Source organism: Ambystoma mexicanum, chromosome 3p, assembly GCF_040938575.1.
Source record: "Ambystoma mexicanum isolate Mex_15411 chromosome 3p, UKY_AmexF1_1, whole genome shotgun sequence".
Lineage (NCBI taxonomy): Eukaryota > Metazoa > Chordata > Amphibia > Caudata > Ambystomatidae > Ambystoma > Ambystoma mexicanum.
Genome location: NC_090925.1, coordinates 668,822,192 through 668,894,280, shown reverse-complemented (window position 1 = coordinate 668,894,280; position 72,089 = coordinate 668,822,192).

Genomic DNA, 72,089 nt, shown 5'->3' with positions numbered 1-72,089 from the left:
CCTGGCACTCCTGATCTTTCCACTAAGTTGGAACATTCGATCCTCCTCATTTCTACAACCTTTATTCATTCTCCAATCTGGGACGGATTAATATGTTTTTTTGGTTGACCAACTGATCCCTTTCTCCACCCTTTGTGTTTTCACTTAAGTATATTTATATAGAAATGTTCTCCTTGATTGCTATCGTGGGGTTGCCAATTTTCCTTCAAATTGTCCTCTGGTTGTGCACGCTGCCCAATGACTGAGACACTTTGCATCATGTGCAGACATCTCTTTCGCAATAAATGTTCTGGCTGCGTTCATGGCGTAGGGGATGAGACAACACACGTAGCAGCTTTCATCTGATGTTCTCTCTCCAAGCTTGTAAATATGCTGATATGATAGGTTATTCTTTAAGTGAGCTGAATTATCATGATATGTATTTATGCCTTCATGATCTTCTCCTAAATCTCTTCTAAATCGAATAATTTGTTTAGTACAATTAGGGAAAATGCTGCTCATGATTTTATTAGGGATTATAAAGGATGTGCCATGTTCCCCAGCAGTTTCTGCATTTTTAATCATCATCTGTCTGAATGCCATAATAATAAGGAAGCAAAGACAAATCACAAGACAAAATGAAATCACTATTACCATTCCCGAAAACGTATCGACTTCCTTTGTGGTAGTGAGTCTCATATATTTTGGAACATTCCCATTTGATTCAATTCAATATGTAATTGTTTTATCTTCTGTAACTCATGCTTTTATATCAAGAACTGCAAAATAATTGCCACGATGATTCTGAAAATAATGTGATTGTTTTTAGGATTGCCAGAACATGTTATAATGTCCAAATGTCATCTTATCAGAGCTGGGGAAGACTGTAATATGTAAGTCAAAACAGCATACAAGAATGTGTGTAATGCAATTATGATCGGTAGCATAGAATATGAAGTGTATTATTTGTCCTTTGGCTGTGGTGCAACAACACACATGTGCCATTACCTAAACATGCTCCAGGATAGCTGCAAGTCCATTCATTCCTTATCAGATTTTAAGAAATGTTGATCTTTATTTCAATGGTATTTTTATTATTCTATAAACTCCTTTGCTTTGTACTTTGTTGCTAATCTTTTCTGCTTATGCATAACTTCTCTTGCATCACTGTCAGCAGATGCAGGAGGAGTTGATGTTTCCCCCCTGTACGGTTTTATGTTGTGCAGATGCAGCTACGCTCATCTTCCTTGTAGTTTAAAAACATTGGGGGCCAACAACTTCCACCTCCTAGGGTCCCTCAAAGTAAGGCTTATTTCAGGTGTGGACACATTTGTGCACCAGCACATTGTCCCCTGGATATTAGATTTTCGGTTTCAATAAGCAGTTTGGATCATTTTGATGGCTTTCATCTTCATTTTTCTTTGATCCCTCCATCTGGTTCTTGATACTTTGCGAAATAAAAGAGACACAAACAGTCATAGTTGCTAATTAGTCATGCATCTCATCACCTAATGTCTTTGCTGCACTTTGGGCATCAGTTTCTACCCTAGCTGGAGGAGAAAGGGGTGTTCTCATTTATTGTCCAGTCACCAACTCATGAAGAGTTAGGTGTTGATATGAGCCAGGCTGATTTCACGGTGCGTATAGTGCAAGGGGCAAACAGTGTAACCACCCCTTCTTCAAAGTTATCTTAATCTTCGCTATCCTCTATTCATGGAGTCAATTTAATCTCTCACAAATTCCATTCAACTGTGGGTGATAGGCAGAAGAGAACTTGTGTGTTATACCTAATAAAAGAGTTACTTGCTTAAATAGTTATTTAATAGTCCATTGTCAGACTGCAGCAATTTGAACACACCCCATCTTGGGAACACCTCATGCACAAGGAACTTCGTGGCACATGTGGCATTGGGGTGCATACATGGACCTGCCTTGATCCATCTAGAAAAGGGACATAACACCACCAATATCTACCTATAACCATTGCATGTCTGCAACATATCCACATAATCTACATGTAGATGCTGATATGGGCCATTGTGCCTATGGATTGCTCCTGTACTGTTAGCAAAATGTGTGCTGCAGTAGATTTCAAGCACACAATGCAATTCACAATAAACTGTGTCACGTGTTCTAACAAATTTGGTGCAAACCAATCTTCTGCAATTGTAGCCGCATGACTCCTTTGAGTCAAATGTGTGGGGTAGTGAAGCTGCTCCAGCGCTACTCTCAATAATGTAAGAGGCAAAACTAGCTTTCCAGTGCTATACAGCCTTCAGATTGCCACAGTGGTGGAAAAAGAACACCCCATTCTCACCATAAATCCTGCTCTTCTTGTGCGGCTTGACTTTGTATTTCCATTAACTGAACAATAGGCAGCATGTTAAAGTCTTACTTTACCAAAATGCATAATTCTGTCTTTTGCTTAAAACTTCTTCAAAATCAGAAATATTTGGGAAGTATGTTACCCTTTTGGCTTCTAAATTTGTACCTTTGTTTCCGCAAGGAAATATGTATATTCTTTAAATATGCACTTTGCTTTTTACGACTGTGATAGTCAATGGGACCCTCAATGTCCCAATAAGCCTATTCAATAGGGCTGCATGCTGCACTGGAGTGCCGTTTGCATGGAGGAAGCCCTACCTTTTCCAGCTTGACAAACCTGCATGTGCATTTGACGTCAAATAGGCGGAGTACATGTCACTTCCTCATCCTCATATCTTTGCAGTGCACTGATAAGTGCCACTAATTCTGCAGCCTGTGCTGAGAAATGTGAAGGCAATATCGTGCTTGTAACTACTTCAAATTTGCCCTCTCAGTTCAGCTTTACTACCTCTGACCCAGTATGCCTTTCACCAGTAGTTTGATCAATTTTTGAAGAACCATAAATAACCCCCTCAACACCCGAGGTCATTTTCTCTAACATGGAAATGTCATCCTAAAATGTAGTATACGTTGTGCAATCATATACATAATCATCCTCGCCTACTGGTTCCACTATGAATGTTGGATTCACTATTTCACATCTAACAATTTTCATTGCCAGGTTCGAGATAATTACCTTATACCCTGTACCTTATAACCTGATGATCTTTGTGAAGTCAATGTACTTTTGGGTTTCTCTAGAATGGCAAACAGTGCATCATTGTAATACTTGAAGCATTTTCAATTGCAAATGCAGCCACTCCTATAGCTTGTTCACAAGGGTAATGTCCTTTCATAACTGGATTAACCCCCCACTGAAATAAGCCAATTGTTTGTGTCCATGTCCTAATGTCATTGTTTGTATGAGAACAGCTGCCATGACGTCTCCATTTAAATGAAAAAATAAGGACAATTCTTCAAGATAGTATGAAATTCCTAGCATAGGGCCTGTACTAATTGCCTTTTTATTCCCTCAAATCCTTCAGTCATTTCATCTGTCCATTGTATTTTACTTTTGTCTCTCTGTGCTTCTTCAAGTCCTTTTAAAAGTATTTGAATATATGTGCTGTAATCCAAAACCCAGGTCCTGCAATAGTTAAGTAGGTCTAAAAACAGATGCATTTCCCTCACTGTTTTAGGCCCTGATGTCTTCATAATTGCTTATGCTCTTTCAGGTGTCAGGTTTTTAACTATTGAGAGATTAGCTGTCCTATGTACAGGACCTCTTTCTGACACTTTTAAACTTTTCTTTGTCCACTTTTATCCGTTCTCTGCTAATATGGTCATGAGTCACTCAAGTCTTCCATGCACCTTTCCTTTTTTCTCACTGAAGACCAATATGTCATCTACGTAATGTATTATTGCACTCTCAAGCTGTCGGTTACACAGGTCCATCTGAAGGACCCTGTTAAAGTTTGATGGGGAATCATAGTACCCTTGTGGCAAATAAGTATGTTTCAGGCAGATGTAACAAAAAGGAAGTCAAATATTGTGAATCCTTAAGGAGAGGAATTGGGAAGTATGCATTTTTTAAATCTATAACTGTAAAATATTAAGCCTTACATACTATCATGGTGGGATTTGGAATTAAATGAAACTAAGGTTCAACAATATTGGTTAGAGAGTGAAGATCCTGAATAAATCTCCACAACCCCAGTTGATTTCTTCACTGTTTACACAGTCGTTTCACATGGGGTCTCAGATGGCACAAATACTCCTTGCTTCATTAAAGGTAAAATTTGCTCGAATATACCTTCATCTGCTTCTCGGACATGGGATATTGGTTTGCTAATTGAAAATGGCTCCTGGTTTAAGCTTAATTTGAACTGCTCTTACTCCTCATTATATGGACTAGTGGTCCATAAAATATTTGGCACTATCTCAAATCTTCCTGAAGAAATTACGGTTTCTGTTAACCATCACCATTCTCTGCAGTATTTCCACATTCTCCACTTTAATCCAATAAGTAAGACATGTAAAAAATACTAATTCATCATAGAATAATCATCTCTAAAAGCTCTTCATCTGTCAAGTCTGTCAAGTCTGTCAATCTATATCCTTCACTGAGGGCTATCTCTGCTCTCCATCCTCTCCTCTCATCATCTGTTCCATGCACAACATCTGGCCACTGCTGCTTCTAATTCTAAAGGGATAACCTGTCCTTCTTCATCATCCATGGGTATTTCTGGTCTAAAGCAACACTTTTCAGGTGTACTCAATATTTCACCTACCAACTTAGGTAACCACAATAATAAAACAATCACTCCATACAAAAATACTTTTGGGTATAAAGGGACTCCACATAATGCTTTCTGGCTGTGAAGGTTATTATACATTTGTTCACATTCATATGATGTATCTCTGGAGTGGAACACACTATTCCCTCATCGGTAAAAGACATTGGGCCTCATTAGGACTCCGGCGCTAAACCATGGTGCTGTTAGCACCAAGGTCCATGCCGGAGTCCGCCATGGCGGAATGGGGAATTACCACCCCATTCCGAGGTTGGTGGGGCGGTAATTCCCCATGCCGCCATGGCCCTTCCCCATTCCCATTTTTGCCCTATAGGGCTCAATGGGAATGGGGAAGGCGCTAATTACGGTACCGCAAATTGTGGTACCGTAATTAGCACCAAGGTCCCTTTGCGGTTCCCTACTTTAACGGCGGGTAAAACCAGCCGTTAAGGTCGGGTCCCGCAAAGGGACCTCGTAATTAGGTGCTAGGTGTTTAACGGCGCCGCAGGTTTTTTTATCGGTGCCGTTAAACGCTTAGCGCCTGGGTCATAATGAGGTTGATTGTCATGTTACGTTTTGTCATAAAGTCAGGTCCTAGAATTTTAACTGGTGTCTGCGAGAATATAATAAGGGCATCAACACATTGTTCTCGTATAGAGATGAGTAATTCACCTGTAAGGGATTAAGCTCATTGCCTCAGAGAATGCATGTGCATTCGTGGCAATGCCTGTCATTGGGTATTTTCTCTCACAGACACAGGAACAAATTGCTCCAGTGTCTACAAGGAACAAACATGTCTTGCCTCCTATCATTACCTTGACCCTTGGTTCCTCTTAGGGGTCGGGTGTCACTGATAGTGCTGAACACATCAGGTTGCTCTGGGGCTGTCCTATTGTGGATATAAATGCATCCCTATACTTGTGAAAGGATTTCCCCCACCACAGTCACACTACTTGTTTAGGTGTGGGTGTTTGTAGTATTCCTACATGTGTGTTTCATTGTGGTACCATGGCCTGTTGTGTCTGTGCTTGCTGGGCCTTTATCTGTTGGGCTTGCATAGGTACTTGCTTTGGTTACCGGTATGGCAATTGCATTTGTAATGGTGCTTGCTGTGTTTGCTGTGTTTGTGGCACACATGCCTGATTCTGTGTGTAATCTTAGGCAAACTATTCCTGTGGTTTTGTATTACATTGTGGACCATAGCCCATCCCCCTTCTTGGACCTTGCCGATGTTGCTGCATGCCCCCTCTCCTTCTACATGTTCTGGATATGTGTCCCATCCTCCCACAAATCCAATATTGTTGTGGCTGTCCAAAATGAAATCCTCCTCCTTGAGGGTTCTGGAATCCACCTCATCCTCCTCCTGGGGGTCCATTGCATCTTCCTCTTGGCGAAACAATTATCCACTCTGATCCATAGGTTATACTTCATTATTTTGCTGCACTGGTCACATCTCTTGTGTTATCACACATTCACCACTCGTCAATACACCTCTCTCTATGGCTAGTTTTTACATTTATTTTTCAGAGCTAACTTTGCTTCCTCCTGCTTTCTTCTTAATCTTCTTTTCTAATAATCAGCAATGGTGCACAATAGTCAATTGTATTTCTGGCCATGGCTTCGCTTCCATCCCTACCTGTTTCTTCAACTCGCTTTGCACTGGCTGGAGCAGTCCTAATGCGGTAAAATAATGTCATTGTTTTTTCCCACAGTTCCCTCGTCTCAAGACGGCATCTCTCTTGAATATCTTGAATAAAGGCAACATAACCTTCATCCTCGCCCATCTTCCTAGTCATGATCGCACCCATATCTGATGTATCGGGATATTGTACTCTGAGCGCTCACCATACATCTGCTCTGCAATTATTAAATGGCGCTCCATCGTGTGTCGTGTTTTGTGTAGTCACACCCACATATCCTGCTCACTTCCAAATGTTGTCTGCACTCTCCCCTAGGATGGTTGCTAGCAGGCCTTTCATGTCACCTATAGCTAACATCATTCCTGATTTCACTCTTTCTAACACATAAATCCATCTTCGCACACCTGAAGTCAAACTAGGTTATTTACATTTCAAATTATCCTTTTCCATTTGTGGTGGTCTTCCCCCTTTCTCTAATAATGGACATTGTGAAAAGCCTGATCCATAATCATACCCACCTATACTTTGTGTCTTCCAGGTTGGGCTAGTCTTGCCAATTTGTCTCCTACCTGTTAGTGACCACAATCTGCTTACACAGGGTGGGGATACATCCCCTGCACTGTGCGACTGTGCTTGTGGTCATTCAATGTATGGTATTGGTTCTGGTGTTTTTTATTTAGGGTCCTCTAAGTCTAACCATGTTACCCCTTTCTCTACACTTGAATCTTTCGAGAAACCTCCTGTACCCTCTCTACGTGCGTTCTTGTTTTTTTCCCGTTTTTCTTCTGACATCATTATGCCCCAGCTTGTATGACTTTCATCCCTTTCCACATCATCAAAATCTAGTCTACTTAAAGACAGCGTTCTATGCTCATCTCTTAATGTGTCACCTGACCCTCCTCCTGTTACCCTCGATAAAGATCCTTCAACATCCTCTTGGGTTTATTCCCACCTTGATATCTCAATCTCATTTGTTGTATAAATTCCCAATCCTCTTCCCTATGTTTTCTGTTTCATGCTCGTCAGCCCATGTCTTTATTCTCGGTATCCCGTGCAGCTCTCTAGGGGGCTGTAGTGACCCTATCTCTTCCTGAAATCATTCTCCTGCATCAATCAGTAATATGCTTTTATGAAATAAATAAGCTATATCATCATCCTTTAGTCCCCTACTTCTGTTAATCTCATCTTCCCTTTTTCTCATCTCTCTTTTCTCATCTTCCTCTTGTCTTTTTTCAACCTGCGTGCTTACAGTCTCTGTATTTCTATCTTCTCTCACTTCTTCTCTTCTACTCTCTCCTGTTGGTTCCTTTCCTCGTACCTTCTTCGTTCTTTCTTTCACTTCCTCTCTTTTTTCTCCTCTTCTTTGTATGTTCTCGTGTTCTCTTTCTTTCTTTTCCCACTCTTCTTTCTTCCCTTTCTCAAACCCCATCAATGCTTTTATCATCCCATCCATTCATTCTGTACTATTGTTACTCCTTTAGCCTTATCTTTCACTTCCCTTTGTCTCCTTGCCTCTTCCTCTATCGCCATCTATTGGTCCTTTCTCTCATCACAATCTATACTTTCATCGCTTGCTGGCATATATTTGCATTCTCTTCTTTTGCTCTCTTGCTCATTAACCTCACTGTTATAAGCGGGGGCTTGCATGTCGGATTTATATATCCTGCTGCTGCTTTCAATTCCTTGAAAGGATCACATCCCTCAGTATCTGTGCTCTTGTTTTCAGAAGGGGAAAGGGGAGTTTTTCAGGAGTGGTAAGAGGAGCCGAAGGCATTATATCCTCCTCCTCCAGATTAATCATTCACTCTGACTCAAGCGGATCTTCTTTCTCTCTCTGATACATTTTCCACAGCTCTAAAATGGGCAGTCATTTCTGTTATGTTTTACCCTTGTATGTAGCATGTTCATATGTTGTCAAATGTTGCAATGCTGTTGTTGACAACAAATGTTCTTGAGGCCATGTCATGAGAGTTTTATTAGTTGTGCCTCTGATCCACTCTGCTTCATACTGTCTTATCTTGGATGTGTATCTTGGCAGTGATCTGCATAGGTGTAGAAGAGGAGTGTCCCCCAAGATGACAAGTCGATCTTGACTGTCAATACTTACCAGATCTTGTATTGTTCTATTTATTTTATGAAGTACACCACACTGATTAATTTGAGCAGGCACCATCAATTAGCGCTTATTAACCCAAAACATTTGTTAACGACTTTTAAAAATCTTATGCAATGATGTTATTTTTTTCCTTTTTGTTTTTTGTTATAGATGTTTTAAGAGGCTCTTTTTTATTTCATTATTATTCTCCTTTGATTTTTACACTCCTGATTGATATCAATCTCTTGATTTAAAAATCTGATGATCTCCTTAATTTTTTACTATCAATGTATATCTCTTAAGCTAGACACTATAAAGGTTTTAAACTGACATATTTATGACCCAATAAACATGTGCAGTTATTAATGTTCTGTGTACGCCTTCCTTTAGTATCTTAAGTAAATGTATCTCATCTCACTTGTTATCCCATTTTGGAGCTTGATACACACTCTTGTTCTTGGCTTTGCCTCAGGAATCCTTAAATAATACCCCTATATTTGGAGTTTTAGTGCATACCCTTCCATCCCTCTTGGAACCAGGACTCGAGGTAGCTATTGCTCTTCTTTCTTATCCCCAAAAATCCTGTTACTTCTATATATATATTTGCAATACAGTCCCTGCCCCAATTTTTGACACCTTTGATGTTCTACTTACATCTGTGGCTCAGCTCGAGACCCTCGGCAACAACTCTTCCACAGTCGACCAGTTTACCTTCAGACCCTGGGGCACCTGCAGGTATTGGACAGGGATTTCATCAAAGGGGCACCTGCCGTCCGATTCATCTCACACATGTGAATTTGTGTGCCAATCTCCACAGGAAGCTCCACGGTCTTCTGGCTAATGGCGGGATCAATTAAGAGTACGAGAGGCTAGATCTGAGATAAACCAATTAGACCAGAACCACCATCTGATACCAAAATGTGCTCTTGCACTTTAAAACATTTCATGTACTAGAAGGAATGACCAATAATGATCTCTGACCCAAATAACCAGAAAGACTCGACGAATATGGCAAAGTGCTACTTTATTATCTGGCTAGAAATAAAGTAGGTTAATCTGGTGAATGAATGGCAGTAATTCACACACTTACACCCAAATGTGATTATACAAAGGTTTTATACCACAAAATGCGTCATCTGTGATGGCATCCTATGTGGCAAACTAAAACCTATTGAAGGGAGGGATTGATTAAGGGAACATATGTACCTATAGTAAATATATAAGTGTTAATAACTTAATGTGCTGCCCCTGTTCCGGTGGGCACATCTTGAACCACCTCTAAATATGTAAAATACTGATTATAGTGGAAAAATGGCAGCGGGATGGTCTTTGCAACATTGTGTTGCATGTTTCTACATAGGCCCTCTGATTGGTTGACATGCTTTCCCAACCTTGGGCTTTCGGGCTCATTGGCAGCACATAAGGAAAATGAAAATCCGGTGCCGCAACATCAGACTACTCCCCATTACTACCCACTTTCCCAATTAGTCCATCGTCTCTCAGCGGTCAGGCCACAAGCCAAGGCTTCTCATTTGTAGTTGACCTCAAAGCCTGCTCTCTGTTCTGGGACATTCAATGGAGTGTAGGAACACTATTATCTTTGTTTGGGCCTAATGAATAGCCTTTGTTTTCAACTTCTGAATCACGTGTGAGGAGAACACACATTTGTCCATCTTGAACTTCTATTTACTGCTATTTGATTCAGTCAATGTGGGTGTAATTACCCTTCTTGGCCACTAGAGACTTGCTCACTCCATCTTACATGTGTTTTCTGCATCTTTAATTGTCTAACATACATGGCTTATCTTTTGACTCCTCTTGTGCCTTGCAATTATTTCTTGAAGTATCAAGCCTGATCCCAGGCCAATAGTCTCCTCTTTATTCCTCACACAAAGCTGTTTTCCAGCGTCTCCTTACTCTGCAGCCCTGGTCTGTGTCCGAGGTAGCTTGAATGGTTTTATTATGAGTCCGACATCCATCTTTCCATTATTGCCGCTCTAGCCATGTTATGTTTTCCTCTACAGCAAGCATCCATATGTCTCATCTACCTTGCGTTCCTGCATATATACATGTATTAAACATCAGGTTACTTTATCTTCTTTGCATGTACAATTTCTTCCTATTCGATTACATGTTTCTCTTGATGCTTCAGTTAAATCCTTATTCCTTGAGTATTTACATATCATTTCAGTAGGTCACAGTATCTTTCCTCTATGATGCCACTATGCTCTTGTCAGATTTCGCTTATAGCTCTATCTTGTCCAATTGTGTGTGCAGATGTCCTTCCACCCTCAGAGTGTGAGGGTACTTTTGATATGGTTGTCTGAGTGCATATCATCTCTCATACACTCAATGTGGTATTGGGATGATACCGGGTGTCCAACACCATGCTCTTCTCCTACTGTTCCAGTATGATGGAGGTGAGGGGGTGGGAGTTAGGGAAAACATGTCCACCTGCTCCACTACCAAGGTAATGATAATGACTTTACTTGTTAAGCCTATCCATATAGTCGGTGTGAAGTTCCTGGAAAGGCCCAGTGATATGGGGCAATGTGCCATGCAAAGTCCTGTGCGTCTGAGAGTGCAGTAAAGATGACACATTGTCCAGTTTGCCACAGACATATTTACAAATTCATGCAGGTTAGGGACAAACCAGTCCATCTGGATCATTGCAGCGATGTGCTGTTTTGAAACATGTGCTGGGTATTGCAGCTGTTCAAAAGAAACCATATGCAACTCCCATGGCATCTCTACTTTATCTGCCTTCAAAGTAAATCTGTCAGTAACTGTGAGAACACTATTTATTCCCAAATCACCTTCTATTCCTAGGGGGCCTGTCCTTGGAGCTCAATATTTTGTGTGAGCGGTACTGCAGTGTATGGGATTGCTAACTGCAAATGTAAGTTTACCACCTCAGAATATGCAGTAACATCTGGGTCCCTGTGATATGCTGCTTCTTTGGCGGCCTTGTCAGTGGCATCATTGCGTAGAGAAATGGTGTCTGCATTATGGTTGTGGGCAGTGCATTTATCCACCGCTACTAGTGTTGGGAAGGACAAAGCAGAAATCAATCTCTCTAACAAGGCTGCATGCTGTACGGGTTTACCGTCCGACCTCCGACATTCCCTACATTTCCAGATGGACAACTCTGAATGTACGGTAGTGATCAAGTAGACAGAATCCAAATAAATGGTCACAAGCTTCTAATGCTTTAATCAATGCAATAATCTCTGCTGTGTTTGTAATCCTTTCTAAACTACAAACTCATATTCCCCATCTACACTGTGCACCAATGCTGTACCTGTGCGTCTCTGGCCAGTCTCCTGATCAATCGTCGATGACCCATCAATTTGATTTTGATTTATTTCTTACGCGCATCAAGCAAACAATTGCATTCGGGTGCAGATGTTAACTATATGTTATATATTTAGGTGTGGAGGCTTAGGGTCACCATGGTTACTTAGGTTCATTTGAATAGGAATGTTTTTAATTCTTTTCTGAATGTTGCCAGTGTAGTGCATGAATGGATACCAACATGCAGCTGGTTCCACAGCTTGGGGCCGAACACCGAGAACCTCCTGTCTCCTTTAGAGGTGTATTTTGTTCGAGGGACACATAGCAGGAGTTTGTCTCCTGAATGGAGGTCTCTGGTAGGGTAATACTGGTGGATTCTCGTGTTAAGGTATCTGGGTGCGAGTTTGTGGTAACATTTATAAACCAGACACGCCACCTTGAATTTAATACGGTCCTCCACCATCAGCCAGTGGAATGCTTTTCAAGATGAAGAAACGTGATCTCTTTTGCCCAGGTGGGCAGTTAACCTCACTGCCGCATTCTGGGCTTTTTGTAGTCTTGCCATTTCTTTCATAGGAATCCCTGTCATGAGACTATTACAATAGTCAAGATGGGCATTTACCAAGGCTCCCACCACCACTGGCTGATCTTGGGGTGTTAAAAAAGGTAGTACGTTCCTAAGCAAGTGCAGGGCGTAATATACTGCTTTTATTTTTGCCCCAACTTGTGCATCACTAGTCAAGTTTTCTTGCCAGATGCAACCAAAATGTTTTACTTTCCTAGAAAAAGGGATGTTTTCACCTAAGATCTGTGGAGTTAAGTGGGTTCCTTCCTCTCTGTATTTGTTCTCAGATCTGAATAGGATTACCTCCATTTTGGCTGCGTTGAGCTGTAACTGGTTGCACGCCATCCATTTTTTGACATCCTGCATACACCGGTCTATCCTTTTAAATGCCTCCGGCAGATTATCTGTCTCCACATAAATCTGCGTATCGTTGGCATAAGAATGGAAACGTAGACCGTGTTTCCTCAGGATGTCAAACAGTGGTCGAATGTATAGGTTGAAGATCAGAGGTGAAAGTGCTTAACCCTGGGGGACTCCACATCTCAGATGTATTAACTCTGAGAGGAAGGCTCCCAGGGCCACCTGTTGAATTCTGTCTTATAGGAAGGAATCGAACCAGTCCACCACAACTTTAGCTGCTCTGCCTATACTTCCAATCCATTGGGGTATAATTTTGTGGTTGTGTCGAATGCTGCCGACAGATCGAGCATCAGCAGTATCGTGTTGCTTCCTCTGTCCGCAGCTTCTAGTAGGTCGTCCTGGACTGCCAGTAGGGCAGTCTCTGTCCCAGGATAGGGACAAAATCCTGATTGGTGTTCGTCCAAGATGTCTCTATTATCGACAAACTGCTGGAATTGATTACAAACAATTTTTTCAAAAATGTTAGTGGCCAGCATAGATTAGCCACAGGAGGATAGTTTTTTAGTATCATGGAGTCCAACTTGGGCTTTTTTAATAACGGTTTTACCACCGCTCACTTAAGTGAGCGAGGGACATAGCCTTCTGATAAGCATTTATTTACAAAAGTTGTTAGGAAAGGGGTGAGGTTGGCTGGTAAGCGAATACCAGTACATGCTGTACATTCTATATCTTCCTTCTCAATAGGTTGGAAGCAAAATTTCTCCTCGGTTTCCTGGCTTTCTACTACTTCTCCCTTTTCTCCAGATTCTCCCCATTCTTCTGCGATTATCAGTTCAGTGATGCTTTTCTGAATGTCAATGATTTTTTTTTCAAAAAATTCATTGAACTTGTTTGCCTGTTCCTTAGAGTCGGCGGTCAGTACTGCCATGCATTCTGGGTTCCTGAACCTTACCACTATATTAAACAGGACTTTTGCCTGATTACCTGCTAGCTTAATTTCTTCTTGAAGAAAGTTTTTTTTAGCCACAAAGAGGGCATTTTTATAATCTTTTATTCGGGCTCTCACCTTCACTGCGTCTTCAACTAGTTTAGAGGATCTCCAGAGATTATTTGCCTGGCTAACTTGTTTCCGCATAATGGCCAGTGCTGGGGTATACCAGGATTTTGATTTTTTTTTAACTGTCTTAAGTCTAAGAGGGACCTCCCTTTCCTCAAGTATTCCCTCATTTGCTCTTACTAAATTTTCTCCAGGACCTTCATATGTGATGCAATAATATTTTTTCATGCCTTCCTCAACAGGTATTGCAATTAATGTTGGGATCACTGTGCACCATCTCACATGATGGGCAGGACAAAATTACTTCATATGCAGAGGCCCTTTTATGGACACTGCATGCTCTACGAATAATGTCACTGAGCACCTCTTAGAGATTGTTGTGGACTTTTCGATGGAAATGTCTGCAGCAGCCAATTTCTGTTCACAAGGGAATTAGCTCTGCATCACTGAATCTAATATACCACTCTAACATGCTAGGGGTTTGTGTCCTAGGGATGTTTGCTGAGTCAGTGCAGCAGTCGTTACTTGGCTATTGGAATATGTGAATAAATACAATCATTTTGTGTAATCAGGTGTTGCTAGTACTGGTGCACTGCTTATGACATGTTTTAGTTCCTTGAAACATTGTACCATTTCTCCTGTCCATATGAGTGAACCTTTCCTTCTCTCAGCTTCTTTGAGTCCCTGCAATAGAGGTTTTGTGCAACTGGATTAATCAAAAATCCATGCTCTACATAACACAAACACAAACCCAAAAAGTGTTTCTTTAACCGTAATGGGCTGTGGTTCGTTTTGTACTGCAGGTGCTGTTTTCCGGGGTTACTCTTTTTGCTGCCGATGATATTTTATTGTCATAAATACACCATCTCTTTCTGACAGTATTGTATTTTGTCATGATCTACTTTGTATCCTTTGTCCGCAAGCAGTGTAAACAGTGTAATTGAATCTCCCTTACATAGATCTTCTGATGTGTTGCACACTAGGAGGTCATCTACATACTGAATGACTGTACTTAGTGCATGCATATTTCCCAAATACATGTGGAGTACTCAGCTGAAAATGCTGGGAGACTCACAGTACCCCTTATGGATTCTGTTGGGTTGGAACCTTTGCCCACGATAGGTAAACATGGTGAGATATTGAGAACCATGGTGCAATGCAATGGAAAATAACACATTTTTCAAATTCATGACAGTAAATGTGTGACCTCCGTTGGTATAAAATGTAAAGAATCGTGGCAGGGTTCAGTGCAACTGCAAACTCAGTTTCAACAATATTATTCAATGGACGTAAAACCTGTATTATCCTCCAACATGACTCCATCACTTTTTTTGAAAGTGTATATTGCTGTGTTACACGTGGACTCTGATGGCACTATGATGCACTGCTGCCATAATGCAACAATTATCTGATGTATTACCCCATTTGTGTGTCTTGACAATGGGTACTGTTGCACTCTAGGTAAAATTGTTCCCTGCTTTGACTTGATATGTACTCCCCCTATGTGCTGCAGGGGCCCTACATCATGGGTATTGTCTGTTCATAAAGTGCTGGGGACATTTAACACATCTTCCTGTAAATACACTGTCATGCACTTGGCAATGAGTGTGGGACAATGTACATTCCTATACTGACTAACTATTTGACATGGGGTAAAACACTCCAGTATCATTTCCCCATCATTGACAACAGCTTGAAACATCTGTCAAATTGACACCCCACTCAATGGGTGAGCAGGGTCAATACACAAAATGGCATGGCACACCTCTCCCTCTTCATAAGTCTCTATGAGCACTATGTTGAAATCCACCATCAGAACCCCCTCCAAATCTAATGCAATAATGGTACCCGGAGCAGGATTTTTGGGAACTGCTGAACTAAAGAAAACTTCTAACAGAACCCTCTGTAGCTCATTTCTGATACCTGGCACCCAACTCAATAACAAAGTTGCTACATACATAAACAAATGCAGGTGCAAGGGCAGACCTCTAGTGGTGACATCACTGTACACTGTTTGTGTTATCACCGAGACTGTATCATAACAATTCTCTGGGATGGAACACACTACCCTTCTTCTGTGAATAACATTGTTATATTCAGCTTGCTTAACAGATCCCTGCCAAACAAGATCACTGGTTTTGCAGTTCAAAACAATAGTGGAGCTTATTCCTCTTGGTTACTTACTTTGATGGTTAAGTCTTCTGTACATGGAACCAAATGTATTGCCCCAGAAAACCCTTGTGTGTCCATTATCTTTCCTGATAAGGGGAGGTGTCCTTGCTTTATGCACAACATTGTTGCACTTGTGTCAACCATGAAAACAAATGATTTGTTGCCTATCTCCACACCTACCATGGCTTCCTCTTCTGGGCTAATGGTGACTGATAGGACTGGGCACAACAGAGCTCTCTGTGGGCTATCCTAATCTGGGTATGGGTTCAATCCTGGGAACACAAAGAGAGTATCACCCACAACATGTGCCCCTGCATACAGTGTTAGTGTGCCATGCGGCAAAGTATTTTTGTCGTGGCTGTTGCTATCCATACACTGGAATACTTTTGGGTGATGGAGGTTGTATATGTGAATCTACTGGTGCCTGGTATTTATACTGGGGCTGTTGACACTGCTGGGGCACCTGCATGGGCACCACACCATATGGGACATTCGGGGACATCATTCTGTACTGCTTTTGATATATGACCGGGGCCATCAGTCCACTATTATATGCACAGGGATCATATGCAGCCGCTGGCCTGCTCCTACATTCTCACACAAAATGGTCCATTCTCTGACATGACTAACACGTTACAGGTCCACAAAATCTCAGCCTATGCCTCCAAGTCCTCCTCCTCTACTGCCGATCCCGCCTTGGAATCACTGTCTCCCTCTTTGGTAACCTCCCTCATACCCTCCCTGCTACCTTCTGTTGTCTCAATAGATTTAATACCCTCCTGTCCACTCCGGCACCATTCTCATTTCCATTGGAGCCATTTGCAATTCTACCTGCCCTACAGGTGGGCCCGTAATCACTGCTCCTTTAATGTTCAACATTGCTAATTCCTTTTGTGCTACCTCCGCCCTCGCCTTTGGTGCATCATCGCCTACTTCCTTCTCTTTCTCCTTCGTTCGCTGCAATGATTTTCTATGATTGCCCGAATCTCTGCCCAACCCATCGCTTCAATCCCAACTACCTTGTCAAAATCTTTCTTTACCTCATTTGGAAGCCCTTTCTTTAACATATGATTGAATATTGTCAGAGTCATATCCCACAATTCTCCTGTCTCTGCCCTCCACGTCTCCTGAATCTGGAGTATGCATTGTACCGGATCTTCATTTTCTTTCAAAATACATGCCATAACTGAATGTATGTCCAGCGTATCGTGATATGCTGCTCTTAGAGCTGCCCATACCCTAGCCCAACAATCATTCAATTGTACCTCATCATGGTTGTCATCACCCATCCGTACCGCTGGATAAACTGCCTTTTTCCAAATATCATTCACTTAATCTAATGCGACAAACAAACTTTTCATGGCTCTTACCGATGTAATGCCTGTGTTTTCTTCAGTGCATATATCCACTTTCCTGCTCCTGCTGCAAGTTATGGCAGTGCCTTCATCAAGTTGTTCCTATCCATGTGCATCCAGAGCACATACTGCGCCCTGCCGGAACTTTGTGTAACAATGCGAACTGTGTTCCCACCTTCTTCCCCTTCACCAGTACCATGCAGCCTGGTCAGGCTCTCAGTCTTGGACCCCACAAACTCTATATTCAAGGTGCTAGCACCTCATCTCCCTGGTCCACATCTGATCTCCATTCCTCCTCTTCTGCTACCACTGCATCGGCATCTGATCTGATTGATTAGTAATCCAAAATGTCTGCACGTCGTGTTTCCTCTCAAAACCTCTCATCATTGCGACCATCATCCTTAGTTTCAACACGTAAGGCCCTAATCGCAGTGGTATCAATCTTAAATAAAATATCACCCGCTCTCCATTCATCTGTGCCTATTAGCACTCTTCCTGCTGCTTCTATTTCTAAATGTACTCAAGACAGTTCTGCCTTTGTGTTTCACAATACTGTTTCTAAATCTCTCTGTGCCCCGTTATCTGTCTCTATCACTAATGGGTAATCCGTGGCATTCGCTGCTCGGGGCTGCATGACTTTTTCATATGTTGTAGGTGCTCGCTGTTACAGGGCTGCATGGGGCACATACTCGGGATTAGCATAACATGTGGCTGCTTGTGTAGGGTAAAATCACTGTGGGGGTATGATATATGATAAGATTGGTTATTTATGGTGCACTTAATACCCAGAGGTTTCTAAGCACATACCCAGGAATCAAATCTGTGGTGCTCTGTGTTGTCTTGCTTCTAAGACGAGCACATTGCACCTGAGCTATCCTCCTGAGACAGTGATGGGGCTGTGGGGATTGTTGGTGTGTTGCAGGACACAGGAGCTACTCTAGGTAAGGGGGTGAGACAGGGCACTTGTATTACAATTTCTCCCCTTTAAAATCCTTACCCATTCTCCAAAGATCTAGAATGCCCTTCCTATTCTTCAACTACTTCCCCTTATATATTTGGTGCAGATGTGGCCCAGAACATCTTTATTATTCATTCCTTCTTCGAGCAAAGGCTTATACATCCCTCTTTTCATATCAGCTGATCACTCCGTAAAGTATTTTATAATCTTTTCCTCGCACAATGGGAGCGATGTACACGATTGTGGTGAGGGAACAAATATTACTGCTAATCCTGCAATCGTAATAATCTTTTGTTTTCTGAGCACCATTCCAGAGGTGCCAATCTACCCCACCCTTCCAACACTGCTTGTACTCCCCATCTCCCCTCCCCATTCTTCTTGCCCCATTCACCACTCTTCACACAACCCAACAAACACAACTTCAGAATACAACAATTCAAAAACACCATGAACTACAAGTCAATAAAACAGAACTGTTCCTCATCCTCCTCTTCAAGACAAGAGGATTTGCCAAACTAAGGCATCCCAGGCCTGCCATATAATGGGCCTACACCACAAAAATCACACTTCTTTACACAATAGACCCGTCTTCTATCCCCTTGCCTCAGGAAAAGGGAATGTATCTCCTCATTCCCCCTTTTGCTGACTAGAGGGATCCCAGGTCCTCTATATACTGGAGGTCACCTCTTATTTTACCTGTAGTGCTGTCTTTTCTCTCAATGGAGGAGATCCCTCTGCCACCTCTAAATATTTTAAACCACTGTATATTGCCATGTGGTCTTTACAATCCACACAATCACAATCCACACACTCCCCACACACTCTCCTCTTGTTGTTATCTCCCGCAAAGGTACACTACCATCTATGTGTTCTCCCGAGTTCCTCCGCTATCGGGTTCCGTCAACGCCAGCATAATCTGGGAGCAGAGCCCTACTCCAAGGAGCAGGCATGTCTTCTGGCAACACGGCACCTGCAAACCTCTTTAGATCATAAACAAGGGACTGGTCACTGCAGATGGGTGCCGCACCCCAAGATGTGTGGCTGGGGCACAACCTACTTTACGGAGAGTATCCAATTTGTAAACGGAATAGCAACTCAAAAAATGAACGGTAAAAATAATCCATAAGGCCAGATTTTCACTGCACCTCTTTGCGAGGCAAAAACAGGTTTATTACATGCAAAAAGGTCTCAGACGGTCCGGTAGAACTGAAATGACACAGATCTCATCAATTTCCAAGAGGTTATAGGTTATATAGCGGTAAGTCACAAAGTTTGACTAAGTAGAGTACAATGTTATTCCAACACCCTCATTGGCTACAACCTATAGAACATGCTAATGCCCCCTATAGTCCCTGGACCGATTGTTCAGACCTTATATAAGCCCATTCCCCTAAACTGTGGCACACTACATCATCACTATTGAATCTAGGCATGGGATTAGTAGTTTGTACTTATGACATATTAATAAATTGAGACTGTCACATGATGTGCACCCCTCCCATCCAGACATGATCAAATTGAACTGATGAGGCTAACTCTGCTTTGATAAGACAAAAGGCCTTCTCATACCAGATGCTGTAACACACACAAGCTGCACCCCTGACCTTGTACTAAATGTATTGGCATCACTTCTGCTCCTCCGATCCCAAATGGGGAAATGTTCCAGGCACAGCTCCCCTTGATCTCCTTCCACCCAGGTGCCCAATAATGATGTGACTGGGGCACCGCTTTTAAGTTTGAATTTCAGTGATTTATTTGTTTTCTGTAATACTTGTGCTTGTAATTAAAATGGAATGACTGCTTTTGGGTGAGGGAATTAGTGCTCTAAATCTTCTTCTTGCCCCTCGGCATCATAAAACCTTAAGCCCCATTCAGATGGATGTTTCCTTCAAAGGTTGCATCCCTTCTTGCTCCCGTCACAGTAAACATTCCATTCCCACCACATCCAGGCCCTGCAGCTGGATACAATTAGCGTTTATATGTGCACTGCCGCTGCCTTTGCAGGGACATCATTTGAGGGTCGCCAGGGGTCGCAGCTGCGACCCTTGAGCTCTCCTTTGGTACCCTTACAAAAAAGAAAAAAAAAACCTTTGGCCATGTGGCTCTTTATTTCTGGAGAGGGTGGCTTTCTTTTTCAAACCTCTTAAAAATAGAGGGGGTTCCACAAGTGTAACACTTTGCAGCAGACCTGCAGATGAACTGTCCTGCTGTTGAATCTCACTTTCCAGTTTAATGGTGTCCCCTACAGAGTGTAATTTGCTTTCTGCCTTTGAGAACGTTCATACATGTAATTGCTCATTTTACTATAGCTGGTAAGATAGCTATAGGTGGTAAGATAGCTCAGTGGCTGAGTGCTAGCTGCTGCAGTGTGTGAATGATCTGCCAGTTGCAGGTTCGAATCCGATCAAGGTCAATTCAGCCTTTCATCCTTCTGAGGTAGATAAATAAGCACCAACACAGGTTGGGTGATATTGTATGTATATTTGTTCTATACAAAGTGCTAAAGCGTAAGTGCTATATAATAACACATCATTATCAATTGGCCTTGGACGTCTGCTTGCGTTCACAGTAATTTGGTAATATGGGTTTATACACACTTATATTAATGATACATATAGTGATCCCTTCTTGTATGAAATGTATATCACATTACAGTGACATTTTAACTATATTTTTCTTAGTGTACTTAGGAACACTGCTGTGTGATACAACTTCCTGTTTTGTCAAGGGGTGAAACACTGTGTTCCATCACTTCCCGTGATGTCACTTCAGAGTGGGGTCAAATGACATCACTTCCTGTGATGTGATCAGAGGCCAAGGGTCATGTGATATAATTTCCGCTGGTGAAATGACGTCCATGTGCCTCTGACCTTGGCTTCTTTCCTGAGGAATGAGAAAGGGGGCTTGTTTTTTGAGCTGAGGTAAAACAGAGTTGCAGCTCCACATCAGGGCCTGTGTTCTATTCAGCGTGCACTAGGCTTTAACATCCAATATGATAACACTCTGCCATCAATACACACTGACCTTGCTTCTACCAGAGTTCTTTTCTGACTCATTCTTTCACCTGTTTCAGCTCTTCCCACACCTCTCACAACATAACTAGAGATAGCACAACTAAACACAGGGCCTATAATCCTGCCCTATCTATATCCTCTGCAACCACAACTTTAATATGTTGTTCTTTCATTGTTGATATATGCTAGTATCTAATATATATCTAATATGTGTCAAATCTAAAACAACACACGCGCCTTCTGCAGCACAAACCTCAATCTGCTCCCAGGATGGTACATATTAATAGGTTATTCTGAGACTGAACCTTTGTGCCTGTCTGGGATGCTGTACGTGCATCCGGACAGGGTTTATTCACTTCTGTAGAATGTCCAGATTGCAACCACTGGCTTTGGAAATTATGGTACATAACAGTAAGGCAGTGTCACGTGCAAAGTAAGGGGCAACATTATGGGGTCTTGCCAACACAAAAGAAATTCAGGTGATTGAAAATAATTTCTGCAAGAACCTGATGGGTTTACCATGCTTGGCTTCCAATTTTGAGAAACACATGGAACTAGGGATGTCCTTCTGGAAGATTACATAATGATCCAACTTTTCTTAAATTGGTTCGGAATTTGGATTACACCAAAGGCTGGCTTATCTCAGTTAATTATACCTGAAATGCTTAACTCTCCCAGAGTAATGAAAACACAGTGGCTTTAGTATGTAAAGGCTTCTTTTGAAAAACATAATGCTGTAAAATCCTCTTTTAATACCTCCTCGTTGATACCTATGGTGACAAAACAGTTGAAATCGCAGTTTATATCCAAATCGTAATGCTGTACAATTCTTTTTTAACACCTCGTTGACGCCTATGGTGACGAAACAGCTAAAATCTCAGCTTATATAAAATGTAAAAGAGAGGAGGGAAACAGCAGTGTAATCAAAGCCGACTAACAGAGATCTACCGATCATAACAGACCCTTGGTTGCAAAAGTATTTGTTTCGGCTTATCATCCCAATGATAGGGTTATCTTATCCAGAGCAAAGTTTATTGACCTCCTGCTTGGAGTGATCTCCATCTATTGGAAATGTGACCCCAACATGAGACATTGTATGTTATAATAAGGTCCAACTGAAGACTCACTTACAGGACATTGAAGCCAGTACTGTGGGGTCTGGGCTTCACACAATGGGCCTCATTATGAGTTTGGAAGCAGCCTTGCCCTTAATAAGGGCAAGGCTGCCTCCAAACTCGGGTCCGGGTCCGTGGTCCCTGAATGGGGAAATACTGGCCATTCCGACTTTGGAGGGCCCGGTATTTCCCCATTCAGGGAACACGGACCATCCCCATTTGAGCCCCCATAGGGCTCAATGGGAATGGGGAGCAAGCTAACAACGGGCCCGTTAATGACGGGCCCGTTGTTAGCATGCTGGTCCCCTCGCGGGACTCGCAAAGGACGTTTGGTCTGACCAGAGATCCAGAGCGGGTCCCGCGAGGGAACCTCGTAATGATGCAGTACGGGGTTAACGGCGCCGGCACCTTTATCGGCGCTGTTAAACCCATACCGCCAGGGTTTTAATGAGGCCCAGTGTCGCCCAGCATTGACATATTTGTTCTGGGCTAATTCCCCAAGATCGAGCTGGGCCATATTGACCTTTTTAAAAGCCACCCTGCTCATAAAACGAAAGTTAATGATGAACCAGCCCTCAATTTCACCAAATGAAACATAATACCATACTTTGTTTTGGACAGCCGCCATGATGGTGAAATAATTTTGGATCCTTACATCCTGACTCCTATTACAGTCCAATTTTGTTTATTTTAAATCTATTTTAACTACATTATAATGCTGATACTAGGCACTTCACCTCTTGGATCTTGTAGTGCGTATTTTAACTAGTTTATTTTGGGCTGATTTTAACCTTATATCCAATTTTTGGATGTATATTTGAATGCGTTATTTAACATTGTCTTTTAATTCCTTTCACATGTCTCTGGGCTGATTCTAACTTCTTTTTAAGTCTTGATGGTTATTTGTATGTTGTATGCAATGTGGTCCGTATTTCTCTCTGTATGCCTATGGTCAGGTTGTATGAATGTATTTGTATAGAACTTATTTTTTTTGTTCTGAATAAACACGAAGTCATTCAATAGCTGTTTTTTTGCCAAACTCCACCCCTCCCATTCAAGTTATCTGTCTTCTTCCCGTCTTCCAGGAGCTGTCAACGGATCGATCTGATCACTGTGAATCAAACACTGTGCAGCTGAAAATGTAGACTTTTCTTCTTTAAAGCCATGTAGCTGCATATATATATATGTCGGGTTATCCCTGCAGTTCCCCCATATCCCCACATTTATTATCACCCTAACCCACGCCCCTACATATATATGCAGCAAAACGTGGCATTAAAAATGCAATATGTTCGGCTTCACTGTGTTTTGCTGCTCAGTAATGGGGTGATACCGATCTCAGCAATGTCTGGGCTGGCTCCTAAATAGAGGTACTTGACAACACAACTGTCATCCGTGTAATAAAATGCCCAGACACAGAGTGAAGCAAAGAAAGCAAGAAAGGAGTAAGACAGAACACAAGATAGGTGCAGTTCATGCTAGGCAAATCCTATCACTTAGCAACGTGTTTTTAATAACAATGTGTTCCATGATGTAGTGATGCATCTCTGGTTCATTCTTCTTCTAAGGGCAGTAGGTGGTGGTAGGAAGTCCTAAAAAAAAGTAGGGGGATGCATTAACATGCAAAGTGGGCAGTGAGATCATCAGAATAATGCAAATGTCGGTCAATTGTCTTTGTATAACGACCAACGTGCACAGGAATAATAGGCATTTGCCTTTCATAGAATAAAACCCTACCTTGCCTGTAACTCGAAGATTAAGCGCCCGTATACCTTTGGGTCAGGTGCGCTATACAAATTAATAAACAAACAAACAAACAAACAAAAAAAAAAACTAACAAACACAAAATAGCCAAAAAGAGGGTATTTTCTTCTAATAGTGTTGGAAAATTATAAAAGATGTGCACGTTTACAAGAATCGATGCCCCTGCTTTCCCTGGAGCACACAGTTGCAATGTGTGACACGTCATCTTCACTGGAGTATGCTGTTCTATTTGGTAATATGGTGTAGTGGTGACGTTCTCAACCTGGGAACCTGGAAACTGTGATTCGACTCCCAGAGCAAATTGAACCAGTACGTTCTTGAAAATTAGGAAAACACATGGCAAAAGTGTTTTACCTATGGCCTTTTAAATACCTGGGGCGACCCCGTCTGCCCACTGAAAAAAGTGGGTGGACGCCGTCCACTAGCGTGTACCCTCGTCTTTTAGGGTTCTCAATTTAGCCACCCCGCAAGGATGAAAGGCTAAGTCTGCCCAGCAGCAGGATTGAGCTATCCAGCACGACACGCATACTAAGTAATACATTAATTTATAACACAAGAGCTCAAAAGATGCTGAATGCATTAGAAAGTGCACTTGTAACCTACACACAATTCGCCAACAGAATGTGATTCATTTAGAAAGACGTGCCAGTAATAATTCATGTGTACCTGTTTCAGATTTTTCTGCACACCAGGAGGAGTAAGCCTCTACAGAGGAACTTGGACTCGTACAGTGAACAGTGAAGAGAAGTTAAAAAGCTCACATGGACCTGAAAGTGGTGTTAAAAAGGTCTCAGGGAGAATGCTAAAAAACGGAAATGAACTTTGTAGATTTCCCCTATTCCAGATTGACCCAGGTTGGAATGGGTCCAATTGCTGCATGTGGCAAAAAGGGAAAGTGACATGTTCCTTTCTGTGAAATCACCTTTTCCGTCTTCAGGCATTTGACAATGTGTGCACCTCTTTCACGTTGCCAGTTCATCCACTCCTGTTTTGCATATGCAAATCGGGGGTAATTGGAGGTCCATGCCACTGAAGACCATTTAGGTGTGTTAGAGAGAATTCTCAAAAATGTGCTAATTCCCTTCACCTTAGAGACCCCAGCAACTTTGCTGGATTTTGAGGACTTGATTTTCTTTACCTGGAAAGAGTGTGAGCATTTTTCCCACTCTTTCATGTACTTTGATGTGTGTTTTACATTTGTGTTCTTTGATTGTGGTGTTTTAGATAACTACATAAGCATAATCTTTTCATGTGTGTCACACAGCACCTACAGTGCAGTGACACAGGGATGTCTTTTTGACTTCCCAAAGGTTTAAATAGCTGCTCTGGGATGAACTACTGTTTTCCAGAGAATGCAAAATGAAATTGACTTTACTAGTCTTTCCAAATTCGTAGACCCAACACACACCATCCTACAATGGAGTGCTGGAGGGGTTACATAGTATCCCCTGTGTCTAAATACTCATTTAGCAGTCAAATGCTACCCTTTCCTTTTGAAAAGGCTGTTGGCAGTGGTTTTACAACGAACTACCATGATTTTTCCTGACTGCGAACACTGGTAGCTAAAGATCACAGGAGCCATGTTTTTCAAGATGGCGCCTTAAGCCCCTTTGTTTAAACAGGTCCTGGTCTTCTTTTGTCGCTGTTTGTTTTTGGAAAGGTCCTTCTAGAGTGTATCTATGTGCGGCAAACCAGGTTTGGTCCCTTTGTTCGTATGCGTTTGGTGCACTTCAGGACTGAAGACCGCCTCTGGCGTCTGAGTGTCTGGGGTGAGCAGGAAATGAGGGAGGTGCCCGAAACTCCCTTTGCTTAGTCTCCTAGGAGACCCAAATGCACTCTGGCGTGATTGGCTGGCTGACTGTCCGGCAAGGACAGTCACCCTGTTCGGTGAGTGACAGCTAGCCTGGGAAGAAAAGGGAGAAAACTGTTTAAAAGGCGAGTCTCTTGGACTGGAAAGCAGAGTCGAACGCTGGAATGAAAGAACCGAAGACGAGCTGAAAGAGGATGGCTGCTGCCACTCCTGGACCGTTGGTTTGCCCGGTGAAGCCCTGCTGCCGTTTCGAATTGCCAACTTCATCTCAACAGAGAAGCACCTTCAAGGACGACTTCTTCCTTTGAGTTAGTGGGACCAATCAACTCGTTAGCCACCAGGATACCATCCTCAAGGCTGGTTAGGATTAACCAGGGAGAGGGACACCAGCTTGTGTGCTTGAATTACAGCTACTGGAACTGAAGTGACTCCATCTTGTCAGCGTTTTCCAATGATCTCGTGCAGTGCAGGAGTCCCCCGATGTCCTCCCTCTTGTCCCCACGACTGAGGCTCATGAACAGCGAGATCTGCAGGAACTGCCACGAACCAACATCTTATGCTGCATTTGGTTCTTCATACTAAAGTACTTGTCCAACCCAATTGAGAGAACTTACCTCTCGTGGTGAAAGTTTGTGAAACTTTCCCAACTTGCAGGCCTAATCAGCTTGTGACCCAAAATATGATTCTTTTTCAGATAAACTACTTCTGAGAACTTTTGCAAAGACTTTACCGTTTACTACAAGAACTGCTCTTTCCTATCCAAGACACAAGTCCTTTGACTTTGGCCTAGGCCTATTGAACTGCATCGAGTCCTCTTGTGAACTGAAACCATTTGCTCTGCCTAAGAAAGTATTTAAGATCTATTTTGCTAAACTTGTGCCTTTTACTCCCATTGAAAGTACCTGAAATGCTATTTTGCTCAGATTTCAGGGGAGCCTAATTTGTTCAGAAACTCATTGGTTCAATACTGAAGTGTGTTTGTATATATTATTAAAGAGAAAGGGGGGGTTAAGCTGGATACCTCACATATTATTTTAAAAGAATCATTCGATTTTCCCTGCAGATTCCTTGTGTTTTGTGCTTGGTGCAGCATTTTTTGTTTAATTTTGTCTTATTTTGGCTAGATATGTGAAAATACAGTGTGGGATCTTGTGTCCCAATTGTGGTCAGCCGACACATGTTTCGACCAGGAGGTCCTTTTCAGGGCTATGAGAGTGGGTCCTTAGCCCCCTGTGGGGTCCTTGCTTTGATTTGATGATTGTTTCTGTGAGTGCAGCTGGGCTCTTGTTGGGCTCTGGGATTTGTAGCGTTCTACTTGTTGTGTCCTGTTGTTGACACACCAAGCACAAAACACAAGGAATCTACGTGGCAAATCAAATTATTCTTTAAAAAAAATATGTGAGGTATCCAGGTTAACCCCCCCCTTTCTCTCTACCAAACAAATTAGGTGTGGGCTTCGCCACAACACAAACCTGTGACCTTGCCCCAACGAACAAATAGATACAAGCTTACTATATGAGAGCCCAGCAAGGTCGTTTCCACTTCTAGGGGCCCTATAACTTTGTACATATTATTAAGTTGTCTCCTTCTAGTGAATGTTTTCTAACTGATTGTGTAATAAATTAATACGTGTTTTACCAAGAAACCTTGACTATAAGTGTCTACTTGAACCACTGTGATTGGAAGACCTCTGTGTAAACTCTTGTACTGCTCACATTCACTTTATAGATAAGCCTGGCTACTCAGCTCGTTACCAAAAACTGTGTGGTACAGACTTATACCAATGGTTGGTTTGGCTTACACCTGTAGTCCTAATTGTATGTGGTGGTCCCAGAGGGTACTGTATGCAATTCTGCCTAACAAGGTGCACAAATGCATGCGTGTGGAGTGCGCACATTCAACATATTCTATAAACACAGTGTGAGCATGCACATTTGCCTCCTACTACCGCCCTGTGAATCAATCAGCCCCAGTTTGTACATCAACAAATTCCTTTTTTTTTTGTGAGTGCAACTACTGTTGCACTTGCAAAAAGCTTTGCGAATTGGGCCAATTGTATTTGCCCACGATCACAAGGTGGCTGTGCAATCCACACAGTGCTCCTCCCCACAAACAGGGTAATTCATAGAAATTCGCACAAAAGTGGCGCACGCGGCTGGCGCGCAGTGTCCCCGTGCGATACACTCCGCAAGCCGCGTGCGATAAAATCCATTTCATCTCACAGCGTATTCATGGATTTTAGCCTCAAAAACCAGCCGTGGAGCAGAGTGGCGCAGCGACCCTTCAGCAGCGCCAGTTACGCCCCCAAGAACGCCCTCGCGCAAGGAAAAGCCTTCAAAATTCCCAAATCACCGCAAAGGGCTGCGCTAACACTGGACCAGTTCACAGGGCTGCCAAACAGCAAACGCCAAGCGGGGAACGTGTATTTCAGTGGTTCTCGGAAAGTTTCACACGCAATTGTCCTGGGTACGTGTACATCAGGGAGCGCGGGAAGTAACACATGCGATTCCATCAGGGCACGTGTATTCCAGGGGTGCGCAGGAAGTATCACATGCAAAAACAGCAGGGTACGTGCATTTCAGGGGTGCGCGGGAAGTATCACACACGATTCCATCCGGGTACGTGTATTCCAGGGGTGCGCGGGGAGTATCACACGCAAAAGCAGCAGGGTACGTGTATTTCAGGGATGAGCGGGAAGTATCAAACGCGATTCCATCAGGGTAGGTGTATTCCAGGGGTGCGCGGGAAGTATCACACACAAAAGCAGCAGGGTACGTGTATTTCAGGGGTGCGCAGGAAGTATCACACGCGATTCCATCAGAGTACGTGTATTTCAGGGGTGCGCGGGAAGTATCACACGCAATTCCATCAGGGTACGTGTATTTCAGGGGCGCGCGGGGAGCACTACACGTGAATTGCCCATGTGGGTCCTCCCAGGTGTTCCCTCTACACCCTCCACGGCCCATGCAGGTGGCCCACACCACAGGGGCTACCCTGCACATGTCCCGCAGGCAGCCCACCCACCATGCCCATGCCCCCCAGCCAACCCACATGTCACCTTGCACTACTGCCCACCAACGCATGTCTCCCAGCACCCCCATCCTCCTGCATCCAGGGGCACCCTCCACCAGGCCCACACTCATGTCCCCCTGCACCACCACCCCCCAGCATCCAGGGGCACCCTCCACCAGACCCCACTCATGTCCCCCTGCACCCCCACCCCCCAACAGTCAGGGGCACCCTCCACCAGGCCCTCACTCATGTCCAACTCATGTCTCCCAGCACCCCCAACCCCCTGCATCCAGGGGCACCCTCCACCGACCCCACTCATGTCTCCCAGCACCCACACCCCCCAGCACTGTGGGGCACCCTCCACCAGGCCCCCACTCATGTCCCCCTGCACCCCCACCCCCCAGCAGTGCAGGGCACCCTCCACCAGGCCCCCAATCATGTCTCCCAGCACCCCCACCACCCACCATTCAGGGGCACCCTCCACCAGGCCCCCATTCATGTCCCCCTTCACCCCCACCCCCCAGCACTGTGGTGCAACCTCCACCAGGCCCCCACTCATGTCCAACTAACGTCTCCCAGCACCCCCACCCCCCAGTAGTGCAGGGCACCCTCCACCAGGCCCCCACTCATGTCCCCCTGCACCCCCACCCCCCCAGCAATGCAGGGCACCCTCCACGAGGCCCCCATAGATGTCCCCCTGCACACCCACCCCCCAGCAGTGCAGGGCACCCTCCACCATGCCCCCACTCATGTCTCCCAGCACCCCCACCCCCCACCAGTCAGGGGCACCCTCCACCAGACCCCCACTCATGTCCCCCTGCACCCCCACCCCCAGCACTGTGGGGTACCCTCCACCAGGCCCCCACTCATGTCCAACTCATGTCTCTCAGCACCCCCACCCCCAGCAGTGCAGGGCACCCTCCACCAGGCCCCCACTCATGTCCCCCTGCACCCCCACCCCCCAGCACTGTGGTGCATCCTCCACCAGGCCCCCACTCATGTCCAACTCATGTCTCCCAGCACCCCCACACCCCAGCAGTGCAGGGCACCCTCCACCAGGCCCCCACTCATGTCCCCCTGCACCCCCACCCTGCAGCAGTGCAGGGCACCCTCCACCAGGCCCCCACTCATGTCTCCCAGCACCCCCACCCCCCACCAGTCAGGGGCACCCTCCACCAGGCCCCCACTCATGTCCCCCTGTACCCTCACCCCCCAGCACTGTGGTGCACCCTCCACCAGGCCCCCAGTCATGTCCAACTCATGTCTCCCAGCACCCCCACCCCCCAGCAGTGCAGGGCACCCTCCACCAGGCCCCCACTCATGTCCCCCTGCACCCCCACCCTGCAGCAGTGCAGGGCACCCTCCACCAGGCCCCCACTCATGTCTCCCAGCACCCCCACCCCCCACCAGTCAGGGGCACCCTCCACCAGGCCCCCACTCATGTCCCCCTGTACCCTCACCCCCCAGCACTGTGGTGCACCCTCCACCAGGCCCCCAGTCATGTCCAACTCATGTCTCCCAGCACCCCACCCCCCAGCAGTGCAGGGCACCCTCCACCAGGCCCCCACTCATGTCCCCCTGCGCCCCCACCCCCCAGCAGTGCAGGGCACCCTCCACCAGGGCCACACTCATGTCTCCCAGCACCCCCACCCCCCACCAGTCAGGGGCACCCTCCACCAGGCCCCCACTCATGTCCCCCTGCACCCCCACCCCCCAGCACTGTGGTGTACCCTCCACCAGGCCCCCACTCATGTCCAACTCATGTCTCCCAGCACCCCCACCCCCCCAGCAGTGCAGGGCACCCTCCACTAGGCCCCCACTCATGTCTCCCAGCACCCCCACCCCCCACCAGTCAGGGGCACCCTCCACCAGGCCCCCACTCATGTCCCCCTGCACCCCCACCCCCCAGCAGTGCAGGGCACCCTCAGCCAGGCCCCCCCACATGTCCACCTACACCCCCACCCCCAGCAGTGCAGGGTACCCTCCACCAGGCCCCCACTAATGTCTCCCAGCACCCCCACCCCCCACCAGTCAGGGGCACCCTCCTCCAGGCCCCCACTCATGTCTCCCTGCACCCCCACCACCTAGCACTGTGGGGCACCCTCCACCAGGCCCCCACTCATGTCCCCCTGCGCCCCCACCCCCCAGCAGTGCAGGGCACCCTCCACCAGGGCCACACTCATGTCTCCCAGCACCCCCACCCCCCACCAGTCAGGGGCACCCTCCACCAGGCCCCCACTCATGTCCCCCTGCACCCCCACCCCCCAGCACTGTGGTGTACCCTCCACCAGGCCCCCACTCATGTCCAACTCATGTCTCCCAGCACCCCCACCCCCCCAGCAGTGCAGGGCACCCTCCACTAGGCCCCCACTCATGTCTCCCAGCACCCCCACCCCCCACCAGTCAGGGGCACCCTCCACCAGGCCCCCACTCATGTCCCCCTGCACCCCCACCCCCCAGCAGTGCAGGGCACCCTCAGCCAGGCCCCCCCACATGTCCACCTACACCCCCACCCCCAGCAGTGCAGGGTACCCTCCACCAGGCCCCCACTAATGTCTCCCAGCACCCCCACCCCCCACCAGTCAGGGGCACCCTCCTCCAGGCCCCCACTCATGTCTCCCTGCACCCCCACCACCTAGCACTGTGGGGCACCCTCCACCAGGCCCCCACTCATGTCCAACTCATGTCTCCCAGCTCCCCCACCCCCCAGCAGTGCAGGGCACCCTCCACCAGGCCCCCATTCATGTCCCCCATCACCCCCACCCCCCAGCAGTGCAGGGCACCCTCCACCAGGCCCCCACTCATGTCTCCCAGCACCTCCACCCCCCACCAGTCAGGGGCACCCTCCACCAGGCCCCCATTCATGTCCCCCTGCACCCCCACCCCCCAGCAGTGCATCGCACCCTCCACCAGGCCCCCACACATGTTCCCCTGCACCCCCACCCCCCAGCAGTGCAGGGCACCCTCCACCAGGCCCCCACTCATGTCCCCCTGCACCCCCACCCCCCAGCAGTGCAGGGCACCCTCCACCAGGCCCCCACTCATGTCTCCCAGCACCCCCACCCCCCACCAGTCAGGGGAACCCTCCACCAGGCCCCCACTCATGTCCCCCTGCACCCCCACCCCCAGCACTGTGGTGCACCCTCCACCGGGCCCCCACTCATGTCCAACTCATGTCTCCCAGCACCCCCACCCCCCAGCAGTGCAGGGCACCCTTCACCAGGCCCCCACTCATGTCTCCCAGCACCCCCACCGCCCACCAGTCAGCGGCACCCTCCACCAGGCCCCCACACATGTCCCCTTGCACCCAACCCCCCAGCAGTGCAGGGCACCCTCCACCAGGCCCCCACTCATGTCCCCCTGCACCCCCACCCCCCAGCACTGTGGTGCACACTCGACCAGGCCCCCACTCAAGTACAACTCATGTCTCCCAGCACCCCCACCCCCCAGCAGTGCAGGGCACCCTCCACAAGGCCCCCACTCATGTCCCCCTGCACCCCCACCCCCCAGCAGTGCAGGGCACCCTCCACCAGGCCCCCACTCATGTCTCCCAGCACCCCCACCCCCCACCAGTCAGGGGCACCCTCCACCAGGCCCCCACTCATGTCCCCCTGCACCCCCACCTCCCAGCACTGTGGTGCACCCTCCACCAGGCCCCCACGCATGTCCAACTCATGTCTCCCAGCACCCCCAACCCCAACAGTGTAGGGCACCCTCAACTAGGCCCCCACTCATGTCCCCTTGCACCCCCACCCCCCAGCAGTGCAGGGCACCCCCAACAAGGCCCCCACTCATTCATGTCTCCCAGCACCCCCACCCCCCACCAGTCAGGGGCACCCTCCACCAGGCCCCCACTCATGTCTCCCTGCACCCCCACCCCCCAGCACTGTGGTGAACCCTCCACCAGACCCCCACTCATGTCCAACTCATGTCTCCAGGCACCCCCACCCCCCAGCAGTGCAGGGCACCCTCCACAAGGCCCCCACTCATTCATGTCTCCCAGCACCCCCACCCCCCACCAGTCAGGGGCACCCTCAACCAGGCCCCCACTCATGTCCCCTTGCACCCCCACCCCCAGCAGTGCAGGGCACCCTCCACCAGGCCCCCACTCATGTCTCCCAGCACCCCCACCCCCCACCAGTCAGGGGCACCCTCCTCCAGGCCCCCATTCATGTCTCCCAGCACCCCCACCCCCCACCAGTCAGGGGCACCCTCCACCAGGCCCCCACTCATGTCCCCCTGCACCCCCACCCCTAGCAGTGCAGGGCACCCTCCACCAGGCCCCCACTCATGTCTCCCAGCACCCCCACCACCCAGCAGTGCAGGGCACCCTCCACCAGGCCCCCACTCATGCCCCCCTGCTTCCCCATCCCCCAGCAGTGCAGGGCACCCTCCACCAGGCCCCCACTCATGTCCCACTGCACCCCCCCCCCAGCAGTGCAGGGCAACCTCCACCAGGACTCCACTCATGTCTCCCAGCACCCCCACCCCCAACAGTCAGGGGCACCCTCCACCAGGCCCCCACTCATGTCCCTCTGCACCCCCACCCCCCAGCACTGAGGTGCACCATCCACCAGGCCCCCACTCATGTCCAACTCATGTCTCCCAGCACCCCCACCACCCAGCAGTGCAGGGCACCCTCCACCAGGCCCCCACTCATGCCCCCCTGCACCCCCAACCCCAGCAGTGCAGGGCACCCTCCACCAGGCCCGCACTCATGTCTCCCAGCACCCCCACCCCCCACCAGTCAGGGGGACCCTCCACCAGGCCCCCATTCATGTTTCCCAGCACCCCCACCCCCCACCAGTCAGGGGCACCCTCCACCAGGCCCCCACTCATGTCCCCCTGCACCCCCACCCCCCAGCAGTGCAGGGCACCCTCCACCAGGCCCCCACTCACGTCTCCCAGCACCCCCACCCCCACCAGTCAGGGGCACCCTCCACCAGGCCCTTACTCATGTCCCCCTGTACCCCCATCCCCCAGCACTGTGGTGCACCCTCCACCAGGCCCCCACTCATGTCCAACTCATGTCTCCCAGCACCCCCACCCCCCAACAGTGTAGGGCACCCTCCACCAGGCCCCCACTCATGTCCCCCTGCGCCCCCACCCCCCAGCAGTGCAGGGCACCCTCCACCAGGCCCCCACTCATGTCTCCCAGCACCCCCACCCCCCAACAGTCAGGGGCACCCTCCACCAGGCCCCCACTCATGACCCCCAGCACCCCCACCCCCCAGCACTGTGGTGTACCCTCCACCAGGCCCCCACTCATTTCCAACTCATGTCTCCCAGCACCCCCACCTCCAGCAGTGCAGGGCACCCTCCACCAGGCCCCCACTCATGTCTCCCAGCACCCCCACCCCCCACCATTCAGGGGCACCCTCCACCAGGCCCCCACTCATGTTCCCCTGCACCCCCACCCCCCAGCAGTGCAGGGCACCCTCCACCAGGCCCCCACACATGTCCCCCTGCACCCCCACCCCCCAGCAGTGCAGGGCACCCTCCACCAGGTCCCCACTAATGTCTCCCAGCACCCCCACCCCCCACCAGTCAGGGGCACCCTCCACCAGGCCCCCACTCATGTCCCCCTGCACCCCCACCACCCAGCACTGTGGGGCACCCTCCACCAGGCACCCACTCATGTCCCCGTGCACCCCCACCCCCAGCAGTGCAGGGCACCCTCCACCAGGCCCCCACTCATGTCTCCCTGCACCCCCACCCGCCAGCACTGTGGTGAACCCTCCACCAGGCCCCCACTCATGTCCAACTCATGTCTCCCAGCACCCCCACCCCCCAACAGTGTAGGGCACCCTCCACAAGGCCCCCACTCATGTCCCCCTGCACCCCCACCCAAGCAGTGCAGGGCACCCTCCACCAGGATCCCACTCATGTCTCCCAGCACCCCCACCCCCAACAGTCAGGGGCACCCTCCACCAGGCCCCCACTCATGTCCCTCTGCACCCCCACCCCCCAGCACTGTGGTGCACCATCCACCAGGCCCCCACTCATGTCCAACTCATGTCTCCCAGCACCCCCACCACCCAGCAGTGCAGGGCACCCTCCACCAGGCCCCCACTCATGCCCCCTGCTCCCCCATCCCCCAGCAGTGCAGGGGACCCTCCATCAGGCCCCCACTCATGTCTCCCAGCACCCCCACCCCCCACCAGTCAGGGGGACCCTCCACCAGGCCCCCATTCATGTCTCCCAGCACCCCCACCCCCCACCAGTCAGGGGCACCCTCCACCAGGCCCCCACTCATGTCCCCCTGCACCCCCACCCCCAGCAGTGCAGGGCACCCTCCACCAGGCCCCCACACATGTCCCCCTGCACCCCCACCCCCAAGCAGTGCAGGGCACCCTCCACCAGGCCCCCACTCACATCTCCCAGCACCCCCACCCCCACCAGTCAGGGGCACCCTCCACCAGGCCCCTACTCATGCCCCCCTGCACCCCCACCCCCCAACACTGTGGGGCACCCTCCACCAGGCCCCCACTCATGTCCCCCTGTACCCCCATCCCCCAGCACTGTGGTGCACCCTCCACCAGGCCCCCACTCATGTCCAACTCATGTCTCCCAGCATCCCCACCCCCCAGCAGTGCAGGGCACCCTCCACCAGGCCCCCACTCATGTCCCCTGCGTCCCCACCCCCTAGCAGTGCAGGGCACCCTCCACCAGGCCCCCACTCATGTCTCCCAGCACCCCCACCCCCCAACAGTCAGGGGCACCCTCCACCAGGCCCCCACTCATGTCCCTCTGCACCCCCACCCCCCAACACTGTGGTGTACCCTCCACCAGGCCCCCACTCATGTCCAACTCATGTCTCCCAGCACCCCCACCCCCAGCAGTGCAGGGCACCCTCCACCAGGCCCCCACTCATGTCTCCCAGCACCCCCACCCCCCACCATTCAGGGGCACCCTCCACCAGGCCCCCACTCATGTCCCCCTGCTCCCCCACCACCCAGCAGTGCAGGGCACCCTCCACCAGGCCCCCACTCATGTCCCTCTGCACCCCCACCCCCCAACACTGTGGTGTACCCTCCACCAGGCCCCCACTCATGTCCAACTCATGTCTCCCAGCACCCCCACCCCCAGCAGTGCAGGGCACCCTCCACCAGGCCCCCACTCATGTCTCCCAGCACCCCCACCCCCCACCAGTCAGGGGCACCCTCCACCAGGCCCCCACTCATGTCCCCCTGCACCCCCACCACCCAGCACTGTGGGGCACCCTCCAACAGGCCCCCACTCATGTCCAACACATGTCTCCCAGCACCCCACCCCCCAGCAGTGCAGGGCACCCTCCGCCACACCCCCACTCATGTCCCCCTGCACCCCCACCCCCCAGCAGTGCAGGGCACCCTCCACCAGGCCCCCACTCATGTCTCCCAGCACCCCCATCCCACACCAGTCAGGGGCACTCTCCACCAGGCCCCCATTCATGTCCCCCTGCACCCCCACCCCCAGCAGTGCAGGGCACCCTCCACCAGGCCCACACACATGTCCCCCTGCACCCCCACCCCCCAGCAGTGCAGAGCACCCTCCACCAGGCCCCCACTCATGTCCCCCTGCACCCCCACACCCCAGCAGTGCAGGGCACCCTCCACCAGGCCCCCACTCATGTCTACCAGCACCCCCAACCCCCACCAGTCAGGGGCACCCTCCACCAGGCCCCCACTCATGTCCCCCTGCACCCCCAACCCCCAGCACTGTGGTGCACCCTCCACCGGGCCCCCACTCATATCCAACTCATGTCTCCCAGCACCCCCACCCCCAGCAGTGCAGGGCACCCTCCACCAGGCCCCCACTCATGTCTCCCAGCACCCCCACCGCCCACCAGTCAGCGGCACCCTCCACCAGGCCCCCACTCATGTCCCCCTGCAAACCCACCCCCCAGCAGTGCAGGGCACCCTCCACCAGGCCCCCACTCATGTCTCCCAGCACCCCCACTGCCCACCAGTCAGGGGCACCCTCCAACAGGTCCCCACTCATGTCCCCCTGCACCCCCACCCCCCAGCAGTGCAGGGCACCCTCCACCAGGCCCCCACTCATGTCCAACTCATGTCTCCCAGCACCCCCACCCCCCAGCAGTGCAGGGCACCCTCCACCAGGCCTCCACTCATGTCCCCCTGCACCCCCACCCCCCAGCACTGTGGTGCACCCTCCACCGGGCCCCCACTCATGTGCAACTCATGTCTCCCAGCACCCCCACACCCCAGCAGTGCAGGGCACCCTCCACCAGGCCCCCACTCATGTCTCCCAGCACCCCCACCGCCCACCAGTCAGCGGCACCCTCCACCAGGCCCCCACTCATGTCCCCCTGCACCCCCACCCCCCAGCAGTGCAGGGCACCCTCCACCAGGCCCCCACTCATGACCCCTGCACCCCCACCCCCCAGCACTGTGGTGCACCCTCCACCAGGCCCCCACTCATGTCCAACTCATGTCTCCCTGCACCCCCACCCCCCAGCAGTGCAGGGCACCCTCCACCAGGCCCCCACTCATGTCCCCCTGCACCCCCACCCCCCAGCAGTGCAGGGCACCCTCCACCAGGCCCCCACTCATGTCTCCCAGCACCCCCACCCCCACCAGTCAGGGGCACCCTCCACCAGGCCCCCACTCATGTCCCCCTGCACCCCCACCCCCCCAGCACTGTGGTGCACCCTCCACCAGGCCCCCACTCATGTCCAACTCATGTCTCCCAGCACCCCCATCCCCAACAGTGTAGGGCACCATCAACCAGGCCCCCACTCATATCCCCTTGCACCCCCACCCCCCAGCAGTGCAGGGCACCCTCCACAAGGCCCCCACTCATTCATGTCTCCCAGCACCCCCACCCCCCACCAGTCAGGGGCACCCTCCACCAGGCCCCCACTCATGTCCCCCTGCACCCCCACCCCCCAGCACTGTGGTCAACCCTTCACCAGGCCCCCACTCATGTCCAACTCATGTCTCCCAGCACCCCCACCCCCCAACAGTGTAGGGCACCCTCCGCCAGGCCCCCACTCATGTCTCCCAGCACCACCACCCCCCACCAGTCAGGGGCACCCTCCACCAGGCCCCCACTCATGTCCCCCTGCACCCCCACCCACCAGCACTGTGGTGAACCCTCCACCAGGCCCCCACTCATGTCCCCCTGCGCCCCCACCCCCAGCAGTGCAGGGCACCCTCCACCAGGACCCCACTCATGTCTCCCAGCACCCCCACCCCCCACCAGTCAGGGGCACCCTCCACCAGGCCCCCACTCATGTCCCTCTGCACCCCCACCCCCCAGCACTGTGGTGCACCATCCACCAAGCCCCCACTCATGTCCAACTCATGTCCCCCAGCACCCCCACCCCCCAGCACTGTGGTGTACCCTCCACCAGGCCCCCACTCATTTCCAACTCATGTCTCCCAGCACCCCCACCCCCAGCAGTGCAGGGCACCCTCCACCAGGCCCCCACTCATGTCTCCCAGCACCCCCACCCCCCACCATTCAGGGGCACCCTCCACCAGGCCCCCACTCATGTCCCCCTGCACCCCCACCCCCCAGCAGTGCAGGGCACCCTCCACCAGGCCCCCACACATGTCCCCCTGCACCCCCACCCCCCAGCAGTGCAGGGCACCCTCCACCAGGTCCCCACTAATGTCTCCCAGCACCCCCACCCCCCACCAGTCAGGGGCACCCTCCACCAGGCCCCCACTCATGTCCCCCTGCACCCCCACCACCCAGCACTGTGGGGCACCCTCCATCAGGCACCCACTCATGTCCCCCTGCACCCCCACCCCCAGCAGTGCAGGGCACCCTCCACCAGGCCCCCACTCATGTCTCCCTGCACCCCCACCCGCCAGCACTGTGGTTAACCCTCCACCAGGCCCCCACTCATGTCCAACTCATGTCTCCCAGCACCCCCACCCCCCAACAGTGTAGGGCACCCTCCACAAGGCCCCCACTCATGTCCCCCTGCACCCCCACCCAAGCAGTGCAGGGCACCCTCCACCAGGATCCCACTCATGTCTCCCAGCACCCCCACCCCCAACAGTCAGGGGCACCCTCCACCAGACCCCCACTCATGTCCCTCTGCACCCCCACCCCCCAGCACTGTGGTGCACCATCCACCAGGCCCCCACTCATGTCCAACTCATGTCTCCCAGCACCCCCACCACCCAGCAGTGCAGGGCACCCTCCACCAGGCCCCCACTCATGCCCCCTGCTCCCCCATCCCCCAGCAGTGCAGGGCACCCTCCATCAGGCCCCCACTCATGTCTCCCAGCACCCCCACCCCCCACCAGTCAGGGGGACCCTCCACCAGGCCCCCATTCATGTCTCCCAGCACCCCCACCCCCCACCAGTCAGGGCCACCCTCCACCAGGCCCCCACTCATGTCCCCCTGCACCCCCACCCCCAGCAGTGCAGGGCACCCTCCACCAGGCCCCCACACATGTCCCCCTGCACCCCCACCCCCAAGCAGTGCAGGGCACCCTCCACCAGGCCCCCACTCACATCTCCCAGCACCCCCACCCCCACCAGTCAGGGGCACCCTCCACCAGGCCCCTACTCATGTCCCCCTGCACCCCCACCCCCCAGCACTGTGGGGCACCCTCCACCAGGCCCCCACTCATGTCCCCCTGTACCCCCATCCCCCAGCACTGTGGTGCACCCTCCACCAGGCCCCCACTCATGTCCAACTCATGTCTCCCAGCATCCCCACCCCCCCAGCAGTGCAGGGCACCCTCCACCAGGCCCCCACTCATGTCCCCTGCGTCCCCACCCCCTAGCAGTGCAGGGCACCCTCCACCAGGCCCCCACTCATGTCTCCCAGCACCCCCACCCCCCAACAGTCAGGGGCACCCTCCACCAGGCCCCCACTCATGTCCCTCTGCACCCCCACCCCCCAGCACTGTGGTGTACCCTCCACCAGGCCCCCACTCATGTCCAACTCATGTCTCCCAGCACCCCCACCCCCAGCAGTGCAGGGCACCCTCCACCAGGCCCCCACTCATGTCTCCCAGCACCCCCACCCCCCACCATTCAGGGGCACCCTCCACCAGGCCCCCACTCATGTCCCCCTGCTCCCCCACCACCCAGCAGTGCAGGGCACCCTCCACCAGGTCCCCACACATGTCCCCCTGCTCCCCCACTCCCCGGCAGTGCAGGGCACCCTCCACCAGGTCCCCACTAATGTCTCCCAGCACCCCCACCCCCCACCAGTCAGGGGCACCCTCCACCAGGCCCCCACTCATGTCCCCCTGCACCCCCACCACCCAGCACTGTGGGGCACCCTCCAACAGGCCCCCACTCATGTCCAACACATGTCTCCCAGCACCCCCACCCCCCAGCAGTGCAGGGCACCCTCCACCACACCCCCACTCATGTCCCCCTGCACCCCAACCCCCCCAGCAGTGCAGGGCACCCTCCACCAGGCCCCCACTCATGTCTCCCAGCACCCCCATCCCCCACCAGTCAGGGGCACCCTCCACCAGGCCCCCATTCATGTCCCCCTGCACCCCCACCCCCAGCAGTGCAGGGCACCCTCCACCAGGCCCACACACATGTCCCCCTGCATCCCCACCCCCCAGCAGTGCAGAGCACCCTCCACCAGGCCCCCACTCATGCCCCCCTGCACCCCCACACCCCAGCAGTGCAGGGCACCCTCCACCAGGCCACCACTCATGTCTACCAGCACCCCCACCCCCCACCAGTCAGGGGCACCCTCCACCAGGCCCCCACTCAAGTCCCCCTGCACCCCCAACCCCCAGCACTGTGGTGCACCCTCCACCGGGCCCCCACTCATATCCAACTCATGTCTCCCAGCACCCCCACCCCCAGCAGTGCAGGGCACCCTCCACCAGGCCCCCACTCATGTCTCCCAGCACCCCCACCGCCCACCGGTCAGCGGCACCCTCCACCAGGCCCCCACTCATGTCCCCCTGCACCCCCACCCCCCAGCAGTGCAGGGCACCCTCCACCAGGCCCCCACTCATGTCTCCCAGCACCCCCACTGCCCACCAGTCAGGGGCACCCTCCACCAGGCCCCCACTCATGTCCCCCTGCACCCCCACCCCCCAGCAGTGCAGGGCACCCTCCACCAGGCCCCCACTCATGTCCAACTCATGTCTCCCAGCACCCCCACCCCCCAGCAGTGCAGGGCACCCTCCACCAGGCCCCCACTCATGTCCCCCTGCACCCCCACCGCCCAGCACTTTGGTGCACCCTCCACCGGGCCCCCACTCATGTCCAACTCATGTCTCCCAGCACCCCCACACCCCAGCAGTGCAGGGCACCCTCCACCAGGCCCCCACTCATGTCTCCCAGCACCCCCACCGCCCACCAGTCAGCGGCACCCTCCACCAGGCCTCACTCATGTCCCCCTGCACCCCCACCCCCCAGCAGTGCAGGGCACCCTCCACCAGGCCCCCACTCATGTCCCCCTGCACCCCCACCCCCCAGCACTGTGGTGCACCCTCCACCAGGCCCCCACTCATTCCAACTCATGTCTCCCTGCACCCCCACCCCCCAGAAGTGCAGGGCACCCTCCACCAGGCCCCCACTCATGTCCCCCTGCACCCCCACCCCCCAGCAGTGCAGGGCACCCTCCACCAGGCCCCCACTCATGTCTCCCAGCACCCCCACCCCCACCAGTCAGGGGCACCCTCCACCAGGCCCCCACTCATGTCCCCCTGCACCCCCACCCCCCAGCACTGTGGTGCACCCTCCACCAGGCCCCCACTCATGTCCAACTCATGTCTCCCAGCACCCCCACCCCCAACAGTGTAGGGCACCATCAACCAGGCCCCCACTCATGTCCCCTTGCACCCCCACCCCCCAGCAGTGCAGGGCACCCTCCACAAGGCCCCCACTCATTCATGTCTCCCAGCACCCCCACCCCCCACCAGTCAGGGGCACCCTCCACCAGGCCCCCACTCATGTCCCCCTGCACCCCCACCCCCAGCACTGTGGTGAACCCTTCACCAGGCCCCCACTCATGTCCAACTCATGTCTCCCAGCACCCCCACCCCCAACAGTGTAGGGCACCCTCAACCAGGCCCCCACTCATGTCCCCTTGCACCCCCACCCCCCCAGCAGTGCAGAGCACCCTCCGCCAGGCCCCCACTCATGTCTCCCAGCACCACCACCCCCCACCAGTCAGGGGCACCCTCCACCAGGCCCCCACTCATGTCCCCCTGCACCCCCACCCACCAGCACTGTGGTGAACCCTCCACCACGCCCCCACTCATGTCCAACTCATGTCTCCCAGCACCCCCACCCCCCAGCAGTGCAGGGCACCCTCCACCAGGCCCCCACTCATGTCCCCCTGCGCCCCCACCCCCAGCACTGCAGGGCACCCTCCACCAGGACCCCACTCATGTCTCCCAGCACCCCCACCCCCCACCAGTCAGGGGCACCCTCCACCAGGCTCCCACTCATGTCCCTCTGCACCCCCACCCTCCAGCACTGTGGTGCACCATCCACCAAGCCCCCACTCATGTCCAACTCATGTCTCCCAGCACCCCCACCAGCCAGCAGTGCAGGGCACCCTCCACCAGGCCCCCACTCATGTCTCCCAGCACCCCCACCCCCCACCAGTCAGGGGCACCCTCCACCAGGCCCCCACTCATGTCCCCCTGCACCCCCACTCCCCAGCAGTGCAGGGCACCCTCCACCAGGCCCCCACTCACGTCTCCCAGCACCCCCACCCCCACCAGTCAGGGGCACCCTCCACCAGGCCCCCACCCATGTCCCCCTGCACCCCCACCCCCCAGCACTGTGGGGCACCCTCCACCAGGCCCCCACTCATGTCCCCCTGTACCCCCATCCCCCAGCACTGTGGTGCACCCTCCACCAGGCCCCCACTCATGTCCAACTTATGTCTCCCAGGACCCCCACCCCCCAGCAGTGCAAGGCACCCTCCACCAGGCCCCCACTCATGTCTCCCAGCACCCCCACCTACCAACAGTCAGGGGCACCCTCCACCAGGCCCCCACTCATGTCCCCCTGCAGCCCCTCCCCACAGCACTGTGGTGTACCCTCCACCAGGCCCCCACTCATGTCCAACTCATGTCTCCCAGCACCCTCACCCCCATCAGTGCAGGGCACCCTCCACCAGGCCCCCACTCATGTCTCCCAGCACCCCCACCCCCCACCATTCAGGGGCACCCTCCACCAGGCCCCCACTCATGTCCCCCTGCACCCCCACCCCCCAGCAGTGCAGGGCACCCTCCACCAGGCCCCCACACATGTCCCCCTGCACCCCCACCCTCCAGCAGTGCAGGGCACCCTCCACCAGGTCCCCACTAATGTCTCCCAGCACCCCCACCACCCACCAGTCAGGGGCACCCTCCACCAGGCCCCCACTCATGGCCCCCTGCACCCCCACCCCCCAGCAGTGCAGGGCACCCTCCACCAGGTCCCCACTCATGTCCCCCTGCACCCCCACACCCCAGCAGTGCAGGGCACCCTCCACCAGGCCCCCACTCATGTCCAACTCATGTCTCCCAGCACCCTCACCCCCATCAGTGCAGGGCACCCTCCACCAGGCCCCCACTCATGTCCCCTTGCACCCCCACCCCCAGCAGTGCAGGGCACCCTCCACCAGGCCCCCACTCATGTCCAACTCATGTCTCCCAGCACCCCCACCCCCCACCAGTCAGGGGCACCCTCAACCAGGCCCCCACTCATGTCCCCTTGCACCCCCACCCCCAGCAGTGCAGGGCACCCTCCACCAGGCCCCCACTCATGTCTCCCAGCACCCCCACCCCCCACCAGTCAGGGGCACCCTCCTCCAGGCCCCCATTCATGTCTCCCAGCACCCCCACCCCCCACCAGTCAGGGGCACCCTCCACCAGGCCCCCACTCATGTCCCCCTGCACCCCCACCCCTAGCAGTGCAGGGCACCCTCCACCAGGCCCCCACTCATGTCTCCCAGCACCCCCACCACCCAGCAGTGCAGGGCACCCTCCACCAGGCCCCCACTCATGCCCCCCTGCTTCCCCATCCCCCAGCAGTGCAGGGCACCCTCCACCAGGCCCCCACTCATGTCCCCCTGCACCCCCCCCCAGCAGTGCAGGGCACCCTCCACCAGGACTCCACTCATGTCTCCCAGCACCCCCACCCCCAACAGTCAGGGGCACCCTCCACCAGGCCCCCACTCATGTCCCTCTGCACCCCCACCCCCCAGCTCTGAGGTGCACCATCCACCAGGCCCCCACTCATGTCCAACTCATGTCTCCCAGCACCCCCACCACCCAGCAGTGCAGGGCACCCTCCACCAGGCCCCCACTCATGCCCCTCTGCACCCCCAACCCCAGCAGTGCAGGGCACCCTCCACCAGGCCCGCACTCATGTCTCCCAGCACCCCCACCCCCCACCAGTCAGGGGGACCCTCCACCAGGCCCCCATTCATGTCTCCCAGCACCCCCACCCCCCACCAGTCAGGGGCACCCTCCACCAAGCCCCCACTCATGTCCCCCTGCACCCCCACCCCCCAGCAGTGCAGGGCACCCTCCACCAGGCCCCCACTCACGTCTCCCAGCACCCCCACCCCCACCAGTCAGGGGCACCCTCCACCAGGCCCTTACTCATGTCCCCCTGTACCCCCATCCCCCAGCACTGTGGTGCACCCTCCACCAGGCCCCCACTCATGTCCAACTCATGTCTCCCAGCACCCCCACCCCCCAACAGTGTAGGGCACCCTCCACCAGGCCCCCACTCATGTCCCCCTGCGCCCCCACCCCCCAGCAGTGCAGGGCACCCTCCACCAGGCCCCCACTCATGTCTCCCAGCACCCCCACCCCCCAACAGTCAGGGGCACCCTCCACCAGGCCCCCACTCATGACCCCCAGCACCCCCACCCCCCAGCACTGTGGTGTACCCTCCACCAGGCCCCCACTCATTTCCAACTCATGTCTCCCAGCACCCCCACCTCCAGCAGTGCAGGGCACCCTCCACCAGGCCCCCACTCATGTCTCCCAGCACCCCCACCCCCCACCATTCAGGGGCACCCTCCACCAGGCCCCCACTCATGTCCCCCTGCACCCCCACCCCCCAGCAGTGCAGGGCACCCTCCACCAGGCCCCCACACATGTCCCCCTGCACCCCCACCCCCCAGCAGTGCAGGGCACCCTCCACCAGGTCCCCACTAATGTCTCCCAGAACCCCCACCCCCCACCAGTCAGGGGCACCCTCCACCAGGCCCCCACTCATGTCCCCCTGCACCCCCACCACCCAGCACTGTGGGGCACCCTCCACCAGGCACCCACTCATGTCTCCCTGCACCCCCACCCGCCAGCACTGTGGTGAACCCTCCACCAGGCCCCCACTCATGTCCAACTCATGTCTCCCAGCACCCCCACCCCCCAACAGTGTAGGGCACCCTCCACAAGGCCCCCACTCATGTCCCCCTGCATCCCCACCCAAGCAGTGCAGGGCACCCTCCACCAGGATCCCACTCATGTCTCCCAGCACCCCCACCCCCAACAGTCAGGGGCACCCTCCACCAGGCCCCCACTCATGTCCCTCTGCACCCCCACCCCCCAGCACTGTGGTGCACCATCCACCAGGCCCCCACTCATGTCCAACTCATGTCTCCCAGCACCCCCACCACCCAGCAGTGCAGGGCACCCTCCACCAGGCCCCCACTCATGCCCCCTGCTCCCCCATCCCCCAGCAGTGCAGGGCACCCTCCATCAGGCCCCCACTCATGTCTCCCAGCACCCCCACCCCCCACCAGTCAGGGGGACCCTCCACCAGGCCCCCATTCATGTCTCCCAGCACCCCCACCCCCCACCAGTCAGGGGCACCCTCCACCAGGCCCCCACTCATGTCCCCCTGCACCCCCACCCCCAGCAGTGCAGGGCACCCTCCACCAGGCCCCTACTCATGCCCCCCTGCACCCCCACCCCCCAGCACTGTGGGGCACCCTCCACCAGGCCCCCACTCATGTCCCCCTGTACCCCCATCCCCCAGCACTGTGGTGCACCCTCCACCAGGCCCCCACTCATGTCCAACTCATGTCTCCCAGCATCCCCACCCCCCAGCAGTGCAGGGCACCCTCCACCAGGCCCCCACTCATGTCCCCTGCGTCCACACCCCCTAGCAGTGCAGGGCACCCTCCACCAGGCCCCCACTCATGTCTCCCAGCACCCCCACCCCCCAACAGTCAGGGGCACCCTCCACCAGGCCCCGACTCATGTCCCTCTGCACCCCCACCCCCCAACACTGTGGTGTACCCTCCACCAGGCCCCCACTCATGTCCAACTCATGTCTCCCAGCACCCCCACCCCCAGCAGTGCAGGGCACCCTCCACCAGGCCCCCACTCATGTCTCCCAGCACCCCCACCCCCCACCATTCAGGGGCACCCTCCACCAGGCCCCCACTCATGTCCCCCTGCTCCCCCACCACCCAGCAGTGCAGGGCACCCTCCACCAGGCCCCCACACATGTCCCCCTGGTCCCCCACTCCCCAGCAGTGCAGGGCACCCTCCACCAGGTCCCCACTAATGTCTCCCAGCACCCCCACCCCCCACCAGTCAGGGGCACCCTCCACCAGGCCCCCACTCATGTCCCCCTGCACCCCCACCACCCAGCACTGTGGGGCACCCTCCAACAGGCCCCCACTCATGTCCAACACATGTCTCCCAGCACCCCCACCCCCCAGCAGTGCAGGGCACCCTCCACCACACCCCCACTCATGTCCCCCTGCACCCCCACCCCCCAGCAGTGCAGGGCACCCTCCACCAGGCCCCCACTCATGTCTCCCAGCACCCCCATCCCACACCAGTCAGGGGCACCCTCCACCAGGCCCCCATTCATGTCCCCCTGCACCCCCACCCCCAGCAGTGCAGGGCACCCTCCACCAGGCCCACACACATGTCCCCCTGCACCCCCACCCCCCAGCAGTGCAGAGCACCCTCCACCAGGCCCCCACTCATGTCCCCCTGCACCCCCACACCCCAGCAGTGCAGGGCACCCTCCACCAGGCCCCCACTCATGTCTACCAGCACCCCCAACCCCCACCAGTCAGGGGCACCCTCCACCAGGCCCCCACTCATGTCCCCCTGCAGCCCCAACCCCCAGCACTGTGGTGCACCCTCCACCGGGCCCCCACTCATATCCAACTCATGTCTCCCAGCACCCCCACCCCCAGCAGTGCAGGGCACCCTCCACCAGGCCCCCACTCATGTCTCCCAGCACCCCCACCGCCCACCAGTCAGCGGCACCCTCCACCAGGCCCCCACTCATGTCCCCCTGCACCCCCACCCCCCAGCAGTGCAGGGCACCCTCCACCAGGCCCCCACTCATGTCTCCCAGCACCCCCACTGCCCACCAGTCAGGGGCACCCTCCACCAGGTCCCCACTCATGTCCCCCTGCACCCCCACCCCCCAGCAGTGCAGGGCACCCTCCACCAGGCCCCCACTCATGTCCAACTCATGTCTCCCAGCACCCCCACCCCCCAGCAGTGTAGGGCACCCTCCACCAGGCCCCCACTCATGTCCCCCTGCACCCCCACCCCCCAGCACTGTGGTGCACCCTCCACCGGGCCCCCACTCATGTGCAACTCATGTCTCCCAGCACCCCCACACCCCAGCAGTGCAGGGCACCCTCCACCAGGCCCCCACTCATGTCTCCCAGCACCCCCACCGCCCACCAGTCAGCGGCACCCTCCACCAGGCCCCCACTCATGTCCCCCTGCACCCCCACCCCCCAGCAGTGCAGGGCACCCTCCACCAGGCCCCCACTCATGACCCCTGCACCCCACCCCCCAGCACTGTGGTGCACCCTCCACCAGGCCCCCACTCATGTCCAACTCAAGTCTCCCAGCACCCCCACCCCCCAGCAGTGCAGGGCACCCTCCACCAGGCCCCCACTCATGTCCCCCTGCACCCCCACCCCCCAGCAGTGCAGGGCACCCTCCACCAGGCCCCCACTCATGTCTCCCAGCACCCCCACCCCCACCAGTCAGGGGCACCCTCCACCAGGCCCCCACTCATGTCCCCCTGCACCCCCACCCCCCCCAGCACTGTGGTGCACCCTCCACCAGGCCCCCACTCATGTCCAACTCATGTCTCCCAGCACCCCCACCCCCAACAGTGTAGGGCACCATCAACCAGGCCCCCACTCATATCCCCTTGCACCCCCACCCCCCAGCAGTGCAGGGCACCCTCCACAAGGCCCCCACTCATTCATGTCTCCCAGCACCCCCACCCCCCACCAGTCAGGGGCACCCTCCACCAGGCCCCCACTCATGTCCCCCTGCACCCCCACCCCCCAGCACTGTGGTCAACCCTTCACCAGGCCCCCACTCATGTCCAACTCATGTCTCCCAGCACCCCCACCCCCCAACAGTGTAGGGCACCCTCAACCAGGCCCCCACTCATGTCCCCTTGCACCCCCACCCCCCCAGCAGTGCAGAGCACCCTCCGCCAGGCCCCCACTCATGTCTCCCAGCACCACCACCCCCCACCAGTCAGGGGCACCCTCCACCAGGCCCCCACTCATGTCCCCCTGCACCCCCACCCACCAGCACTGTGGTGAACCCTCCACCAGGCCCCCACTCATGTCCCCCTGCGCCCCCACCCCCAGCAGTGCAGGGCACCCTCCACCAGGACCCCACTCATGTCTCCCAGCACCCCCACCCCCCACCAGTCAGGGGCACCCTCCACCAGGCCCCCACTCATGTCCCTCTGCACCCCCACCCCCCAGCACTGTGGTGCACCATCCACCAAGCCCCCACTCATGTCCAACTCATGTCCCCCAGCACCCCCACCCCCCAGCACTGTGGTGTACCCTCCACCAGGCCCCCACTCATTTCCAACTCATGTCTCCCAGCACCCCCACCCCCAGCAGTGCAGGGCACCCTCCACCAGGCCCCCACTCATGTCTCCCAGCACCCCCACCCCCCACCATTCAGGGGCACCCTCCACCAGGCCCCCACTCATGTCCCCCTGCACCCCCACCCCCCAGCAGTGCAGGGCACCCTCCACCAGGCCCCCACACATGTCCCCCTGCACCCCCACCCCCCAGCAGTGCAGGGCACCCTCCACCAGGTCCCCACTAATGTCTCTCAGCACCCCCACCCCCCACCAGTCAGGGGCACCCTCCACCAGGCCCCCACACATGTCCCCCTGCACCCCCACCACCCAGCACTGTGGGGCACCCTCCATCAGGCACCCACTCATGTCCCCCTGCACCCCCACCCCCAGCAGTGCAGGGCACCCTCCACCAGGCCCCCACTCATGTCTCCCTGCACCCCCACCCGCCAGCACTGTGGTGAACCCTCCACCAGGCCCCCACTCATGTCCAACTCATGTCTCCCAGCACCCCCACCCCCCAACAGTGTAGGGCACCCTCCACAAGGCCCCCACTCATGTCCCCCTGCACCCCCACCCAAGCAGTGCAGGGCACCCTCCACCAGGATCCCACTCATGTCTCCCAGCACCCCCACCCCCAACAGTCAGGGGCACCCTCCACCAGACCCCCACTCATGTCCCTCTGCACCCCCACCCCCCAGCACTGTGGTGCACCATCCACCAGGCCCCCACTCATGTCTCCCAGCACCCCCACCACCCAGCAGTGCAGGGCACCCTCCACCAGGCCCCCACTCATGCCCCCTGCTCCCCCATCCCCCAGCAGTGCAGGGCACCCTCCATCAGGCCCCCACTCATGTCTCCCAGCACCCCCACCCCCCACCAGTCAGGGGGACCCTCCACCAGGCCCCCATTCATGTCTCCCAGCACCCCCACCCCCCACCAGTCAGGGCCACCCTCCACCAGGCCCCCACTCATGTCCCCCTGCACCCCCACCCCCAGCAGTGCAGGGCACCCTCCACCAGGCCCCCACACATGTCCCCCTGCACCCCCACCCCCAAGCAGTGCAGGGCACCCTCCACCAGGCCCCCACTCACATCTCCCAGCACCCCCACCCCCACCAGTCAGGAGCACCCTCCGCCAGGCCCCTACTCATGTCCCCCTGCACCCCCACCCCCCAGCACTGTGGGGCACCCTCCACCAGGCCCCCACTCATGTCCCCCTGTACCCCCATCCCCCAGCACTGTGGTGCACCCTCCACCTGGCCCCCACTCATGTCCAACTCATGTCTCCCAGCATCCCCACCCCCCAGCAGTGCAGGGCACCCTCCACCAGGCCCCCACTCATGTCCCCTGCGTCCCCACCCCCTAGCAGTGCAGGGCACCCTCCACCAGGCCCCCACCCATGTCTCCCAGCACCCCCACCCCCCAACAGTCAGGGGCACCCTCCACCAGGCCCCCACTCATGTCCCTCTGCACCCCCACCCCCCAGCACTGTGGTGTACCCTCCACCAGGCCCCCACTCATGTCCAACTCATGCCTCCCAGCACCCCCACCCCCAGCAGTGCAGGGCACCCTCCACCAGGCCCCCACTCATGTCTCCCAGCACCCCCACCCCCCACCATTCAGGGGCACCCTCCACCAGGCCCCCACTCATGTCCCCCTGCTCCCCCACCACCCAGCAATGCAGGGCACCCTCCACCAGGCCCCCACACATGTCCCCCTGCTCCCCCACCCCCCACCAGTCAGGGGCACCCTCCACCAGGCCCCCACTCATGTCCCTCTGCACCCCCACCACCCAGCACTGTGGGGCACCCTCCAACAGGCCCCCACTCATGTCCAACACATGTCTCCCAGCACCCCCACCCCCCAGCAGTGCAGGGCACCCTCCACCACACCCCCACTCATGTCCCCCTGCACCCCAACCCCCCCAGCAGTGCAGGGCACCCTCCACCAGGCCCCCACTCATGTCTCCCAGCACCCCCATCCCCCACCAGTCAGGGGCACCCTCCACCAGGCCCCCATTCATGTCCCCCTGCACCCCAACCCCCAGCAGTGCAGGGCACCCTCCACCAGGCCCACACACATGTCCCCCTGCACCCCCACCCCCCAGCAGTGCAGAGCACCCTCCAACAGGCCCCCACTCATGTCCCCCTGCACCCCCACACCCCAGCAGTGCAGGGCACCCTCCACCAGGCCCCCACTCATGTCTACCAGCACCTCCACCCCCCACCAGTCAGGGGCACCCTCCACCAGGCCCCCACTCAAGTCCCCCTGCACCCCCAACCCCCAGCACTGTAGTGCACCCTCCACCGGGCCCCCACTCATATCCAACTCATGTCTCCCAGCACCCCCACCCCCAGCAGTGCAGGGCACCCTCCACCAGGCCCCCACTCATGTCTCCCAGCACCCCCACCGCCCACCAGTCAGCGGCACCCTCCACCAGGCCCCCACTCATGTCCCCCTGCACCCCCACTCCCCAGCAGTGCAGGGCACCCTCCACCAGGCCCCCACTCATGTCTCCCAGCACCCCCACTGCCCACCAGTCAGGGGCACCCTCCACCAGGCCCCCACTCATGTCCCCCTGCACCCCCACCCCCCAGCAGTGCAGGGCACCCTCCACCAGGCCCCCACTCATGTCCAACTCATGTCTCCCAGCACCCCCACCCCCCAGCAGTGCAGGGCACCCTCCACCAGGCCCCCACTCATGTCCCCCTGCACCCCCACCCCCCAGCACTGTGGTGCACCCTCCACCGGGCCCCCACTCATGTCCAACTCATGTCTCCCAGCACCCCCACACCCCAGCAGTGCAGGGCACCCTCCACCAGGCCCCCACTCATGTCTCCCAGCACCCCCACCGCCCACCAGTCAGCGGCACCCTCCACCAGGCCTCACTCATGTCCCCCTGCACCCCCACCCCCCAGCAGTGCAGGGCACCCTCCACCAGGCCCCCACTCATGTCCCCCTGCACCCCCACCCCCCAGCACTGTGGTGCACCCTCCACCAGGCCCCCACTCATGTCCAACTCATGTCTCCCTGCACCCCCACCCCCCAGCAGTGCAGGGCACCCTCCACCAGGCCCCCACTCATGTCCCCCTGCACCCCCACCCCCCAGCAGTGCAGGGCACCCTCCACCAGGCCCCCACTCATGTCTCCCAGCACCCCCACCCCCACCAGTCAGGGGCACCCTCCACCAGGCCCCCACTCATGTCCCCCTGCACCCCCACCCCCCAGCACTGTGGTGCACCCTCCACCAGGCACCCACTCATGTCCAACTCATGTCTCCCAGCACCCCCACCCCCAACAGTGTAGGGCACCATCAACCAGGCCCCCACTCATGTCCCCTTGCACCCCCACCCCCCAGCAGTGCAGGGCACCCTCCACAAGGCCCCCACTCATTCATGTCTCCCAGCACCCCCACCCCCCACCAGTCAGGGGCACCCTCCACCAGGCCCCCACTCATGTCCCCCTGCACCCCCACCCCCCAGCACTGTGGTGAACCCTTCACCAGGCCCCCACTCATGTCCAACTCATGTCTCCCAGCACCCCCACCCCCAACAGTGTAGGGCACCCTCCACCAGGCCCCCACTCATGTCCCCCTGCACCCACACCCCCCAGCACTGTGGTGCACCCTCCACCAGGCCCCCACTCATGTCCAACTCATGTCTCCCTGCACCCCCACCCCCCAGCAGTGCAGGGCACCCTCCACCAGGCCCCCACTCATGTCCCCCTGCACCCCCACCCCCCAGCAGTGCAGGGCACCCTCCACCAGGCCCCCACTCATGTCTCCCAGCACCCCCACCCCCACCAGTCAGGGGCACCCTCCACCAGGCCCCCACTCATGTCCCCCTGCACCCCCACCCCCCAGCACTGTGGTGCACCCTCCACCAGGCACCCACTCATGTCCAACTCATGTCTCCCAGCACCCCCACCCCCAACAGTGTAGGGCACCATCAACCAGGCCCCCACTCATGTCCCCTTGCACCCCCACCCCCCAGCAGTGCAGGGCACCCTCCACAAGGCCCCCACTCATTCATGTCTCCCAGCACCCCCACCCCCCACCAGTCAGGGGCACCCTCCACCAGGCCCCCACTCATGTCCCCCTGCACCCCCACCCCCCAGCACTGTGGTGAACCCTTCACCAGGCCCCCACTCATGTCCAACTCATGTCTCCCAGCACCCCCACCCCCAGCAGTGCAGGGCACCCTCCACCAGGCCCCCACTCATGTCTCCCAACACCCCCACCCCCCACCATTCAGGGGCACCCTCCACCAGGCCCCCACTCATGTCCCCCTGCTCCCCCACCACCCAGCAGTGCAGGGCACCCTCCACCAGGCCCCCACACATGTCCCCCTGGTCCCCCACTCCCCAGCAGTGCAGGGCACCCTCCACCAGGTCCCCACTAATGTCTCCCAGCACCCCCACCCCCCACCAGTCAGGGGCACCCTCCACCAGGCCCCCACTCATGTCCCCCTGCACCCCCACCACCCAGCACTGTGGGGCACCCTCCAACAGGCCCCCACTCATGTCCAACACATGTCTCCCAGCACCCCCACCCCCCAGCAGTGCAGGGCACCCTCCACCACACCCCCACTCATGTCCCCCTGCACCCCCACCCCCCAGCAGTGCAGGGCACCCTCCACCAGGCCCCCACTCATGTCTCCCAGCACCCCCATCCCACACCAGTCAGGGGCACCCTCCACCAGGCCCCCATTCATGTCCCCCTGCACCCCCACCCCCAGCAGTGCAGGGCACCCTCCACCAGGCCCACACACATGTCCCCCTGCACCCCCACCCCCCAGCAGTGCAGAGCACCCTCCACCAGGCCCCCACTCATGTCCCCCTGCACCCCCACACCCCATCAGTGCAGGGCACCCTCCACCAGGCCCCCACTCATGTCTACCAGCACCCCCAACCCCCACCAGTCAGGGGCACCCTCCACCAGGCCCCCACTCATGTCCCCCTGCACCCCCAACCCCCAGCACTGTGGTGCACCCTCCACCGGGCCCCCACTCATATCCAACTCATGTCTCCCAGCACCCCCACCCCCAGCAGTGCAGGGCACCCTCCACCAGGCCCCCACTCATGTCTCCCAGCACCCCCACCGCCCACCAGTCAGCGGCACCCTCCACCAGGCCCCCACTCATGTCCCCCTGCACCCCCACCCCCCAGCAGTGCAGGGCACCCTCCACCAGGCCCCCACTCATGTCTCCCAGCACCCCCACTGCCCACCAGTCAGGGGCACCCTCCACCAGGTCCCCACTCATGTCCCCCTGCACCCCCTCCCCCCAGCAGTGCAGGGCACCCTCCACCAGGCCCCCACTCATGTCCAACTCATGTCTCCCAGCACCCCCACCCCCCAGCAGTGTAGGGCACCCTCCACCAGGCCCCCACTCATGTCCCCCTGCACCCCCACCCCCCAGCACTGTGGTGCACCCTCCACCGGGCCCCCACTCATGTGCAACTCATGTCTCCCAGCAACCCCACACCCCAGCAGTGCAGGGCACCCTCCACCAGGCCCCCACTCATGTCTCCCAGCACCCCCACCGCCCACCAGTCAGCGGCACCCTCCACCAGGCCCCCACTCATGTCCCCCTGCACCCCCACCCCCCAGCAGTGCAGGGCACCCTCCACCAGGCCCCCACTCATGACCCCTGCACCCCACCCCCCAGCACTGTGGTGCACCCTCCACCAGGCCCCCACTCATGTCCAACTCAAGTCTCCCAGCACCCCCACCCCCCAGCAGTGCAGGGCACCCTCCACCAGGCCCCCACTCATGTCCCCCTGCACCCCCACCCCCCAGCAGTGCAGGGCACCCTCCACCAGGCCCCCACTCATGTCTCCCAGCACCCCCACCCCCACCAGTCAGGGGCACCCTCCACCAGGCCCCCACTCATGTCCCCCTGCACCCCCACCCCCCCCAGCACTGTGGTGCACCCTCCACCAGGCCCTCATTCATGTCCAACTCATGTCTCCCAGCACCCCCACCCCCAACAGTGTAGGGCACCATCAACCAGGCCCCCACTCATATCCCCTTGCACCCCCACCCCCCAGCAGTGCAGGGACCCCCCACAAGGCCCCCACTCATTCATGTCTCCCAGCACCCCCACCCCCCACCAGTCAGGGGCACCCTCCACCAGGCCCCCACTCATGTCCCCCTGCACCCCCACCCCCCAGCACTGTGGTCAACCCTTCACCAGGCCCCCACTCATGTCCAACTCATGTCTCCCAGCACCCCCACCCCCCAACAGTGTAGGGCACCCTCAACCAGGCCCCCACTCATGTCCCCTTGCACCCCCACCCCCCCAGCAGTGCAGAGCACCCTCCGCCAGGCCCCCACTCATGTCTCCCAGCACCACCACCCCCCACCAGTCAGGGGCACCCTCCACCAGGCCCCCACTCATGTCCCCCTGCACCCCCACCCACCAGCACTGTGGTGAACCCTCCACCAGGCCCCCACTCATGTCCCCCTGCGCCCCCACCCCCAGCAGTGCAGGGCACCCTCCACCAGGACCCCACTCATGTCTCCCAGCACCCCCACCCCCCACCAGTCAGGGGCACCCTCCACCAGGCCCCCACTCATGTCCCTCTGCACCCCCACCCCCCAGCACTGTGGTGCACCATCCACCAAGCCCCCACTCATGTCCAACTCATGTCCCCCAGCACCCCCACCCCCCAGCACTGTGGTGTACCCTCCACCAGGCCCCCACTCATTTCCAACTCATGTCTCCCAGCACCCCCACCCCCAGCAGTGCAGGGCACCCTCCACCAGGCCCCCACTCATGTCTCCCAGCACCCCCACCCCCCACCATTCAGGGGCACCCTCCACCAGGCCCCCACTCATGTCCCCCTGCACCCCCACCCCCCAGCAGTGCAGGGCACCCTCCACCAGGCCCCCACACATGTCCCCCTGCACCCCCACCCCCCAGCAGTGCAGGGCAACCTCCACCAGGTCCCCACTAATGTCTCCCAGCACCCCCACCCCCCACCAGTCAGGGGCACCCTCCACCAGGCCCCCACTCATGTCCCCCTGCACCCCCACCACCCAGCACTGTGGGGCACCCTCCATCAGGCACCCACTCATGTCCCCCTGCACCCCCACCCCCAGCAGTGCAGGGCACCCTCCACCAGGCCCCCACTCATGTCTCCCTGCACCCCCACCCGCCAGCACTGTGGTGAACCCTCCACCAGGCCCCCACTCATGTCCAACTCATGTCTCCCAGCACCCCCACCCCCCAACAGTGTAGGGCACCCTCCACAAGGCCCCCACTCATGTCCCCCTGCACCCCCACCCAAGCAGTGCAGGGCACCCTCCACCAGGATCCCACTCATGTCTCCCAGCACCCCCACCCCCAACAGTCAGGGGCACCCTCCACCAGACCCCCACTCATGTCCCTCTGCACCCCCACCCCCCAGCACTGTGGTGCACCATCCACCAGGCCCCCACTCATGTCTCCCAGCACCCCCACCACCCAGCAGTGCAGGGCACCCTCCACCAGGCCCCCACTCATGCCCCCTGCTCCCCCATCCCCCAGCAGTGCAGGGCACCCTCCATCAGGCCCCCACTCATGTCTCCCAGCACCCCCACCCCCCACCAGTCAGGGGGACCCTCCACCAGGCCCCCATTCATGTCTCCCAGCACCCCCACCCCCCACCAGTCAGGGCCACCCTCCACCAGGCCCCCACTCATGTCCCCCTGCACCCCCACCCCCAGCAGTGCAGGGCACCCTCCACCAGGCCCCCACACATGTCCCCCTGCACCCCCACCCCCAAGCAGTGCAGGGCACCCTCCACCAGGCCCCCACTCACATCTCCCAGCACCCCCACCCCCACCAGTCAGGAGCACCCTCCGCCAGGCCCCTACTCATGTCCCCCTGCACCCCCACCCCCCAGCACTGTGGGGCACCCTCCACCAGGCCCCCACTCATGTCCCCCTGTACCCCCATCCCCCAGCACTGTGGTGCACCCTCCACCTGGCCCCCACTCATGTCCAACTCATGTCTCCCAGCATCCCCACCCCCCAGCAGTGCAGGGCACCCTCCACCAGGCCCCCACTCATGTCCCCTGCGTCCCCACCCCCTAGCAGTGCAGGGCACCCTCCACCAGGCCCCCACCCATGTCTCCCAGCACCCCCACCCCCCAACAGTCAGGGGCACCCTCCACCAGGCCCCCACTCATGTCCCTCTGCACCCCCACCCCCAGCACTGTGGTGTACCCTCCACCAGGCCCCCACTCATGTCCAACTCATGTCTCCCAGCACCCCCACCCCCAGCAGTGCAGGGCACCCTCCACCAGGCCCCCACTCATGTCTCCCAGCACCCCCACCCCCCACCATTCAGGGGCACCCTCCACCAGGCCCCCACTCATGTCCCCCTGCTCCCCCACCACCCAGCAATGCAGGGCACCCTCCACCAGGCCCCCACACATGTCCCCCTGCTCCCCCACCCCCCACCAGTCAGGGGCACCCTCCACCAGGCCCCCACTCATGTCCCCCTGCACCCCCACCACCCAGCACTGTGGGGCACCCTCCAACAGGCCCCCACTCATGTCCAACACATGTCTCCCAGCACCCCCACCCCCCAGCAGTGCAGGGCACCCTCCACCACACCCCCACTCATGTCCCCCTGCACCCCAACCCCCCCAGCAGTGCAGGGCACCCTCCACCAGGCCCCCACTCATGTCTCCCAGCACCCCCATCCCCCACCAGTCAGGGGCACCCTCCACCAGGCCCCCATTCATGTCCCCCTGCACCCCAACCCCCAGCAGTGCAGGGCACCCTCCACCAGGCCCACACACATGTCCCCCTGCACCCCCACCCCCCAGCAGTGCAGAGCACCCTCCAACAGGCCCCCACTAATGTCCCCCTGCACCCCCACACCCCAGCAGTGCAGGGCACCCTCCACCAGGCCCCCACTCATGTCTACCAGCACCTCCACCCCCCACCAGTCAGGGGCACCCTCCACCAGGCCCCCACTCAAGTCCCCCTGCACCCCCAACCCCCAGCACTGTAGTGCACCCTCCACCGGGCCCCCACTCATATCCAACTCATGTCTCCCAGAACCCCCACCCCCAGCAGTGCAGGGCACCCTCCACCAGGCCCCCACTCATGTCTCCCAGCACCCCCACCGCCCACCAGTCAGCGGCACCCTCCACCAGGCCCCCACTCATGTCCCCCTGCACCCCCACTCCCCAGCAGTGCAGGGCACCCTCCACCAGGCCCCCACTCATGTCTCCCAGCACCCCCACTGCCCACCAGTCAGGGGCACCCTCCACCAGGCCCCCACTCATGTCCCCCTGCACCCCCACCCCCCAGCAGTGCAGGGCACCCTCCACCAGGCCCCCACTCATGTCCAACTCATGTCTCCCAGCACCCCCACCCCCCAGCAGTGCAGGGCACCCTCCACCAGGCCCCCACTCATGTCCCCCTGCACCCCCACCCCCCAGCACTGTGGTGCACCCTCCACCGGGCCCCCACTCATGTCCAACTCATGTCTCCCAGCACCCCCACACCCCAGCAGTGCAGGGCACCCTCCACCAGGCCCCCACTCATGTCTCCCAGCACCCCCACCGCCCACCAGTCAGCGGCACCCTCCACCAGGCCTCACTCATGTCCCCCTGCACCCCCACCCCCCAGCAGTGCAGGGCACCCTCCACCAGGCCCCCACTCATGTCCCCCTGCACCCCCACCCCCCAGCACTGTGGTGCACCCTCCACCAGGCCCCCACTCATGTCCAACTCATGTCTCCCTGCACCCCCACCCCCCAGCAGTGCAGGGCACCCTCCACCAGGCCCCCACTCATGTCCCCCTGCACCCCCACCCCCCAGCAGTGCAGGGCACCCTCCACCAGGCCCCCACTCATGTCTCCCAGCACCCCCACCCCCACCAGTCAGGGGCACCCTCCACCAGGCCCCCACTCATGTCCCCCTGCACCCCCACCCCCCAGCACTGTGGTGCACCCTCCACCAGGCACCCACTCATGTCCAACTCATGTCTCCCAGCACCCCCACCCCCAACAGTGTAGGGCACCATCAACCAGGCCCCCACTCATGTCCCCTTGCACCCCCACCCCCCAGCAGTGCAGGGCACCCTCCACAAGGCCCCCACTCATTCATGTCTCCCAGCACCCCCACCCCCCACCAGTCAGGGGCACCCTCCACCAGGCCCCCACTCATGTCCCCCTGCACCCCCACCCCCCAGCACTGTGGTGAACCCTCCACCAGGCCCCCACTCATGTCCAACTCATGTCTCCCAGCACCCCCACCCCCCAGCAGTGCAGGGCACCCTCCACCAGGCCCCCACTCATGTCCCCCTGCGCCCCCACCCCCAGCACTGCAGGGCACCCTCCACCAGGACCCCACTCATGTCTCCCAGCACCCCCACCCCCCACCAGTCAGGGGCACCCTCCACCAGGCTCCCACTCATGTCCCTCTGCACCCCCACCCCCCAGCACTGTGGTGCACCATCCACCAAGCCCCCACTCATGTCCAACTCATGTCTCCCAGCACCCCCACCACCCAGCAGTGCAGGGCACCCTCCACCAGGCCCCCACTCATGTCTCCCAGCACCCCCACCCCCCACCAGTCAGGGGCACCCTCCACCAGGCCCCCACTCATGTCCCCCTGCACCCCCACCCCCCAGCAGTGCAGGGCACCCTCCACCAGGCCCCCACACACGTCTCCCAGCACCCCCACCCCCACCAGTCAGGGGCACCCTCCACCAGGCCCCCACCCATGTCCCCCTGCACCCCCACCCCCTAGCACTGTGGGGCACCCTCCACCAGGCCCCCACTCATGTCCCCCTGTACCCCCATCCCCCAGCACTGTGGTGCACCCTCCACCAGGCCCCCACTCATGTCCAACTTATGTCTCCCAGGACCCCCACCCCCCAGCAGTGCAAGGCACCCTCCACCAGGCCCCCACTCATGTCTCCCAGCACCCCCACCTACCAACAGTCAGGGGCACCCTCCACCAGGCCCCCACTCATGTCCCCCTGCAGCCCCTCCCCCCAGCACTGTGGTGTACCCTCCACCAGGCCCCCACTCATGTCCAACTCATGTCTCCCAGCACCCTCACCCCCATCAGTGCAGGGCACCCTCCACCAGGCCCCCACTCATGTCTCCCAGCACCCCCACCCCCCACCATTCAGGGGCACCCTCCACCAGGCCCCCACTCATGTCCCCCTGCACCCCCACCCCCCAGCAGTGCAGGGCACCCTCCACCAGGCCCCCACACATGTCCCCCTGCACCCCCACCCTCCAGCAGTGCAGGGCACCCTCCACCAGGTCCCCACTAATGTCTCCCAGCACCCCCACCACCCACCAGTCAGGGGCACCCTCCACCAGGCCCCCACTCATGGCCCCCTGCACCCCCACCCCCCAGCAGTGCAGGGCACCCTCCACCAGGTCCCCACTCATGTCCCCCTGCACCCCCACACCCCAGCAGTGCAGGGCACCCTCCACCAGGCCCCCACTCATGTCCAACTCATGTCTCCCAGCACCCTCACCCCCATCAGTGCAGGGCACCCTCCACCATGCCCCCACTCATGTCTCCCAGCACCCCCACACCCCACCAGTCAGGGGCACCCTCCACCAGGCCCCCATTCATGTCCCCCTGCACCACCACCCCCCAGCAGTGCAGGGCACCCTCCACCGGGCCCCCACTCATGTCCCACTGCACCCCCACACCCCAGCAGTGCAGGGCACCCTCCACCAGGCCCCCACTCATGTCCAACTCATGTCTCCCAGCACCCCCACCCCCCAGCAGTGCAGGGCACCCTCCACCAGGTTCCCACTCATGTCCCCCTGCACCCCCACACCCCAGCAGTGCAGGGCACCATCCACCAGGCCCCCACACATGTCCCCCTGCACCCCCACCCCCCAGCAGTGCAGGGCACCCTCCACCAGGTCCCCACTCATGTCCCCCTGCACCCCCAGACCCCAGCAGTGCAGGGCACCCTCCACCAGGCCCGCACACATGTCTCCCAGCACCCTCAACCCCCACCAGTCAGGGGCACCCTCCACCAGGCCCCCACTCATGTCCCCCTGCACCCCCACCCCCCAGCACTGTGGTGCACCCTCCACCGGGCCCCCACTCATGTCCAACTCATGTCTTCCAGCACCCCCACCCCCCAGCAGTGCAGGGCACCCTCCACCAGGCCCCCACTCATGTCTCCCAGCACCCCCACCGCCCACCAGTCAGCGGCACCCTCCACCAGGCCCCCACTCATGTCCCCCTGCACCCCCACCCCCCAGCAGTGCAGGGCACCCTCCACCAGGACCCCACACATGTCCCCCTGCACCCCCACCCCCAGCAGTGCAGGGCACCCTCCACCAGGCCCCCACTCATGTCTCCCAGCACCCCCACCGCCCACCAGTCATTGGCACCCTCCACCAGGCCCCCACTCATGTCCCCCTGCACCCCACCACCCAGCACTGTGGGGCACCCTCCACCAGGCCCCCACTCATGTCCAACTCATGTCTCCCAGCACCCCCACCCCCCAGCAGTGCAGGGCACCCTCCACCAGGCCCCCACTCATGTCCCCCTGCACCCCAACCCCCCAGCACAGTGGTGCACCCTCCACCAGGCCCCCACTCATGTCCAACTCATGTCTCCCAGCACCCCCAGCAGTGCAGGGCACCCTCCACCAGGCCCCCACTCATGTCCCCCTGCACCCCCACCCCCCAGCAGTGCAGGGCACCCTCCACCAGGCCCCCATTCGTGTCTCCCAGCACCCCACCCCCCACCAGTCAGGGGCACCTCCCACCAGGCCCCCACTCATGTCTCCTGCACCCCCACCACCCAGCACTGTGGGGCACCCTTCACCAGGCCCCCACTCATGTCCAACTCATGTCTCCCAGCACCCCCACCCCCCAGCAGTGCAGGGCACCCTCCACCAGGCCCCCGCACATGTCCCCCTGCACCCCCACCCCCCAGCAGTGCAGGGCACCCTCCACCAGGCCCCCACTCATGTCCCCCTGCACCCCCACCCCCCAGCAGTGCAGGGCACCCTCCACCAGGCCCCCACTCATGTCTCCCAGCACCCCCACCCCCCACCAGTCAGGGGCACCCTCCACCAGGCCCCCACTCATGTCCCCCTGCACCCCCACCCTCCAGCACTGTGGTGCACCTCCACCGGGCCCCCACTCATGTCCAACTCATGTCTCCCAGCACCCCCACCCCCCAGCAGTGCAGGGCACCCTCCACCAGGCCCCCACTCATGTCTCCCAGCACCCCCACCGCCCACCAGTCAGCGGCACCCTCCACCAGGCCCCCACTCATGTCCCCCTGCACCCCCACGCCCCAGCAGTGCAGGGCACCCTCCACCAGGCCCCCACACATGTCCCCCAGCACCCCCACACCCAGCAGTGCAGGGCACCGTCCACCAGGCCCCCACTCATGTCTCCCAGCACCCCCACCCCCCACCAGTCAGGGGCACCCTCCACCAGGCCCCCACTCATGTCCCCCTGCACCCCCACCACCCAGCACTGTGGGGCACCCTCCACCAGGCCCCCACTCATGTCCAACTCATGTCTCCCAGCACCCCCACCCCCCAGCAGTGCAGGGCACCCTCCACCAGGCCCCCACCCTTGTCCCCCTGCACCCCCACCCCCCAGCACTGTGGTGCACCCTCCACCAGGCCCCCACTCATGTCCAACTCATGTCTCCCAGCACCCCCAACCCCCAGCAGTGCAGGGCACCCTCCACCAGGCCCCCTCTCATGTCCCCCTGCACCCCCACGCCCCAGCAGTGCAAGGCACCCTCCACCAGGCCCCCACTCATGTCTCCCAGCACCCCCACCCCCCACCAGTCAGGGGCACCCTCTACCAGGCCCCCACTCATGTCCCCCTACACCCCCACCCCCCAGCACTGTGGTGCACCCTCCACCAGGCCCCCACTCATGTCCAACTCATGTCTCCCAGCACCCCCACCCCCCAGCAGTGCAGGGCACCCTCCACCAGGCCCCCACTCATGTCCCCCTGCACCCCCACCCCCCAGCAGTGCAAGGCACTCTCCACCAGGCCCCCACTCATGTCTCCCAGCACCCCCACCCCCCACCAGTCAGGGGCACCCTCTACCAGGCCCCCACTCATGTCCCCCTACACCCCCACCCCCCAGCACTGTGGTGCACCCTCCACCAGGCCTCCACTCATGTCCAACTCATGTCTCCCAGCACCCCCACCCCCCAACAGTGTAGGGCACCCTAAACCAGGCCCTCACTCATGTCCCCCTGCACCCCCACCCCCCACCAGTCAGGGGCACCCTCCACCAGGCCCCCGCTCATGTCCCCCTGCACCCCCACCCCCCAGCACTGTGGTGAACCCTCCACCAGGCCCCCACTCATGTCCCCCTGCACCCCCACCACCAGCAGTGCAGGGCACCCTCCACCAGGCCCCCACTCATGTCGCCCTGCACCTCCACCCGCCAGCACTGTGGTGAACCCTCCACCAGGCCCCCACTCATATCCAACTCATGTCTCCCAGCACCCCCACCCCCAACAGTCAGGGGCACCCTCCACCAGGCCCCCACTCATGTCCCTCTGCACCCCCACCCCCCAGCACTGTGGTGCACCATCCACCAGGCCCCCACTCATATCCAACTCATGTCTCCCAGCACTCCCACCACCCAGCAGTGCAGGGCACCCTCCACCAAGCCCCCACTCATGCCTCCCTGCTCCCCCATCCCCCAGCAGTGCAGGGCACCCTCCACCAGGCCCCCACTCATGTCTGCCAGCACCCCCACCCCCCACCAGTCAGGGGGACCCTCCACCAGGCCCCCATTCATGTCTCCCAGCACCCCCACCCCCCACCAGTCAGGGGCACCCTCCATCAGGCCCCCACTCATGTCCCCCTGCACCCCCACCCCCAGCAGTGCAGGGCACCCTCCACCAGTCCCCCACACATGTCCCCCTGCACCCCCACCCCCCCAGCAGTGCAGGGCACCCTCCACCAGGCCCCCACTCACGTCTCCCAGCACCCCCACCCCCACCAGTCAGGGGCACCCTCCACCAGGCCCGTACTCATGTCCCCCTGCACCCCCACCCCCCAGCACTGTGGGGCACCCTTCACCAGGCCCCCACTCATGTCCCCTGTACCCCCATCCCCCAGCACTGTGGTGCACCCTCCACCAGGCCCCCACTCATGTCCAACTCATGTCTCCCAGCACCCCCACCCCCCAGCAGTGCAGGGCACCCTCCACCAGGCCCCCACTCATGTCCCCCTGCGCCCCCACCCCCTAGCAGTTCAGGGCATCCTCCACCAGGCCCCCACTCATGTCTCCCAGCACCCCCACCCCCCAACAGTCAGGGGCACCCTCCACCAGGCCCCCACTCATGTCCCCCTGCACCCACACCCCCCAGCACTGTGGTGTACCCTCCACCAGGCCCCCACTCATGTCCAACTCATGTCTCCCAGCACCCCCACCCCCCCGCAGTGCAGGGCACCCTCCACCAGGCCCCCACTCATGTCCCCCTGCGCCCCCACCCCCTAGCAGTGCAGGGCATCCTCCACCAGGCCCCCACTCATGTCTCCCAGCACCCCCACCCCCCAACAGTCAGGGGCACCCTCCACCAGGCCCCCACTCATGTCCCCCTGCACCCCCACCCCCAGCAGTGCAGGGCACCCTCCACCAGGCCCTCACTCATGTCTCCCAGCACCCCCACCCCCCACCATTCAGGGGCACCCTCCACTAGGCCCCCACTCATGTCCCCCTGCACCCCCACCCCCCAGCAGTGCAGGGCACCCTCCACCAGGCCCCCACACATGTCCCCCTGCACCCCCATCCCTCAGCAGTGCAGGGCACCCTCCACCAGGTCCCCACTAATGTCTCCCAGCACCCCCACCCCCCACCAGTCAGGGGCACCCTCCACCAGGCCCCCACTCATGTCCCCCTGCACCCCCACCACCCAGCACTGTGGGGCACCCTCCACCAGGCCCCCACTCATGTCCAACACATGTCTCCCAGCACCCCCACCCCCGAGCAGTGCAGGGCACCCTCCACCAGGCCCCCACTCATGTCCCCCTGCACCCCCACCCCCAAGCAGTGCAGGGCACCCTCCACCAGGCCCCCACTCATGTCTCCCAGCACCCCCATCCCCCACCAGTCAGGGGCACCCTCCACCAGGCCCCCATTTATGTCCCCCTGCACCCCCACCCCCCAGCAGTGCAGGGCACCCTCCACCAGGCCCACACACATATCCCCCTGCACCCCCACCCCCCAGCAGTGCAGAGCACCCTCCACCAGGCCCCCACGCATGTCCCCCTGCACCCCCACACCCCAGCAGTGCAGGGCACCCTCCACCAGGCCCCCACTCATGTCTACCAGCACCCCCACCCCCCACCAGTCAGGGGCACCCTCCACCAGGCCCCCACTCATGCCCCCCTGCACCCCCACCCCCCAGCACTGTGGTGCACCCTCCACCGGGCCCCCACTCATGTCCAACTCATGTCTCCCAGCACCCCCACCCCCCAGCAGTGCAGGGCACCCTCCACCAGGCCCCCACTCATGTCTCCCAGCACCCCCACCGCCCACCAGTCAGCGGCACCCTCCACCAGGCCCCCACTCATGTCCTCCTGCACCCCCACCCCCCAGCAGTGCAGGGCACCCTCCACCAGGCCCCCACTCATGTCCCCCTGCACCCCCACCCCCCAGCAGTGCAGGGCACCCTCCACCAGGCCCCCACTCATGTCCCCCTGCACCCCCACCCCCCAGCACTGTGGTGCACCCTCCACCAGGCCCCCACTCATGTCCAACTCATGTCTCCCAGCACCCCCACCCCCCAGCAGTGCAGGGCACCCTCCACCAGGCCCCCACTCATGTCCCCCTGCACCCCCACCCCCCAGCAGTGCAGGGCACCCTCCACCAGGCCCCCACTCATGTCTCCCAGCACCCCCACCCCCACCAGTCAGGGGCACCCTCCACCAGGCCCCCACTCATGTCCCCCTGCACCCCCACCCCCCAGCACTGTGGTGCACCCTCTACCAGGCCCCCACTCATGTCCAACTCATGTCTCCCAGCACCCCCACCCCCAACAGTGTAGGGCACCATCAACCAGGCCCCCACTCATGTCCCCTTGCACCCCCACCCCCCAGCAGTGCAGGGCACCCTCCACAAGGCCCCCACTCATTCATGTCTCCCAGCACCCCCACCCCCCACTAGTCAGGGGCACCCTCCACCAGGCCCCCACTCATGTCCCCCTGCACCCCCACCCCCCAGCACTGTGGTGAACCCTTCACCAGGCCCCCACTCATGTCCAACTCATGTCTCCCAGCACCCCCACCCCCCAACAGTGTAGGGCACCCTCAACCAGGCCCCCACTCATGGCCCCCTGCACCCCCACCCCCCCAGCAGTGCAGGGCACCCTCCACCAGGCCCCCACTCATGTCTCGCTGCACCACCACCCCCCACCAGTCAGGGGCACCCTCCACCAGGCCCCCACTCATGTCCCCCTGCACCCCCACCCACCAGCACTGTGGTGAACCCTCCACCAGGCCCCCTCTCATGTCCAACTCAAGTCTCCCAGCACCCCCACCCCCCAGCAGTGCAGCGCACCCTCCACCAGGCCCCCACTCATGTCGCCCTGCGCCCCCACCCCCAGCAGTGCAGGGCACCCTCCACCAGGACCCCACTCATGTCTCCCAGCACCCCCACCCCCCACCAGTCAGGGGCACCCTCCACCAGGCTCCAACTCATGTCCCTCTGCACCCCCACCCCCCAGCACTGTGGTGCACCATCCACCAAGCCCCCACTCAGGTCCAACTCATGTCTCCCAGCACCCCCACCACCCAGCAGTGCAGGGCACCCTCCACCAGGCCCCCACTCATGTCTCCCAGCACCCCCACCCCCCACCAGTCAGGGGGACCCTCCACCAGGCCCCCACTCATGTCTCCCAGCACCCCCACCCCCCACCAGTCAGGGGCTCCCTCCACCAGGCCCCCACTCATGTCCCCCTGCACCCCCACCCCCAGCAGTGCAGGGCACCCTCCACCAGGCCCCCACACATGTCCCCCTGCACCCCCACCCCCCAGCACTGCAGGGCACCCTCCACCAGGCCCCCACTCACGTCTCCCAGCACCCCCACCCCCACCAGTCAGGGGCACCCTCCACCAGGCCCCCACTCATGTCCCCCTGCACCCCCACCCCCCAACACTGTGGGGCACCCTCCACCAGGCCCCCACTCATGTCCCCCTGTACCCCCATCCCCCAGCACTGTGATGCACCCTCCACCAGGCCCCCACTCATGTCCAACTCATGTCTCCCAGCACCCCCACACCCCAGCAGTGCAAGGCACCCTCCACCAGGCCCCCACTCATGTCCCCCTGCGCCCCCACCCCCCAGCAGTGCAGGGCACCCTCCACCAGGCCCCCAATCATGTCTCCCAGCACCCCCACCCCCCAACAGTCAGGGGCACCCTCCACCAGGCCCCCACTCATGTCCCCCTGCAACCCCTCCCCCCAGCACTGTGGTGTACCCTCCACCAGGCCCACACTCATGTCCAACTCATGTCTCCCAGCACCCTCACCCCCATCAGTGCAGGGCACCCTCCAGCAGGCCCCCACTCATGTGTCCCAGCACCCCCACCCCCCACCATTCAGGGGCACCCTCCACCAGGCCCCCACTCATGTCCCCCTGCACCCCCACACCCCAGCAGTGCAGGGCACCCTCCACCAGGCCCCCACACATGTCCCCCTGCACCCCCACCCCCCAGCAGTGCAGGGCACCCTCCACCAGGTCCCCACTAATGTCTCCCAGCACCCCCACCCCCCACCAGTCAGGGGCACCCTCCACCAGGCCCCCACTCATGGCCCCCTGCACCCCCACCACCCAGCACTGTGCGGCACCCTCCACCAGGCCCCCACTCATGTCCAACACATGTCTCCCAGCAACCCCACCCCCCAGCAGTGCAGGGCACCCTCCACCAGGCCCCCACTCATGTCCCCCTGCTCCCCCACCCCCCAGCAGTGCAGGGCACCCTCCACCAGGCCCCCACTCATGTCTCCCAGCACCCCCACCCCCCACCAGTCAGGGGCACCCTCCACCAGGCCCCCATTCATGTCCCCCTGCACCACCACCCCCAGCAGTGCAGGGCACCCTCCACCGGGCCCCCACACATGTCCCCCTGCACCCCCACCCCCCAGCAGTGCAGGGCACCCTCCACCAGGTCCCCACTCATGTCTCCCTGCACCCCCACACCCCAGCAGTGCAGGGCACCCTCCACCAGGCCCCCACACATGTCTCCCAGCACCCCCACCCCCCACCAGTCAGGGGCACCCTCCACCAGGCCCCCAATCATGTCTCCTTGCACCCCCACCCCCAGCACTGTGGTGCACCCTCCACCGGGCCCCCACTCATGTCCAACTCATGTCTCCCAGCACCCCCACCGCCCACCAATCAGCGGCACCCTCCACCAGGCCCCCACTCATGTCCCCCTGCACCCCCACCCCCCAGCAGTGCAGGGCACCCTCCACCAGGCCCCCACACATGTCCCCCTGCACCCCAACCCCCAGAAGTGCAGGGCACCCTCCACCAGGCCCCCACTCATGTCTCCCAGCACCCCCACCGCCCACCAGTCAGGGGCACCCTCCACCAGGCCCCCACTCATGTCCCCCTGCACCCCCACCACCCAGCACTGTGGGGCACCCTCCACCAGGCCCCCACTCATGTCCAACTCATGTCTCCCAGCACCCCCACCCCCCAGCAGTCCAGGGCACCCTCCACCAGGCCCCCACTCATGTCCCCCTGCACCCCAACCCCCCAGCACAGTGGTGCACCCTCCACCAGGCCCCCACTCATGTCCAACTCATGTCTCCCAGCACCCCCACCCCCCAGCAGTGCAGGGCACCCTCCACCAGGCCCCCACTCATGTCCCCCTGCACCCCCACCCCCCAGCAGTGCAGGGCACCCTCCACCAGGCCCCCATTCATGTCTCCCAGCACCCCCACCCCCCACCAGTCAGGGGCACCCTCCACCAGAACCCCACTCATGTCTCCTGCACCCCCACCACCCAGCACTGTGGGGCACCCTTCACCAGCCCCCACTCATGTCCAACTCATGTCTCCCAGCACCCCCACCCCCCAGCAGTGCAGGGCACCCTCCACCAGGCCCCCGCACATGTCCCCCTGCACCCCCACCCCCCAGCAGTGCAGGGCACCCTCCACCAGGCCCCCACTCATGTCCCCCTGCACCCCCACCCCCCAGCAGTGCAGGGCACCCTCCACCAGGCCCCCACTCATGTCTCCCAGCACCCCCACCCCCCACCAGTCAGGGGCACCCTCCACCAGGCCCCCACTCATGTCCAACCCATGTCTCCCAGCACCCCCACCCCCCAGCAGTGCAGGGCACCCTCCACCAGGCCCCCACTCATGTCCCCCTGCACCCCAACCCCCCAGCACAGTGGTGCACCCTCCACCAGGCCCCCACTCATGTCCAACTCATGTCTCCCAGCACCCCCACCCCCCAGCAGTTCAGGGCACCCTCCACCAGGCCCCCACTCATGTCCCCCTGCACCCCCACCCCCCAGCAGTGCAGGGCACCCTCCACCAGGCCCCCATTCATGTCTCCCAGTACCCCAACCCCACACCAGTCAAGGGGCACCCTCCACCAGGCCCCCACTCATGTCTCCTGCACCCCCACCACCCAGCACAGTGGTGCACCCTCCACCAGGCCCCCGCTCATGTCCAACTCATGTCTCCCAGCACCCCCACCCCCCAGCAGTGCAGGGCACCCTCCACCAGGCCCCCACTCATGTCCCCCTGCACCCCCACCCCCCAGCAGTGCAGGGCACCCTCCACCAGGCCCCCAACCATGTCCCCCTGCACCCCCACCCCCCAGCAGTGCAGGGCACCCTCCACCAGGCCCCCATTCATGTCTCCCAGCACCCCCACCCCCCACCAGTCAGGGGCACCCTCCACCAGGCCCCCACTCATGTCTCCTGCACCCCCACCACCCAGCACTGTGGGGCACCCTTCACCAGGCCCCCACTCATGTCCAACTCATGTCTCCCAGCACCCCCACCCCCCAGCAGTGCAGGGCACCCTCCACCAGGCCCCCGCACATGTCCCCCTGCACCCCCACCCCCCAGCAGTGAAGGGCACCCTCCACAAGGCCCCCACTCATGTCCCACTGCCCCCCCACCCCCCAGCAGTCCAGGGCACCCTCCACCAGGCCCCCACTCATGTCTCCCAGCACCCCCACCCCCCAGCAGTGAAGGGCACCCTCCACCAGGCCCCCACTCATGTCCCCCTGCACCCCAACCCCCCAGCACAGTGGTGCACCCTCCACCAGGCCCCCACTCATGTCCAACTCATGTCTCCCAGCACCCCCACCCCCCAGCAGTGCAGGGCACCCTCCACCAGGCCCCCGCACATGTCCCCCTGCACCCCCACCCCCCAGCAGTGCAGGGCACCCTCCACAAGGCCCCCACTCATGTCCCCCTGCACCCCCACCCCCCAGCAGTCCAGGGCACCCTCCACCAGGCCCCCACTCATGTCTCCCAGCACCCCCACCCCCCAGCAGTGCAGGGCACCCTCCACCAGGCCCCCACTCATGTCCCCCTGCACCCCAACCCCCCAGCACAGTGGTGCACCCTCCACCAGGCCCCCACTCATGTCCCCCTGCACCCCCACCCCCCAGCAGTGCAGGGCACCCTCCACCAGGCCCCCATTCATGTCTCCCAGCACCCCCACCCCCCACCAGTCAGGGGCACCCTCCACCAGACCCCCACTCATGTCCCCCTGCACCCCAACCCCCAGCACAGTGGTGCACCCTCCACCAGGCCCCCACTCATGTCCAACTCATGTCTCCCAGCACCCCCACCCCCCAGCAGTTCAGGGCACCCTCCACCAGGCCCCCACTCATGTCCCCCTGCACCCCCACCCCCCAGCAGTGCAGGGCACCCTCCACCAGGCCCCCATTCATGTCTCCCAGTACCCCCACCCCCCACCAGTCAGGGGCACCCTCCACCAGGCCCCCACTCATGTCTCCTGCACCCCCACCACCCAGCACAGTGGTGCACCCTCCACCAGGCCCCCGCTCATGTCCAACTCATGTCTCCCAGCACCCCCACCCCCCAGCAGTGCAGGGCACCCTCCACCAGGCCCCCACTCATGTCCCCCTGCACCCCCACCCCCCAGCAGTGCAGGGCACCCTCCACCAGGCCCCCAACCATGTCCCCCTGCACCCCCACCCCCCAGCAGTGCAGGGCACACTCCACCAGGCCCCCATTCATGTCTCCCAGCACCCCCACCCCCCACCAGTCAGGGGCACCCTCCACCAGGCCCCCACTCATGTCTCCTGCACCCCCACCACCCAGCACTGTGGGGCACCCTTCACCAGGCCCCCACTCATGTCCAACTCATGTCTCCCAGCACCCCCACCCCCCAGCAGTGCAGGGCACCCTCCACCAGGCCCCCGCACATGTCCCCCTGCACCCCCACCCCCCAGCAGTGCAGGGCACCCTCCACCAGGCTCCCACTCATGTCCCCCTGCACCCCCACCCCCCAGCAGTGCAGGGCACCCTCCACCAGGCCCCCACTCATGTCTCCCAGCACCCCCACTCCCCACCAGCCAGGGGCACCCACCACCAGGCCCCCACTCATGTCCAACTCATGTCTCCCAGCACCCCCACCCCCCAGCAGTGCAGGGCACCCTCCACCAGGCCCCCACTCATGTCCCCCTGCACCCCAACCCCCCAGCACAGTGGTGCACCCTCCACCAGGCCCCCACCCATGTCCAACTCATGTCTCCCAGCACCCCCACCCCCCAGCAGTGCAGGGCACCCTCCACCAGGCCCCCACTCATGTCCCCCTGCACCCCCACCCCCCAGCAGTGCAGGGCACCCTCCACCAGGCACCCATTCATGTCTCCCAGCACCCCCACCCCCCACCAGTCAGGGGCACCCTCCACCAGGCCCCCACTCATGTCTCCTGCACCCCCACCACCCAGCACTGTGGGGCACCCTTCACCAGTCCCCCACTCATGTCCAACTCATGTCTCCCAGCACCCCCACCCCCCAGCAGTGCAGGGCACCCTCCACCAGGCCCCCGCACATGTCCCTTTGCACCCCCACCCCCCAGCAGTGCAGGGCACCCTCCACCAGGCCCCCACTCATGTCTCCCAGCACCCCCACCCCCCACCAGTCAGGGGCACCCTCCACCAGGCCCCCAATCATGTCTCCCAGCACCCTCACCAGTCAGGGGCACCCTCCACCAGGCCCTCACTCATGTCCCCCTGCACCCTCACCCCCCAGCAGTGCAGGGCACCCTCCACCAGGCCCCCACACATGTCCCCCTGCACCCCCACCCCCCAGCAGTGCAGGGCACAGTCCACCAGGCCCCCACTCATGTCTCCCAGCACACCCACCCCCACCAGTCAGGGGGACCCTCCACCAGGCCCCCACTCATGTCCCCCTGCACCCCCACCGCCCAGCAGTGCAGGGCACCCTCCACCAGGCCCCCACTCGTGTCCCCC